Genomic DNA, 61783 nt, shown 5'->3' on the forward strand with positions numbered 1-61783 from the left:
TCATACGAGGACCTCTGGTGTTCGTCCCTTGTATTACAGTTTTCATTTCTCTCTCTTTCACTTCTGGATACTTTTAATGTTTTGGGGGCCTTTGATCATGATAAAATTTTGATACCAAGCGTATTTTCTGGGAATGATTTTTACTTCATATATACAAAGTTTTGAAGAGTTGGTATTAGGCACTTTAAAGATATATGAAAATTAATGCTACTTTTTTTTACTGTGACTTTAAAAAATCACCACATCAACACCATTCAAGATATCCCAAATCTGCTCACAATTTAGCATTTTGAGTATATTCTTATCATGTTGACACAGTTTGGTGTGAACTTCTTGTTTCTGCTTTGTTTAGTATGATTTTATTTACAGCCTGATTTTTCCAAAAATCTACATTCAAATTAAAATAGCCAACTTCCTGTTTATTATAGCTAATAAGTGTTAATTAGAAAGTTGTCCGGCTTGATGAGACCAATATATGTACCAAGTTTGGTGACTGTAGGCAAAACTAAACCCCCAACTTTTGTCAAAAGGTGGCGCTATAGAGTGCCTCCTCCACGCCCATTTATGGGCTTTTATCAGTGTCTAAATATCATTAATACAGATGTGTGTGTTGAGTTTCATGAAATTCTAAGTATTTTAAGTGGCTCGAAAACACAAAAAACTAAAGTTAAAGTTTGACACGTTGCCATGGCAACATGATAAAAGTTATCAATAATGCCCTTCACAGATTCTCATCGGCCGTGTTTCGACATTATTGGGATGAAGTTTGAAGCAAATTGAGTAAAATTAAGAGGCTGATTTAAAAGCATTTAGAAAACGTTGCGCTTTCTGCTGCCAGTTGGTGGCGCTATAACTTTGACTCATAATAGTCACATCTCTGTGATTGGCTTCATACGATGAACAAACTGCTGAAGTTTGGTCAAAATCAGACAAAGTGTGTTAAAGTTATTAGACACTTCCTGTTTCTCATTTCTCGCCATAACTTTGTCGCCCCGCCACGGCCAAACCGTTCGAGATATCAAAAATCCCCTGGCAATTTTGCGTCCCCAATGTCTTGAGGTCATGCTGACCAAGTTTGGTGGCCATCAGTGGAAAAACTTCGGAGGAGTATTTCAAATTCCATTGCATGCGCTTTTGAGACATCCCTGAATAGCCGACTTCCTGTTGGGCGAAGCACTGACTTTGAGCATGAAAGTTGTTCGGCCCGATGAGGTCTATATGTGTATGAATTTTGATAACTGTAGGTCAACCGGTGTGTGCTCCAGAGTCCCTCAAAAGTCACAATTTTTAACGCTGTGCCACGCCCCCCCCCCAGGTGACCCCCCCATGTCAAAGTTTGTCCGGCCCTGATGGCCGCAGGTTCCAATGTGTGTGCAAAGTTTCAAGAGTTTTCGTGTATGTTAAGGGCCCCGAAATGACCCAAAACATTGATGAAATAATAATAATAATAATAATTAAAGCTGCGAGCAGCGATGAACGGGCCCTCGCACCCGGGCTCACCGCCGACCTGTGGCTTCAGGAAATCAGCAAACGGTGGGCAGTATGCTTTTAATACAGTAAATATAGAAAAAATCTGTCATAAGTCATTTAAATGTGCCAAACTTGCTGCTGAAAGATGGTGGCGCTATGCCTGTAACTAATTATTGGCATGTAGATGTGTTCAGGCCAGCACTATTATCAAACATATGAAGTTTGGTGCAGATTGACCTTGGTATGTTTGAGTTAGTGAAAGATATGATATATCCTGCTGCCAACAAGTGGCGCTATGATAATATCTGAATATTGGTCTTTAGGTGTCTTCAGGCCAGGACTCTTACCAAACCTGTGAATTTTGTGGCAGATCAGACATTTTATGGCTAAGTTATAACAACTCAATGAAAACTCAAGATCTTCACAATTTAACATCTCTAAGGCCTCAAGATCAGACTGACCAAATATAATGTTGATTTAATTAAATGCAATCAATGCAAGGACTTCAGATAATGCCAACTGTGAACCAATATGCTAAATTTTCCCTATACTCTGATGATGATGATAAGAACATGATTCATGACGATAACAAAATGTTATTATTGCTTGCTTTACGTCCACCACTTCTGCTTAAATGTCATCGTTACCTATCTGTACAATTTCTGTGTGGATATTGCTTTGCTGGTGACTCCTCCTGTTATAAGACATCACTCTTAAGCGCTACATAACTAAGAATCAATAAGGAAGATGGTGCCCAGTTGGCACATGCATTCACAGTAACCCTCTGCTAGTTTGGATTTAAAGTTTACAGAATTGAAAGGGTTAGACTTTAAAATCAACACACAGACACATACACACAAAATATAAAATGTTGCCATTCAGTTTTATTTGTTAGCATTAACTATATTAGTTAACATGACCAATAAATAAATAGCATTTATTAATGTTAATTAATATTAAGCGAAAAAAGTATTCATATATAATTTATGTACTGTGAATTAACATGAACATGCACACAGTTCATGTGGGTGTACAGCAATACACAATAAAGTGCTCTATAAACGCTTCATTCTTTCAAAATATCTTTAAAAACAAGTTGAGTATTGAAAGGGGCAATATATATATCTCATCTTATAATTTTATAATTTTCAGATGTTTTGAACAGATAACAGCAAAGCTTGTTTTGTTGTCCAAGTTTGTCTTGAAGTTGTTAATTTAAATTTTATATTCAATAAATAACACTATGAAAATAAATGTCTATCAATGAAGATAAATCGCTAATGCTAAAAGTTTAATTTTTCTTAATCTTTTGCTATGTGACTGAATAGGACAAGTTCATGGTATAGTTCAGTAAAAAAATAAAAAAATAAAAAAACAACAACTGCAAAATACAAACAATGAAAGACTTAGGGACCCTTTATATTTTCTCAAAATATCAGACTCTCAAAGATCAGACGTATTTATTTCGATTACACTATATATATATATATATATATATATGTGCATTTCTCAAAGATGGTCTATAAGCAAGATAGCATGTTTCACTTTCTACCCCTCTCTCCCTTTCTGCCTCTCACCCCTCCCCCCTGCAATAATGAGCTTCTCTGTGCCTGACTCAACGCACACACATACTGTAGAGACATTCACCAGAGTGACAGCAGGTTTCTGAGTTCTTTTTTAAATTTTCTTTAATTCATAGAAGCTTGTATACATTTTTTATTTCCAGCACTTGCTCAGAATGATTAGATCTCTGTGTGAAAAAAGTTTTAAAGAGTTTGGATGCTGCACTTTAAAGATATAAAAATATTTTTTACTATATCTTTAAAAAATCACCACGTCCACACCGTTCAAGATATCCAAAATCCGGTCGCAATTTAACATCTTCAGAATCTTCTCTTCATGTTAAAAAAGTTTGGTGTGAACAGCTGGTTGTTCTTAGAAGTAGTGTGCATTTGTTTACAGCCTGATTTTTCCAAAAATCCACATTCAAATCAAAATAGCCGGCTTCCTGTTGGTCTCAGCTAATGAGTTTGATTTAGAAAGTTGTCCAAATTGATGAGATTAATATATGTACAGAGTTTGGTGACTGTAGGAAAAACTAACCCCCCAACTTTTGTCAAAAGATGGCGCTATAGAGTGCCTGCTCCACACCCATTTATGACCTTTTGCCAGTGTCTAACTATCATTAATATTGATGTGTGTGTTGAGTTTCATGAAATTCTAAGCATGTTAACTGCCTCGAAAAGACAGGAATCTAATTTTAAAGTTTGACATGTTGCCATGGCAACAGCATTCGATTTATCATCGACCCCTTTACATATTCTCATCGGCCGTGTTTTGACATGATTTTGATGAAGTTTAAAGAAAATCGAGTAAAATTAAGAGGCTGATTTCAAAGCATTTTGAAAATGACACACTTCCTGCTGCCAGTTGGTGGCGCTATAACTTTGACTCATAATAGTCACATTTATGGAATCGGCATCATACAACGAACAAACTGGTGAAGTTTCATCAGAATCAGGCAATGTGGTCAACAGTTATTAGACACTTCCTGTTTCTCATTTCTCGCCATAACTTTGTCGCCTTGCCACGGCCAAACCATTCGAGATATCAAAAATCTCCTCGCAATTTAGCATCCCCAATGTCTTGAGATCATGCTGACCGAGTTTGGTGACAATCCCATGGAATTCCTGGGAGGAGTACGTTAAATTCCAGAGCATGCGCTTTTTAAACAGCCCTAAATATCTCACTTCCTGTTGCGTGGAGCCTATGACATAGAGTACAAAAGTTGTTTGGCTCAGTGAGTTCTATATGTGTACCAAGTTTCATATCAATACATGCAAGTATGTGTGCGCAGTACATCAAGTTTTCAAACTGTGTTCCAGGGGGCGCAGTAGAGGCCCTGAACCACGCCCGGGTCCCAGCCTCTTTGGCGTCCTGATGGCCGCAGAGTCCGACATGTGTGCAAATTTTCAAGAGTTTTTGAGTATGTTAAGGCCCCCTAAAGTGCCCGGAAGGTTGAAAAAAAAAAAAAATAATAATAATAATAATTAAAGCTGCGAGCAGCGATGAACGGGCCCTCGCACCTGGGCTCACCGCCGACCGGTGGCTTCAGGAAATCAGCAAACGGTGGGCAGTATGCTTTTAATACAGTAAATATAGAAAAAAGTCATTAGTCATTTAAATGTGCCAAACTTGCCGCTGCCAGATGGTGGCGCTATGCTTGTAACTAATTATTGGCATGTAGATGTGTTCAGGCCAGCACTATTATCAAACATATGAAGTTTGGTGCAGATTGACCTTGGTATGTTTGAGTTAGTGAAAGATATGATATATCCTGCTGCTAACAAGTAAGAACAAGATTCATGATAACAAAATGTTATTATTGCTTGCTTTACGTCCACCACTTCTGCTGAAATGTCATCGTTACCTATCTGTACAATTTTTGTGTGGATATTGCTTTGCTGGTGACTCCTGTTATAAGACATCACTCTTAAGCGCTACATTACTAAGAATCAATAATGAAGACGGTGCCCACTTGGCACATGCATTCAAAGTAACCCTCTGCTAGTTTGGATTTAAAGTTTACAGAATTGAAAGGGTTAGACTTTAAAATCAACACACAGACACATACACACAAAATATAAAATGTTGCCATTCAGTTTTATTTGTTAGCATTAACTATATTAGTTAACATGACCAATAAATAAATAGCATTTATTAATGTTAATTAATATTAAGCTAAAAAAAAGTATTCATATATAGTTTATGTACTGTGAATTAGCATGAACATGAACACAGTTCATGTGGGTGTACAGCAATACACAATAAAGTGCTCTATAAACTCTTCATTCTTTCAAAATATCTTTAAAAATCAAGTTGAGTATTTTAACGGGGTGATATATATATTTATAACTGATCTTAAAATTATGGTTTTCAGATGTTTTGAAGAGATAACAGTAAAGTTTGTTTTGTTGTCAAAGTTTGTCTTAATTTTTTATTATTATGATTTTATATTCAATAAATAACACTATGTAAATATTGTCTATCAATGAAGATAAATTGATCATGCTAAAAAGTTGTATTTTTTAAAATCTTTTGCTATGTGACTGAATAGGACAAGTTCATGGTACAGTTAAGTAAAAAATAAATAAAAAACAACAACTGCAAAAAATGAACAATGAAAGACTTAGTGACCCTTTATATTTTCTCAAAATATCAGACTCTCAAAGATCAGACATATTTATGTAATTACACTACATACAGTATGTGCATTTTGTTCAAAGATGGTCTGTAGGATGGCTCTCTACTCTGTCACCCTCTCTGCCTCTCACCCCTCCCCCCTGCAATAATGAGCTTCTCTGTGCCTGACTGAACGCACACACATACTGTAGAGACATTCACCAGAGTGACAGCAGGTTTCTGAGTTCTTTTTTAAATTTTCTTTAATTCATAGAAGCTTGTATACATTTTTTATTTCCAGCACTTGCTCAGAATGATTAGATCTCTGTGTGAAAAAAGTTTTAAAGAGTTTGGATGCTGCACTTTAAAGATATAAAAATATTTTTTACTATATCTTTAAAAAATCACCACGTCCACACCGTTCAAGATATCCAAAATCCGGTCGCAATTTAACATCTTCAGAATATTCTCTTCATGTTAAAAAAGTTTGGTGTGAACAGCTGGTTGTTCTTAGAAGTAGTGTGCATTTGTTTACAGCCTGATTTTTCCAAAAATCCACATTCAAATCAAAATAGCCGGCTTCCTGTTGGTCTCAGCTAATGAGTTTGATTTAGAAAGTTGTCCAAATTGATGAGATTAATATATGTACAGAGTTTAGTGACTGTAGGAAAAACTAACCCCCCAACTTTTGTCAAAAGATGGCGCTATAGAGTGCCTGCTCCACGCCCATTTATGACCTTTTGCCAGTGTCTAACTATCATAAATATTGATGTGTGTGTTGAGTTTCATGAAATTCTAAGCATGTTATCTGCCTCGAAAAGACAGGAATCTAATTTTAAAGTTTGACATGTTGCCATGGCAACAGCATTCGATTTATCATCGACCCCTTTACATATTCTTATCGGCCGTGTTTTGACATGATTTTGATGAAGTTTAAAGAAAATCGAGTAAAATTAAGAGGCTGATATCAAAGCATTTTGAAAATGACACACTTCCTGCTGCCAGTTGGTGGCGCTATAACTTTGACTCATAATAGTCACATTTATGGAATCGGCATCATACAACGAACAAACTGGTGAAGTTTCATCAGAATCAGGCAATGTGGTCAACAGTTATTAGACACTTCCTGTTTCTCATTTCTCGCCATAACTTTGTCGCCTTGCCACGGCCAAACCGTTCGAGATATCAAAAATCTCCTCGCAATTTAGCGTCCCCAATGTCTTGAGATCATGCTGACCGAGTTTGGTGACAATCCCATGGAATTCCTGGGAGGAGTACGTTAAATTCCAGAGCATGCGCTTTTTAAACAGCCCTAAATATCTCACTTCCTGTCAGGTGGAGCCTATGAAATAGAGTACAAAAGTTGTTTGGCTCAGTGAGATCTATATGTGTACCGAGTTTCATATCAATACATGCAAGTATGTGTGCGCAGTACATCAAGTTTTCAAACTGTGTTCCAGGGGGCGCTGTAGAGGCCCTGAACCACGCCCGGGTCCCAGCCTCTGTGGCGTCCTGATGGCCGCAGATTCCGACGTGTGTGCAAATTTTCAAGAGTTTTTGAGTATGTTAAGGCCCCCAAAAGTGCCCGGAAGGTTGAAAAAAAAAAAAAAAAAAAAAAAATAAATAAATAATAACCCTTAGAAGAACAATAGGGCCTTCGCCCTTTTGGGCTCGGGCCCTAATAATAACCCTTAGAAGAACAATAGGGCCTTCGCCCTTTTGGGCTCGGGCCCTAATTAAAGCTGCGAGCAGCGATGATCGGGCCCGCGCACCCGGGCTCACCGCCGACCGGTGGCTTTACGAAACAGCAAACGGTGGGCAGTATGCTTTAAGTACAGTAAATGTAGGAGAAATATGTCATAAGTCATTTAAATGTGCCAAACTTGCCGCTGCCAGCTGGTGGCGCTATGCCTATAACTGATTATTGGCATGTAGATGTGTTCAGGCCGGCACTTTTATCAAACATATGAAGTTTGGTGCAGATTGACCTTGGTATATTTGAGTTAGTGAAAGATATGATATATCCTGCTGCTAACAGGTGGCGCTATGATAATATCTGAATATTGGCCTTTACGTGTCTTCAGGCCAGGGCTCTTACCAAATCTGTGAATTTTGAGGCAGATCAGACATTTTATGGCTGAGTTACAACACCTATGTCCATGGCGAAACAACAAACTTTGTCAGGCCGGCACGGACACGCCCTTTAATGAAAACTCAAGATCTTCACAATTTAACATTAGACTGTAGATTAGACTGACCAAATATAATGTTGATATCATTAAATCTCTAGGAGGAGTTTGCTATAAACCTAATCCCCTGCAAAGACTTCAGATAAATGCAAACTGTGAACCAATATGCGACATTTTCCCTATATTCTGATGATGATGATAAGAACATGTAATTCATGATGATAACAAAATGTTATTATTGCTTGCATTACGTCCACCACTTCTGCTTAAATGCCATCGGTACCTATTTGTACAATTTGTGTGGGGATATTGCTTTGCTGGTGACTCCTGTTATAAGACATCACTCTTAAGCGCTACATAACTAAGAATCAATTAGGAAAACGGTGCCCAGTTGGCACATGCATTCACAGTAACCCTCTGCCAGTTTGGATTTAAACTTTACAGAATTGAAAGGGTTAAACTTTAAAATCAACACACAGACACATACACACAATATATACAATTTTGCCATCCAGTTTAATTTGTTAATATTAACTATATTGGCATGAACAATAATTAAATAGCATTTATTAATGTTAATTAATATTAACCTAAAACAAGTATTCATATATTGTTTAAAGGTAAATTAGTATCTTTCAACATAAATTTTTTTGTACTGTGAATTAACATGAACATGAACACAGTTCATGTGGGTGTACAGCAATACACAATAAAGTGCTCTATAAACGCTTCATTCTTTCAAAATATCTTTAAAAATCAATTTGTGTATATATATATATTGTGACGAGCGTCCATGGAGGGATCAGCGTCGCCCTGGCAACCAACCACGTGCACCTGCACGCACTCACCACCGGCTGATCGGTCACAGCTGAAACTCATCAGCCATGACCTACTTAAGCAGCACATGCTGAAGTAAACAGACAGACTCTGGTCTCGAGCCGAATGCAATGTTGGTCTAACCTTTCTCTCTTGTTCTCCGACAGAAAGCAGCGAGTGACCGATCAGCCCACACGTTTTGGAGCACTTTGGACACCCTCTTCTCACGGATTGAACACTTGGAGCACTGAAAGCACCGACCACGCCAGCACTTCTCACCGGCTCACCTTCGTTCATTCACCTTTCATTTTATTGTAAATAAATCCACCCTCCGGGGCCTTGTTTTCACTAAGCCTGCCTTGTCGAGTGGTTCTTCCCCCGTCACAGTGGTGGAGAATGCGGGCAGATTCGTGAAGAACCACCGGCAAGTTCACCGCCCAGCCCCTAATTTTTTTGTTTGTCTGTGCACCCCCAGGATCTGGAAAGCGGCGCGCTCGTCCCCGCCATGGAGAAAGTGCTGCAGTGCCTCGCTGAAGTCAGCATCCGCCAGCAGCAGATCGTGGAACACCTCGCCACTCGCATGGGCCGGACGGAGGAAGAAGTCACCGCCATCCGGCTCTCCGCCGCCCAGCGTGTTCCGCTACCTGACGCCCGCGCCCAGGCCACCCGTCTACTGCCAAAGATGACAGCCGACGATGATGTAGAAGCTTTCCTTCAAGTATTTGAAAACACGGCCCGGCGCGAAGCCTGGCCGGAGGATGAGTGGGCACGCGCGCTGGCACCCCTCCTCACAGGGGAAGCCCAACGGGCCTATTTTGCACTTCCCTTGGCTACAGCGGACGATTACGGCGAAGTCAAGCGTGAAATTCTAGCGAGGCTCGGCCTCTCACCCATCTGTGCGGTGCAACAATTCCATGAATGGGAATTCAAGCCCCGTGTGCCAGCCCGTGCCCAAGCCGCTGAGCTCAGCCGCATCGCTCAACATTGGCTGCTGGAAGGGAACCCCACGGCAGCTCAGGTAGCGGAACGAGTGGTGGTCGATCGCCTCCTCCGCGTACTTCCCCGCGCTCACCGGCAAGCCGTTGGAATGAGGAACCCCACCACCACCTTGGAGCTTGTGGAGGCGATCGAGCTGGCGGATGCTGTCCACCACCGCGAGGCAGGGGATCGAGTGACGCCGTTTCCCCGGAGGGTGGTCCAGGAGCGGCGCCCGCTCGAAGGCACCCAGCGGCCAGTTAGCAGGCCGACGGTTCCCCCACCGCGTGATGAGCCGATGCCCAGCGCTGAACCGCCTTCGCCCCCACGTGCGTGGCTGGCCGGCTGCATCGTACATCAGCGCCTACCATCGGGAGCCCCCGAAGCCGACGTGACGATGAACGGGAAACGGTTCCGGGCCCTCTTGGACTCAGGCAGTGCGGTCACCCTCGTCCAGACCCGGCTGTGTGGACGCCGCGACAACCAGAAGACGTACCTTCCCATTACCTGTGTGCACGGGGACACCCGCCAAGTGCCGGCCCAACCGGTAACCATCTCAGCACCTCAAGGCACCTGGACGGTGGAAGCTGGCCTCGTGGAAGACCTGCCGGTGGCCGTACTGCTTGGGAGAGACTGGCCTGGCTTTGATCGACTGCTCACCGCCGCCACTCAGCCGGCCAGCCAAAAGGGGAACCGTCGAAGACGGCGGCGGCCACGTGGACCCCGTCGCCGCCCAGCTCTGCTTGCCTCCGACAGCGGGAGAGATGGTGAGTCCCCCTCCCAAAATACTAACCTCTTTTTTGATGTTTACCAACAGGCTGCTGGAGGGGGCTCCTTCGCCAAGGAACAGCGGGAGGACGACCGTCTCAAGCACTGTTGGTCCCAAGTGCGGGTCATCGACGGAAAGGACGTCCTCCCACGGCCCCATCCTCTCCCGCACTTTGTCGTTGAGAATGGCCTGCTGTACTGTGTCGCTCAGCGGAGGGGGGAGGAGAAGAAACTGCTGGTTGTACCGAGAGGGAAGACCGAAACCATCCTGGAGCTGGCACATTCCCATCCTATGGCAGGTCACCTCGGGGCAGCCAACACCACCCAGCGCATCCGCGACCGCTTTCACTGGCCGGGTCTGGAGGCCGAGGTGAAGCGGTTTTGCCAAGCCTGCCCGACCTGCCAAGCCACGTCGCCCAGGACCCCTCCCCCCAGCCCGCTCATACCGCTGCCCATCATCGAGGTGCCCTTCGAGAGGATTGGAATGGATCTCGTGGGGCCGTTGCCAAAGTCTGCCCCGTGGCCATGAACACATCCTGGTTATCGTCGACTATGCCACCCGGTACCCAGAGGCAGTCCCCCTGAGGAAGGCTACCGCCAAGTCCATCGCCCAGGAGCTGTTTCTGCTGGCCAGCCGAGTCGGCCTCCCTGCGGAGATACTGACTGACCAGGGTACTCCGTTCATGTCCCGGCTAATGGCGGATCTCTGCAGGCTGCTGCGGGTGAAGCAGTTGAGGACCACAGTCTACCACCCACAAACGGACGGCCTCGTGGAGAGATTCAACCAGACCCTCAAGCAAATGCTTCGACGTGTCGCTGCGGAGGATAAGCGGGACTGGGACCTCATGCTCCCGTATGTACTGTTTGGAATCCGCGAGGTCCCCCAGGCCTCAACTGGCTTCACCCCCTTTGAGCTCCTCTTTGGCCGGCAACCGCGCGGCCTCCTGGACGTCGCCAAGGAAGCTTGGGAGCAGCAGCCTGCCCCTCATCGTACCATCATCGAGCACGTCCGACAGATGAGGGAACGGATCGACCGAGTGATGCCGTTAGTCCGGGAACATCTGAGTAAGGCCCAACAAGCGCAGCAACGCCACTACAACCGGGCAGCCCAACCACGGGAGTTCCAGCCTGGAGACCGTGTCATGGTCCTGGTCCCTAGCTCCGCCTGTAAGTTCCTGGCCTCCTGGCAGGGACCCTACACAGTCCTGGAGAAGATCGGCCCAGTCACCTACCGGTTGAGGCAACCCGGTCGACGGCAGGCGGAGCAACTTTACCATGTCAACCTCCTGAAGAAGTGGGTAGGGGACCGGGAACAAGTGGCTGCCCTCAGTCTCGTCGATCCCATGGTTGTGGACGTCAACCCCCATCTCTCGGCTGCCCAGAAGGCGGAGCTGCAGCACCTGGTCAGTCAGTTCCAGGATGTGTTCTCCTCTCAGCCAGGGCAGACCAACATCGTGCACCATGACATCAGGACGCCCCCAGGAGTGATCATCAGGCAACGGCCTTACCGAGTTCCAGAAGCTCGTCGGCAGGCTATTGAGGAGGAAATTCAACAGATGATAAAGTTGGGGGTAATCGAACCATCCCGGAGCCCATGGTCCAGCCCCATCGTCATGGTTCCTAAGCCGGATGGCACCCTCCGCTTTTGTAATGACTTCCGCCGCCTGAACGAAGTCTCCGAATTCGACGGGTACCCCATGCCTCGGGTTGACGAACTGCTGGACCGCCTGGGAAGGGCCCGGTACATCAGCACCCTCGACCTCACCAAGGGCTACTGGCAGGTACCACTCACTGACACAGCCAAAGCTAAAACTGCTTTTTCTACCCCCAGTGGCCACTGGCAGTACCGGACCCTTCCCTTCGGCTTACACGGGGCCCCCGCGACGTTCCAGCGTATGATGGACATCCTTCTGCGGCCCCACCAGGCGTATGCGGCCGCCTACCTGGACGACGTGGTGGTCCACTCCGAGGCATGGGAGGAACATCTGGAGCGTCTGTGGAGGGTGCTTTCGGAGTTCCGGCGGGCTGGACTTACCGCCAACCCCCGCAAATGCCACCTTGCCCTCTCAGAAGCCAAGTACCTGGGTTTTCAAGTCGGCCGCGGACTCATCCGGCCTCAGGAGAAGAAGGTGGAGGCGGTCCACTCCGCCCCAAGGCCGGAAACCAAGACCCAGGTACGGGCCTTTTTGGGGTTGGCGGGGTATTACCGATGTTTTATCCCCAACTTCTCCTCTTTAGCCGCCCCCCTGACAGACCTGACCAGGAAGGGGCAGCCAGAAAGGATCTGTTGGACTCCATCCGCGGAGGAGGCCTTCGCCCGGATCAAGACGGCCCTCACGTCCTCCCCGGTACTCCGCGCCCCCGACTTCAGCTGCCCCTTCCTGCTGCAGACGGATGCCTCCGACACAGGACTGGGAGCCGTCCTGTCCCAAATTCAGGAAGGTGAGGAGCATCCGATCATCTACATCAGCAGGAAGCTGTCCCCGGCCGAGAGGAAGTACGCCGCCGTGGAGAAGGAGGCCCTGGCCATCAAGTGGGCAGTCCTGGAGCTCAGGTACTATCTTCTAGGTCGCAAGTTCACCCTGGTCACGGACCACGCACCCCTCCAGTGGATGGCCCGCGCCAAGGATACCAACACCAGGGTGACTCGCTGGTTCCTAGCGCTCCAGGACTTCCACTTTGAGGTGCGCCATCGAGCCGGGGCCGCCAACGCGAACGCCGATGGCCTCTCACGGATCTGGACAGCTTATGCAGGTCTGTCAGGGGTCATTCCCCACCCACCCCTCGTTTCACCCCTACTATCTCCGTTTGTCCACAGGACCAGGACGACGCTTAGGGGGGGGGAGTGTGACGAGCGTCCATGGAGGGATCAGCGTCGCCCTGGCAACCAACCACGTGCACCTGCACGCACTCACCACCGGCTGATCGGTCACAGCTGAAACTCATCAGCCATGACCTACTTAAGCAGCACATGCTGAAGCAAACAGACAGACTCTGGTCTCGAGCCGAATGCAACGTTGGTCTAACCTTTCTCTCTTGTTCTCCGACAGAAAGCAGCGAGTGACCGATCAGCCCACACGTTTTGGAGCACTTTGGACACCCTCTTCTCACGGATTGAACACTTGGAGCACTGAAAGCACCGACCACGCCAGCACTTCTCACCGGCTCACCTTCGTTCATTCACCTTTCATTTTATTGTAAATAAATCCACCCTCCGGGGCCTTGTTTTCACTAAGCCTGCCTTGTCGAGTGGTTCTTCCCCCGTCACAATATATATATATATATATATATCATCTTAAAATGGTACAATTTTCAGATGTTTTGAACAGATAACAGCAAAGTTTGTTTTGTTGTCAAAGTTTGTCTTGAAATTGTTAATTTAAATTTTATATTCAATAAATAAAACTATGAAAATAAATGTCTATCAATAAAGATAAATTGCTCATGCTAAAAAGTGGTATTTTTCTTAATCTTTTGCTAAGTGACTGAATAGGACAAGTTCATGGTACAGTTCAGTAAAAAAACTGCAACAACTGCAAAATACAAACAATGAAAGACTTAGTGACCCTTTATATTTTCTCAAAATATCCGACTCTCAAAGATCAGACATATTTATGTCGATTAAACTACATATGTGTATTTCCTCCTCAAAGATGGTCTATTGCAAAACAGTTTCACTCTCTCTCCCTTTCACCCCTCCCCCCTGCACTCTCTCACTCTGACTGTCATTCTGTGGTGACTGAACACACACACACTTAAGACAGACACTCAGGCAGAGTGAAAGCAGGTTTCTGATTTCTTTTTTTAATTGTCTTTAATTCATAGAAGCTTGTATAAAATTTATATTAACAGCACTTGCTCAGAATGATAAGATCTCTGTGTGAAAAAAGTTTTAAAGAGTTTGGATGCTGCACTTTAAAGATATAAAAAACTACGCTCATCTTCTTTACTATATCTTTAAAAAATCACCACGTCAACACCGTTCAAGATATCCCAAATCCGCTCGCAATTTAACATATTCAGAATCTTCTCTTCATGTTAAAAAAGTTTGGTGTGAATACCTTGTTGTTCTTAGAAGGAGTGTGAATTTGTTTACAGCCTGATTTTTCCAAAAATCCACATTCAAATCAAAATAGCCGGCTTCCTGTTGGTCTTAGCTAATGAGTTTTATTTAGAAAGTTGTCCAGATTGATGAGAACAATATATGTACAGAGTTTGGTGACTGTAGGAAAAACTAACCCCCCAACTTTTGTCAAAAGATGGCGCTATAGAGTGCCTGCTCCACGCCCATTTATGACCTTTTGCCAGTGTCTAACTATCATTAATATTGATGTGTGTGTTGAGTTTCATGAAATTCTTAGCATGTTATCTGCCTCGAAAAGACAGGAATCTAATTTTAAAGTTTGAGACGTTGCCATGGCAACAGGATTTGATTTATCATCGACCCCTTTACATATTCTTATCGGCCGTGTTTTGACATGATTTTGATGAAGTTTAAAGAAAATCAAGTAAAATTAAGAGGCTGATTTCAAAGCATTTTGAAAATGACACGCTTCCTGCTGCCAGTTGGTGGCGCTATAACTTTGACTCATAATAGTCACATTTATGGAATCGGCATCATACAACGAACAATCTGGTGAAGTTTCATCAGAATCAGACAATGTGTGCAACAGTTATTAGACACTTCCTGTTTCTCATTTCTCGCCATAACTTTGTCGCCTTGCCACGGCCAAACCGTTCGAGATATCAAAAATCCCCTCGCAATTTAGCGTCCCCAATGTCTTGAGATCATGCTGACCGAGTTTGGTGACAATCCTATGGAAACCCTGGGAGGAGTACGTTAAATTCCAGAGCATGCGCTTTTTACACAGCCCTAAATATCTCACTTCCTGTTGCGTTCAGCCCATGACATAGAATACAAAAGTTGTTCACCTCGATGAGTTCTATATGTGTACCGAGTTTCATATGTGTATGTTCAAGTATGTGTGCTATATGGCCCTCAAAATTCCAGGGGGCGCCGTAGAGTCCCCTTGCCACGCCCCGGTACCAGCCTCTGTGGCGTCCTGATGGCCGCAGATTCCGACGTGTGTGCAAATTTTCAAGAGTTTTTGAGCATGTTAAGACCCCCTTAAGTGCCCGGAAGGTTAACAAAAAAAAAAAAAAAAAAAAAAAGGAAAGAAGAATCCTTAGAAGAACAATAGGGCCTTCGCCCCTTTGGGCTCGGGCCCTAATAATAATAATAAACGGAGCAGATTCAATAGGGTCCTCACACCATCGGTGCTCGGGCCCTAATAATAATAATAAACGGAGCAGATCCAATAGGGTCCTCACACCATCGGTGCTCGGGCCCTAATAATAATAAACGGAGCAGATTCAATAGGGTCCTCACACCATCGGTGCTCGGGCCCTAAATATTGGCCTTTACGTGTCTTCAGGCCAGGGCTCTTACCAAATCTGTGAATTTTGAGGCAGATCAGACATTTTATGGCTGAGTTACAACACCTATGTCCATGGCGAAACAACAAACTTTGTCAGGCCGCCACGGACACGCCCTTTAATGAAAACTCAAGATCTTCACAATTTAACATTAGACTGTAGATTCGACTGACCAAATATAATGTTGATATCATTAAATCTCTAGGAGAAGTTTGCTATAAACCTAACCCCCTGCAAAGACTTCAGATAAATGCCAACTGTGAACCAATATGCGACATTTTCCCTATATTCTGATGATGATGATAAGAACATGTAATTCATGATGATAACAAAATGTTATTATTGCTTGCATTACGTCCACCACTTCTGCTTAAATGTCATCGGTACCTATCTGTACAATTTGTGTGGGGTTATTGCTTTGCTGGTGACTCCTGTTATAAGACATCACTCTTAAGCGCTACATAACTAAGAATCAATTAGGAAAACGGTGCCCAGTTGGCACATGCATTCACAGTAACCCTCTGCCAGTTTGGATTTAAACTTTACAGAATTGAAAGGGTTAAACTTTAAAATCAACACACAGACACATACACACAATATATACAATTTTGCCATCCAGTTTAATTTGTTAATATTAACTATATTGGCATGAACAATAATTAAATAGCATTTATTAATGTTAATTAATATTAACCTAAAACAAGTATTCATATATTGTTTAAAGGTAAATTAGTATCTTTCAACAGTAGTTTATGTACTGTGAATTAACATGAACATGAACACAGTTCATGTGGGTGTACAGCAATACACAATAAAGTGCTCTATAAACGCTTCATTCTTTCAAAATATCTTTAAAAATCAATTTGTATATATATATATAACTCATCTTAAAATGGTACAATTTTCAGATGTTTTGAACAGATAACAGCAAAGTTTGTTTTGTTGTCAAAGTTTGTCTTGAAATTGTTCATTTAAATTTTATATTCAATAAATAAAACTATGAAAATAAATGTCTATCAATAAAGATAAATTGCTCATGCTAAAAAGTGGTATTTTTCTTAATCTTTTGCTAAGTGACTGAATAGGACAAGTTCATGGTACAGTTCAGTAAAAAAAACTGCAACAACTGCAAAATACAAACAATGAAAGACTTAGTGACCCTTTATATTTTCTCAAAACATCCGACTCTCAAAGATCAGACATATTTATGTCGATTAAACTACATATGTGTATTTCCTCCTCAAAGATGGTCTATTGCAAAACAGTTTTACTCTCTCTCCCTCTCTCCCTTTCACCCCTCCCCCCTGCACTCTCTCACTCTGACTGTCATTCTGTGGTGACTGAACACACACACACTTAAGACAGACACTCAGGCAGAGTGAAAGCAGGTTTCTGATTTCTTTTTTTAATTGTCTTTAATTCATAGAAGCTTGTATAAAATTTATATTAACAGCACTTGCTCAGAATGATAAGATCTCTGTGTGAAAAAAGTTTTAAAGAGTTTGGATGCTGCACTTTAAAGATATAGAAAACTATGCACATCTTTTTTACTATATCTTTAAAAAATCACCACGTCAACACCGTTCAAGATATCCCAAATCCGCTCGCAATTTAACATCTTCAGAATCTTCTCTTCATGTTAAAAAAGTTTGGTGTGAATACCTTGTTGTTCTTAGAAGAAGTGTGAATTTGTTTACAGCCTGATTTTTCCAAAAATCCACATTCAAATCAAAATAGCCGGCTTCCTGTTGGTCTTAGCTAATGAGTTTTATTTAGAAAGTTGTCCAGATTGATGAGAACAATATATGTACAGAGTTTGGTGACTGTAGGAAAAACTAACCCCCCAACTTTTGTCAAAAGATGGCGCTATAGAGTGCCTGCTCCACGCCCATTTATGACCTTTTGCCAGTGTCTAACTATCATTAATATTGATGTGTGTGTTGAGTTTCATGAAATTCTTAGCATGTTATCTGCCTCGAAAAGACAGGAATCTAATTTTAAAGTTTGAGACGTTGCCATGGCAACAGCATTTGATTTATCATCGACCCCTTTACATATTCTTATCGACCGTGTTTTGACATGATTTTGACGAAGTTTAAAGAAAATCAAGTAAAATTAAGAGGCTGATTTCAAAGCATTTTGAAAATGACACGCTTCCTGCTGCCAGTTGGTGGCGCTATAACTTTGACTCATAATAGTCACATTTATGGAATCGGCATCATACAACGAATAATCTGGTGAAGTTTAATCAGAATCAGGCAATGTGTGCAACAGTTATTAGACACTTCCTGTTTCTCATTTCTCGCCATAACTTTGTCGCCTTGCCACGGCCAAACCGTTCGAGATATCAAAAATCCCCTCGCAATTTAGCGTCCCCAATGTCTTGAGATCATGCTGACCGAGTTTGGTGACAATCCTATGGAAATCCTGGGAGGAGTACGTTAAATTCCAGAGCATGCACTTTTTAAACAGCCCTAAATATCTCACTTCCTGTTGCGTGGACCCTATGACATAGAGTACAAAAGTTGTTCAGCTCGATGAGTTCAATATGTGTAGCGAGTTTCATATCAATACGTGCAAGTATGTGTGCGCAGTACATCAAGTTTTCAAACTGTGTTCCAGGGGGCACTGTAGAGGCCCTGAACCACGCCCGGGTCCCAGCCTCTGTGGCGTCCGGACGAGGGCAGATTCCAACGTGTGTGCAAATTTTCAAGAGTTTTTGAGTATGTTAAGGCCCCCAAAAGTGCCCCAACGGTTGAAAAAAAAAAATAAAAAAAAAATAATAATAATTAAAGCTGCAAGCAGCGATGAACGGGCCCTCGCACACGGGCTCACCGCCGACCGGTGGCTTTAGGAATACAGTAAATGGTGAGTAGTATGCTTTTAATATAGTAAAAATAGTAGAAATAAGTCAGTCACTTAAATGTGTCAAATTTCCTGCTGCCAGCTGGTGGCGCTATGCATATAACTGATTATTGGCATGTATATGTGTTCAGGCCACCACTTTCATCAAACATATGAAGTTTGGTGCAGATTGACCTTGGTATGTTTAAGTTAGTGAAAGATATGATATATCCTGCTGCCAACAGGTGGCGCTATGATAATTTCTGAATATTGGATTTTAGGTGTCTTCAGGCCAGGACTCTCACCAAACCTGTGAAGTTTGAGGCAGATCGGACATTTTATGGCTGAGTTATAACAACTTCTACGTCTATGGCGAAACATCAAACTTTGTCACTCCGCCACAGACACGCCCTTTAACGAAAACTCAAGATCTTCGCAATTTAACATCTCTAATGCCTCTAGATCAGAATGACCAAATATAATGTTGATATCATTAAATCTCTAGGAGGAGTTTGATACAAGTTATTTCCTGTTGCCAACAGGTGGCGATATGATTATAATAGAATATTTGCCTTCAGATGTGTTCAGGCCAGGACTCTTATCGAATATGTGAAGTTTGAGGCAAATCGGACATTTTATGGCTGAGTTATAACAAGTTTTATATCCATGGCAAGACCTCGAAATTTGTCAGGCCGCCACAGACACGCCCTTTATCGAAAACTCAAGATCTTCACAATTTAACATCGCTATGGCCTTTATATTAGACTGACCGATTTTAGTGTTGATCTGAATAAATCTCTAGGAGGAGTTGGTTGAAGAGTACAGCATGACACTTCCTGTTGCCTGCAGGTGGCGCTATGACTATAACTGAATATGGGCATGTAGATGTCTTCAGGTCAGGAGTGTTATCACACATGTGAAGTTTGGGACAGATCGGACACTTTATGCCTAAGTTATAGCAACTTCCTTTTTCATGGCGAAACATCGAAATTTGCGAGGCCGCCACGGACACGCCCTCCGATGAAAACTCTAGATCTTCACAATTTAACGTCACAAAGGGCTTTAGATTAGACTCACCGAATTTGGTGTTGATCGGAATAAATCTCTAGGAGGAGTTCGTTCAAGTATGACACCTGAAAATGGCAAAAATGACACAAATTTTGCTGAGAAAATTAATAATAACGACTTCCTGTTGGGTTTCGGATTTTATCTCAAGAGGCTTTTTTGTAGGTATTGGTGTGTTACATGTGTGTACCGATTTTTGTGCATGTACGATAATCACAGCTGAATGCGCACACCGCGGAACGTGTAAAGGTGGCGCTATTGAGCCATTTTGCCACACCCACTTCTGCAACCCATATCAGACGTCCATATTCGCCAGGTCTGATGTGTGTGCAAAGTTTCGTTAGTTTTCGGGTATGTTTAGGCCCTCAAAAATGCGATTCATTCCGGATAAGAATAATAATAATAATAATTAAAGCTGCAAGCAGCGATGAACGGGCCCTCGCACCCGGGCTCACCGCCGACCGGTGGCTTTAGGAAAACATCAAACGGTGGGCAGTATGCTTTTAATACAGTAAATGTAGGAAAAATAGATCAAAGTCACTTAAATGTGCCAAACTTCCTGCTGCCAGCTGGTGGCGCTATGCCTATAACTGATTATTGGCATGTAGATGTGTTCAGGCCAGCACTTTCATCAAACATATGACGTTTGGTGCAGATCGACCTTGGTATGTTTGAGTTAGTGAAAGATATGATATATCCTGCTGCCAACAGGTGGCGCTATGATAATATTTGAATATTGGCCTTTAGATGTCTTCAGGCCAGGACTCTTACCAAACCTGTGAAGTTTGAGGCAGATCGGATATTTTATGGCTGAGTTATAACAACTTCTATGTCCATGGCGAAACGTCAAATTTTTTCAGGCCACCACGGACACGCCCTTTGACGAAAACTCAAGATCTTCGCAATTTAACATCTCTAAGGCCTCTAGATCAGACTGACCAAATATAATGTTGATATCATTAAATCTCTAGGAGGAGTTTGATACAAATCATTTCCTGTTGCCAACAGGTGGCGCTGTGATTATAATAGAATATTGGCCTTCAGATGTGTTCAGGCCAGGACTCTTATCGAATATGTGAAGTTTGAGGCTAATTGGACATTTTATGGCTGAGTTATAACAAGCTTTATATCCATGGCGAGAACTCGAAATTTGTCAGGCCGCCACGGACACGCCCTTCAACGAAAACTCAAGAACTTCGCAATTTAACATCACTAAAGCCTTTATATTAGACTGACCGATTTTGGTGTTGATCTGTATAAATTTCTAGGAGGAGTTTGTTGCAGAGTACAACATGACACTTCCTGTTGCCAGCAGGTGGCGCTATGACTATAACTGAATATGGGCATGTAGATGTCTTCAGGTCAGGAGTGTTATCACACATGTGAAGTTTGGGACAGATCGGACATTTTATGCCTAAGTTATAGCAACTTCCTTTTTCATGGCGAAACATCGAAATTTGCGAGGCCGCCACGGACACGCCCTCCGATGAAAACTCTAGATCTTCACAATTTAACGTCACAAAGGGCTTTAGATTAGACTCACCAAATTTGGTGTTGATCGGAATAAATCTCTAGGAGGAGTTCGTTCAAGTATGACACCTGAAAATGGCAAAAATGACACAAATTTTGCTGAGAAAATTAATAATAACCGACTTCCTGTTGGGTTTCGGATTTTATCTCAAGAGGCTTTTTTGTAGGTATTGGTGTGTTACATATGTGTACCGATTTTTGTGCATGTACGATAATCACAGCTGAATGCGCACACCGCGGAACGTGTAAAGGTGGCGCTATTGAGCCATTTTGCCACACCCACTTCTGCAACCCATATCAGATGTCCATTTTCGCCAGGTCTGATGTGTGTGCAAAGTTTTGTTAGTTTTCGGGTATGTTTAGGCCCTCAAAAATGTGATTCATTCCGGATAAGAATAATAATAATAATTAAAGCTGCAAGCAGCGATGACCGGGCCCTCGCCGTCTGTGCAGTCGCCATCCCGATAGCATCAGGAAAACGGTGCCCAGTTGGCACATGCATACACAGTAACCCTTTGGACTAACCCTTACTGTCTCTCCTCCTGCAGAGCAGAGTGAGATCAGATATGTTTTTTTTTCTTTCATTCGTGGAGTTTTGTATAATTATGAAATGAACTGTGTTTGATCAGAATGAATAGTTATTTGTATGAAAAAAGCTTCGAGTTAGGATGCTGCACTTTAAATATCATTGAAAATAAAATCATTGAAAATTGAATAAAAATCATTGAAAATTGAAAATGGAAAATGAAATTCTAAGCACGCTATCTGCCTTAAATATCACAGGAAACAAATATTTTAATGTATTTTTTTATTTTTATTTATTTGCCATGGCAACAGCATTTGATGCATCAGGGCTTTTACAATATTCTGATGAAGTTTGAAGAAAATCGAGTACAAATATATTGTTCGTTGTTTGTTCGTGTTTGTTAGTTCATTAGCCATTGTTAACAAAAGAGACCCTATTTTAAATAGTTACCATGTTTTATGGTCTACAAGCATTTTTAAATATTATTTTAATAATCTATAAGCATCTGTGAAATAATTATAAACAAATATATTAAAAATAAATACATATTAACTTAGTTCATTTTTTTTTTGGCCTTTTTGTATTTGTTTCTCATTCTAATTAAGTGAACTGAGCAGTATAGTGTCATACTTATAAGATTTTTTGTTCTACCAGTGAGAGTGTATATATGTGTATTTAAATCATATAATTTTCCCTTAAAAGATAAAAAAAAAGATTTTAATGCTCTTTAAGCACCTATACAAAATAATTATGTAAAAGTACACTGACAGTACAGTCTATATCAACTGATTCTATGGATTATTGTCATTCTTATACACTGACAATGAGCTAAATAGCATTAGAGGTCAAACGATTCTTTATCTTATGAGGACCTCTAGTGTTCATCCCTGGTATTAGAGCTTTAATTTGACAAATTTAAATGACACTTTTAATGTTTTTGGGGCCTCTGAGCATGATAACATTTTGAAACTACACGTATATCCTAATAATTTCTTGTTCTTTATATGTAAAAAGTTTTTATGAGTTAGAATAATGCAATTTAAAGATAAATGAAAATATCTCTTCATCTTTTTTATTGTTACTTTCATAAATCACCACATCAACACCGTTCAAGATATCCCAAACCGTTCACAATTTAACATCTTGAGTATTTTGGCATCATGTTGACAAAGTTTGGTGTGAGATGTCTGATTCTGCTATGAGTGATATGAATTTATTCGCAGCTATATTTTTCCAAAAATCCACATTCAAATCAAAATAGCCGACTTCCTGTTGGTCGTAGCTAATGGGTGTAAATTAGAAAGTTGTCCGGCTTGATGAGACCAATATACCGACCAAGTTTGATGTCTGTAGCTACAACTAACCCTCCAACTTTTGTCAAAAGGTGGCGCTATGGAGTGTCTCCAACAAATCACCACATCAACATCTTTCAAGATATCCCAAAGCCGTTCACAATATAGGGAACATTTTCACTATATTCTGATGATGATGATAACATGTAATTTATGATGATAACAAAATGTTATTATTGCTTGCTTTACGTCCACCACTTCTGCTTAAATGTCATCGTTACCTATCTGTTCAATTTGTGTGTGGATATTGCTTTGCAGGTGACTCCTGTTATAAGACATCACTTTTAAGCGCTATGTAACTAAGAAAGAATCAATTAGGAAAACGGTGCCCAGTTGGCACATTCATTCACAGTAACCCTCAGCCAGTTTGGATTTAAAGTTTACAGAATTGAAAGGGTTAGACTTTAAAATCAACACACAGACACATACACACAATATATACAATTTTGCCATCCAGTTTCATTTGTTAACATTAACTATATTAGTTAACATGAACAATAATTAAACAGCATTTATTAATGTTAATTAATATTAAGCTAAAAAAAAGTATTCATATATTGTTTAAAGGTGAATTAGTATCTTTTAACATTACATTGTGTACAGAAATACACAATAAAGTGCTCTATAAAGGCTTAATTCTTTCAAAATATCTTTAAAAATCAAGTTGAGTATTTTAATGGGGCGATATATATATAACTGATCTTAAAATGATGGTTTTCAGATGTTTTGAACAGATAACAGCAAAGTTTGTTTTGTTGTCAAAGTTTGTCTTGAAATTTTTAATTATTATAATTTTATATTCTATAAATAACACTATGAAAATATTGTCTACAATGAAGATAAATCACTCATGCTTAAAAGTTGTATTTTTCTTAATCTTTTTCTATGTGACTGAATAGGACAAGTTCATGGTATAGTTCAGTAAAAAATAAATAAAAAACAACAACTGCAAAATACAAACAATGAAAGACTTAATGACCCTTTATATTTTCTCAAAATATCAGACTCTCAAAGATCAGACTTATGTAATTAAAGTACATATGTGAATTTCTTCCTCAAAGATGGTCTGTAGCATTGCTCACAGCTCTCTCACCCTCTCTGCCTCTCACCCCTCCCCCCTGCAATAATGAGCTTCTCTCAGCATGACTGAACGCACACACACAGTAGAGACATTCACCAGAGTGACAGCAGGTTTCTGATTTCGTTTTTTAATTTTCATTAATTCATTGAAGCTTGTATAAAATTTATATTAACAGCACGTGCTCAGAATGATTAGATCTCTGTGTGAAAAAAGTTGTAAAGAGTTTGGATGCTGCACTTTAAAGATATAAAAAAATGACGGTTATGTTTTTTACTACTTCTTTAAAAAATCATCACGTCAACACCGTTCAAGATATCCAAAATCCGCTCGCAATTTAACATCTTCAGAATCTTCTCTTCATGTTAAAAAAGTTTGGTGTGATTAGCTGTTTGTTCTTAGGAGGAGTGTGAATTTGTTTACAGTCTGATTTTTCCAAAAAAACACATTCAAATGGAAATAGCTGGCTTCCTGTTGGTCTTAGCTAATGAGTTTAATTTAGAAAGTTGTCCAGATTGATGAGAACAATATATGTACAGAGTTTTGTGACTGTAGGAAAAACTAACCCCCCAACTTTTGTCAAAAGATGGCGCTATAGCGTGCCTGCTCCACGCCCATTTATGACCTTTTGCCAATGTCTAACTATTATTAATATTGATGTGTGTGTTGAGTTTCATGAAATTCTTAGCATGTTATCTGCCTCGAAAAGACAGGAATCTAATTTTAAAGTTTGACACATTGCCATGGCAACAGCATTTGATTTATCATCGACCCCTTTACATATTCTTATCGGCCGTGTTTTGACATGATTTTGAAGAAGTTTAAAGAAAATCAAGTAAAATTAAGAGGCTGATTTCAAAACATTTTGAAAATGACACGCTTCCTGCTGCCAGTTGGTGGCGCTATAACTTTGACTCATAATAGTCACCTTTATGGAATCGGCATCATACAACGAACAATCTGGTGAAGTTTCATCAGAATCAGGCAATGTGTGCAACAGTTATTAGACACTTCCTGTTTCTCATTTCTCGCCATAAGTTTGTCGCCTTGCCACGGCCAAACCGTTCGAGATATCAAAAATCCCCTCGCAATTTAGCGTCCCCAATGTCTTGAGATCATGCTGACCGAGTTTGGTGACAATCGTATGGAAATCCTGGGAGGAGTACGTTAAATTCCAGAGCATGCGCTTTTTATACAGCCCTAAATATCTCACTTCCTGTTGCATTGAGAAAATGACATAGAGTACAAAAGTTGTTCAGCTCAATGAGTTCTATATGTGTACCGAGTTTCATATGTGTACGTTCAAGTATGTGTGCTATATGGCCCTCAAAATTCCAGGGGGCGCCGTAGAGTCCCCTTGCCACGCCCCGGTACCAGCCTCTGTGGCGTCCTGATGGCCGCAGATTCAGACATGTGTGCAAATTTTCAAGAGTTTTTGAGTATGTTAAGACCCCCTTAAGTGCCCGGAAGGTTTTGGGCTCGGGCCCTAATAATAATCCTTAGAAAAACAACAGGGCCTTCGCCCATTCTGGGCCCGGGCCCTAATAAATCAGTAACCTGCTGTCACTGGGCTGACAGTCTGTGTCACTAGAAGAGTGACTGATGGGGGGAGGGGTGAAAGGGAGAGAGACCAGTGGAACATGTTGTTTTGCTTAAGACCATCTTTGAGTAAGATGCTCATTGCACACTGCTGTAGTTTAATCTACATAAATATGTCTGAACTTTGAGAGTCTGATCTTTGAGAAAATATAAAGGGTCACGAACTCTTTCATTCTTTGTATATTGCAGTTGTTGTTTTTTTATTTATTTTTTTACTGAACGGTACCATGAACTTGTCCTATTCAGTCACATAGCAAAAGATTAAGAAAAATACAACTTTTTAGCTTGAGCAATTTAGCTTCATTGATAGATTATATATATAGATTATATATATATATATAGATTATAGATATTTTCATAATTTAAATTTTAGATTCAATAAAAAAACTAACAATTTTAAGACAAAATTTGACAACAAAACAAACTTTGCTGTTATCTGTTCAAAACATCTGAAAATTATACCATTTTAAGATGAGTATATATATATATATATATATCGCCCCATTACAATACTAAACTTGATTTTTAAGATATTTTGAAAGAAAGAAGCGTTTATAGAGCACTTTGTGTATTGCTGTACACCCACATGAACTGTGTTCATGTTCATGTTAATTCACAGTACATAAACTAATGTTAAAATATACTATTTTACCATTAAACAATATATGAATACTTTTTTTAGCTTAATATTAATTAACATTAATAAATACTATTTAATTATTGTTCATGTTAACTAATATAGTTAATGTTAACAAATGAAACTGGTTGGCAATTGTATATATTGTGTGTATGTGTCTGTGTGTTGATTTTAAAGTCTAACCCTTTCAATTCAGTAAACTTTAATTCCAAACTGGCTGAGGGTTACTGTGAATGCATGTGCCAACTGGGCACCGTTTTCCTAATTGATTCTTTCTTAGTTATGTAGCGCTTAAAAGTTATGTCTTATAACAGGAGTCACCTGCAAAGCAATATCCACACACAGAATTAACAGATAGGTAACGATGACATTGAAGCAGAAGTGGTGGACGTAAAGCAAGCAATAATAACATTTTGTTATCATCATGAATTACATGTTCTTATCGTCATCATCAGAATATAGGGAAAATGTTCCCTATATTGTGAACGGCTTTGGGATATCTTGAACGGTGTTGATGTGGTGATTTATGAAAGTAACAATAAAAAAGATGAAGAGTTATTTTCATATATCTTTAAATTGCATTATTCTAACTCATAAAAACTTTTTACATATAAAGAACAAGAAATTCTTAGGAAATACTTGTAGTTTCAAAATGTTATCATGCTCAGAGGCCCCAAAAACATTAAAAGTGTCATTTAAATTTGTCAGATTAAAGCTCTAATACCAGGGATGAACACTAGAGGTCCTCATAAGATAAGGAATCGTTTGACCTCTAATGCTATTTAGCTCATTGTCAGTGTATAAGAATGACAATAATCCATAGAATCAGTTGATATATACTGTACTGTCAGTGTACTTTTACATAATTATTTTGTATAGGTGCTTAAAGAGCATTAAAAAAAAATTTAATCTTTTAAGGAAAAATTATATGATTTAGATACATATATACACTCTCACTGGTAGAACAAAAAATCTTATAAGTATGACACTATACTGCTCAGTTCACTTAATTAGAATGAGCAACAAATACAAAAAGGCCAAAAAAAAAATCAACTAAGTTAATATGTATTTATTTTTAATATATTTGTTTATAATTATTTCACAGATGCTTATAGATTATTAAAATAATATTTAAAAATGCTTGTAGACCATAAAACATGGTAACTATTTAAAATAGGGTCTCTTTTGTTAACAATGGTTAATGAACTAACAAACACGAACAAACAACGAACAATATATTTGTACTCGATTTTCTTCAAACTTCATCAGAATAATGTAAAAGCCCTGATGCATCAAATGCTGTTGCCATGGCAAATAAATAAAAATAAAAAATACATTCAAATATTTGTTTCCTGTGATATTTAAGGCAGATAGCGTGCTTAGAATTTCATTTTCCATTTTCAATTTTCAATGATTTATTATATATTTAAAGTGCAGCATCCTAACTCTTTGAAACTTTTTTCATACAAATAACTATTCATTCTGATCAAACACAGTTCATTTCATAATTATACAAAACTCCACGAATGAAAGAAAATTAAAAAAACATATCTGATCTCACTCTGCTCTGCACTCAATGTGTGTGTTTGTGTGGTAAGTGGTTGAGTGTAAGGAGGGGGGATGGGTGGTACGAGAAAGAGTCAGAGAGGAGGAGAGACAGTTAGGGTTAGTCCAAAGGGTTACTGTGAATGCATGTGCCAACTGGGCACCGTTTTCCTGATGCTATCGGGATGGCGACTGCACAGACGGCGAGGGCCCGGTCATCGCTGCTTGCAGCTTTAATTATTATTTTTTTTTTTAGTTTGGTTGGTGGTTTGTGCCTATATATTAGTCATTTAGGCAAACACTTATTTCTCGAAAATCGATCTTTTTCGTCAGATTATCTGAGTGAAATGTGTCATTTAAAATGCAAAAAAATAAAAATAATATTAATTCATAAACTGAGTAATTTGTTGTGTTTTACAGAGTTTCTTCAATCCTAGTTACAAAAATTACATTAACATCATTTTATGTCACAACATCGTTTAAAAGCCTTTAGCAAAAAATGACCTACCTTTTTGCAACTGTTTCTAAAATTGCAACATGACCTGTGCCTCTAGCGGAGACGTCTTCAGGCTATAGTGTCTGCTACGAGAGCTGCATTTGATGCTGTGGCCGGGAGAGCCACGTTAAATGGTTGAGCCGAAGCGGGCAGCGAGTGGCTTTGGTGCGATGAGATCTGGGGCGCGGCCCAGGCTCGTTGAAGGCCTGCCGGTGCGACCCAGTGCACGAGCTGGGTCTAATGCGGAGCGGTGGTGGTATCGAACGAGGGGAGTACGGGGCTTTGCGAGTTTTGCTGGAAATATTGGCTGCCCTGCTGGAGTGGATTTAGGAGTGAGGTTGGCTGATTGAAGGGAAACGAATAACTAAGATCGTACGGATTCACTTTGTTTATCCTCCACGAGGACGGTGCGTCGGAATTGATCAGCGTTTGCCTCAGGCTTAAAAACGATCCACTTTCCGATCGGAGGAATTGTTGGCCCGGCCGGATGATAAGAGGATGCCGGGGAAGAAGTTTGGAAGTGACGCCGGTGGGGGCGAGATTACGTTTTAAGGGCTTTGGAGAGAGCGTGTGTGGCTGGTCAAGCAGAGACCACGATGAAGCCTGTAAATCCTGGGAAAGATCTGTGATGTCATGGCAAAAGGTGCAAACCGAATGCTGATAATCCGTCAAATGGGTAAAGGTAAGTCAGCTGTATTTATGCATGACGTAGATTGACTTGAGTGAGTTCCAGCTGTGTTAATTAGGCTAAGTATCTGACGTGCTCCTCCCGAACTTTGTTAATAAAACATAATTTTGTGAGCATCACAAGGAACTTTTGCATCCACAGTGGATTGATGCAGCAGCAGAACTGGATAGAGGTTTTCCTCAGCCAGTGGCCCCTGCAATCAACACTGCAGAGCATGAGGCAAAAACCATCAGACGAGCACTTACCGACCACATGGCAGCAAACCATCCACTGAGGAGACATTAGTGATATCAGGACAGCTATGAGGGACACCCGCTAACAGCACTGTAGCACTGTAATAGGAGTTTAGTACATGCACTGTACACAGTTAAGCGTTTCAAAAAGCCTTTTATTGAATGCTTTCATTTAAATGCCTTTTTTTTACATTTAAACTGTATCAAAACTTCACCAACAAGCATTTGTATTTAGCTTCAACAAAAACATATGATTCAACAAAAAAAATACCTGTTTTTCCCTATCCAAAACTGCTCATAAAACATGCAGTGTGCTTTTTCTATGGCAAATTATTAAACTTCTAATTTAAAACAAAGGGCTCTGTTGGATTGCAAACATCAACTGAACACTTAAATTACTAGAAACACTCAAACATAGCTACATTTCTTCTAAACCAAAGCATATGAAGCTACAGCTCCTGATAACCATGTGGTTCTTCTGGTGCAACATTATTGTTATAGTTTTGAGGCTGCATGTACTGCCAAGGTGCAAGTTGAGGTGGATGTGGTAGCATTTGTGTAGGAAACTGTGGGGGAGCGCGAAGGCCTTCCAGTAGCAGAGACACCAAACGCTCAGTATTGCGGTTGCTGATCTCCATCATGCCGTTCAGAAATCTCTGCTCCCTCTCCTGACTTTGAAGCAGCTGTGCCTCAGCCCATTGATTTTGCTTTACCTGCATCCTTTCAAGGAAATCTTGATGCTGAGAAAAGCAGGTAGACATAGCAGATGATTTTTTCTTTTTCCTCTTCTCCGATTCTCCTGAACCTACAAACATCATGGGTATTAAATGTAAAACACAAAGGAACACATAAAAGAAATTCATACCAAAATATTAATTCTCCCAATTTACCTTCACACATTTTTTCTTTCTTTTATTTTTAATTTGTATTTAAAGAAAAAAAAAAAAAAAAAAAACTACTACAATCACCGTCATCTGTGCTAGTTGTCGAATGGTCTAGCTGAGTGGACCCAGCAGGGTCTTCGGATTCATCACATTCATCTTCTGTACAAAGATAAAAACAAACATACTTACAAATGGCTTCATTAAATAAAGAAAGCACTCCGTGTCACAAAGACTATTTACAATGGTGAGTCTTAAAATTACAGTTATCCTAACATGATGTGAATGCTGCAGAACATTTGAATAACTGGTATACTGCTTACCTTCAACTTGTGTGTCGCCGCCGCCATCGTCTGCATCTTTTTCCTCGATTGCAAATCCGACGTCCAACCCATTGTCACTTGCTGTGGCTAGAGGTCTGTGACTTAGAATTTCGTTTAAAATATCATAATACGGGAGAATGGCTGCGTTAGATCCACTGGTCACGTTCTGCTTTTTGTTTTTATAATACGCGGCCTTCAGGCTCTTCCATCGAACGCAAATTTGTTCTCCGGTTCTAGTATATCCGGCCTCGGACATTTTTGCTGTAACCCGCCTAAAATGTCCCCGTTTCGATGTTTTCGTCCATCTATAAATTGCATAATATTGAGGTCGCGCAATGTTGCCAACATGAACTCGGTTTCTTGAGCACCCCAAAAGTGCGTTACCTTCTTCGTCGCCATCTTTTCTAATCTGAAGGTGCATGTCACGTCATTCGTGTACATCACCAGCACATGCGCACTCTGGTCAAAGTGGCAATACTGCGACTAAGTGTTTACATGCCTGTATATTTCGATTAAAATCGGCGTGTGCCACTGTAGAAATTAACTCAAATTTAATGTTGATTCAGATATAGAATCGAATCTAAACTTCAGGGAAATCAATTTAGAATTAATAGTTTATATTTCCTGACTGGTCGTCCACCGAATCGGTCAAATCAATACACTTTATCAATTCCAAAGTCTATTCACGTTCATTGGCAGGAGCGTAAATAAACTTAAATATTAATTTGGGAAACTAAAGCCAGGTAGCTTGATCTAGGCAAAATAGTACTTTGTGAACACAAAAGGCAAGACAATTCTCTCAATGAAAACAATGATTTATTGAAAACTACACTAGGATTACAAAGCTAAACTACTCAAAACACGAACACACACACATTCACACGCACACTCATACAGTTTCAGAGATGGGATTTTATGAGTTTTGAGAAAACCCAAGACTTGTTATGTTACCGTTACTAGCTTCTCAAATCACAACCTCAGAAAGTCATCAAGCAGAGATTTAACTTAAACAAAACGCACCAGATTTCAACAAGAAATGGGAGACCTTGTTTACTTGCTCTTGGCCGGAATGGGGATTCCGTCCGGGCTGGAGGCTCGTCTCAGCGGATGCCCTGGTTGGTTGCTTGCTAGTCGGTCTTTCGGGATGACGTCTTTGGGAATTCCTCAGGATGAGGGTTGGACAACCGGAGTTGCTCTCAGAGTTCGATTGGCGCCTGGGTTGCGAGGCGCGTAGGCTCTGAAGGTTCAAATCGAGATGCGAAAGTCTTTTGCAGTTTCTTGTGAGTTCTGGAGGGCAAGAATGCCTTGTAGTTGGAACGAGCAGGCGATCTTCGGCAGAGAAAGTTTAGAGTCTTTCAGGATGTTTCCAGGGCTCTTCTCACTCAGTTCGGTCAGTTCAAGTCAGCACTTCCAGCACACTTCAAGCCCGCGTTTCAAGCACAATTCAAGCCCGCGCTTCAAGCACAATTCAAGCCAATGTTCTGGTTCGGGCCATTAGGTTTTAAGGGGTCTGTTAGACACGACCCTGGGGCTTGAAGACCAATGGCGTTGCCACGGGGGCGGGGTCATGTTTGATGCAATTCCTTCTGGCATGTGACTTATTAGGACACAGATTTATCTTCAATTTGGTTATCGATTATCATAAACTACTGCAATGCATACAATATGAAATTCTCATTCACTCAGACAACCTGCATTTGTCATGATCGTTCAAACATAGGAATATAAGGTTACACATGGAATACATACTTAATACTGGGTTAATTAAGGCACACAAGGCATAGTAAAGTACACGATTACACGGCACACATTGAACATAAAGGAAGGAGGGTATCCTATCCCTTTACATAGTAAGTTCGATTGATTGGAATAGCGTTCTTGGTTTCTTTTTTTTTCTGTATCATATTTGTTAGCAGGTAACGCACGTAGCGGGGGTTCAGTTTCGTGATGTGTGAAGGGAATTCTGAGGGGGGGTTTCACAGCAGGAAGGCTATCCTGTGATCCATAATTTTTCTTAACTTAATTTGTTAACTCAAGTCACAAGTGGACAAACGGTCCGTTCTTTGGAGGGTCTCAGAAAGGGGGGGAGATGATCCCGCAGATTTCCCTCTTCCTGTGTCAGCGAATTCTTAGTCATGTGTTCGGTGAAGGTGACAAATCTCCATTTGTTTTAATGGGTCTCTCAGCACAAATAGCTAGTTGTTCATTTGATAGGATTATCTTTTATTGCTGCTTCGTTTCCTGGGCGATCAGCAGACGGAGGTTTGGCGTAGACAAAGTGGCACCCAGTGGCTTCGCGCCGTTTTGGCAAATGGTTCAGATAAGAGAATCTTTGAACTTCCTTGGAGTATGGAGATTTGATTCGTTACTTGTTGTTTTGCGTAACTAAAATCCTACAGCCACCTATGTTAATACGATTATGCTTGCTGCGATTATGAGCTTAATCGCATTATTATAATCGAAGTATTGCGTTTACATGAGAAAAAGTTTAATCGCAATATTGCCAAAATCTCATTATAATCGCATTAAGAGAGTCCATGTAAACGCACTCAATGAAACTAAAGCCCCGGTCACACTAGACTTTGAGCATGCGAAATTCCTTCGGATGCCGCTGCAACGGTCGTGATATGACGTCATGCTCTGCAGCTTCTTTTTTAAAAGTGAAATTCAGCAAATGACACTAATAATACATTTAAATGTAAAAACATACAATCTACTACACTTTACCGCAGTCCTGCAGTTTTAAATGTTTAAATTTAAGGTTCTTTTCATTCAGCTAGAGGTCATGCTGTGACGTATCGATCTCCTGTTGGTCACACAGAGTCATGTGATGTGAATTCGTTGGTCAGAGTTCACCAAGTTTGAACTTTCAAACGCAGCGAAATGCGAAAATATTTCGCATGGGCTTGCGTTTCCGGTCTAACGCATTCGCATGCGCAGAGATGGGCATAAATACATAGAAATGTATTTAAAATAAAAATACAAAATACGTTGAGTGGAAAAATGTATTTAAATACAAAATACTGAGTGGAAAAATGTATTTAAATACAAATACAGTATTTTGTATTTTTAAAATACACAAAATACATGTGAAATTGGAAACATACACATTTTAAATAGAACAACTCACAGAAATGTTATGGGACAAGAACAAAAAATGTAATCTTGTTAAATATAATTAGCTAAGCTAATTATAAATAGTCATAGCGAATGAAGAAACTACATAGGACTACTGACTTTTAATTCCTTACCTCATCTCTGCTCTCTCTGTCATTCTGTCACCATAATCTCCCTCTCTCTTTCTTTCTTTCTTTAGTGCTTGCTTCCTTGCTGGTAACCACAAATAAACTTATGTAGTGAAAAATAGCAGCCATTTATTTATTTACTTCTGACCAGGTTACAATGCAGGCTATTCCTTGTGGTGAGCACTATTAAAAAATCATACTGTATTTAAAACTGTGATAACCTATCGGGCAAAGAACAGGGATTGGCAATATGACCAAAATCTTATTTTTACTTCACAGCAAGTTTTAAAACCACATCAAAAACTAGCTGAATTTTTTCTCTCTCTCTCCCATTTTTTTTTTTTTTTTTTTTTTTTTTTTGCAGGTTGTACAATACTTTTTAAGCATAGTAACTTTTATATTTATTTCATCAAAAGTTTGCTTATATATACAGTTTGTTAAAATTAGAAAGTTTATAAAAAATGTTAAATTATTATTATTATTATTTTTTGAAGAATAAATCTAAAAGCTGAAGAGTTGTTCATCATGCATCAGTGTCATAACAAATGCACACAATCACTACATTAAAGTGATGGTGACAGACAGAGATTAACCTTCTTTTGTCTCTACATCAATCATTTGCATAGATGGGGAACAATCCCAATTCGGAAATGTTACATGGCATGGAAATGGCATTTTCATTAAGCACCATGTTTGTAAAATGCTTGAAATTTACTAAATGAGCCTGCATAGCAGAAATATTTGAATAAAGTAATGGTCCATGTTTCATCCATTCATTAATTAAAAGAAAATTTTTAATGAATAAATATATATATATATATATATATATATATATATATATACAATTTAGTGTTACACAGATTAATGTTTTTTTTTTTCCAAAATCACAAGTTACAAATTCAAATACTGCGTTTAATGGGATTATTTGAATCTTTTGGTGTGGAGAAAAATTACCGATTTACATATATATATATACATACATACATACATACATACTGTATACGGAGGATGATAATCATTTGCATTTTAGTTAATTTTCCTGTGAATAAAGTAAAAATCAGCATGTAAAATATCTTAATTTATTTAACAGCTGAACCAGCAATAATAAGCAATGTTGTACATGATCACAAATCAAACTTTATTATGCCAAATCAAATGCAAGTTTATTCTGTACAACTCAAATCAAATCAAGTCATTTAAAACGCACTCAAATGTAAAACCGAAGTAGGGTAAATGACAAAAAGACGAGAGTTGTTGGCTTGATTAGCCTATATGATGCATATTCTAATGGTAAACTGGATTTCTTATGTAATTAATAAATGTCTGTGCACAATAAATATGTATATTTATTAGCTCGAACCTGAAATGAAATTACGTTACAGAAAGCTGTATTTTTTTTAAATCAGGAGCACTAATATTTGAGTGCAACTTTAAGACAAAACTCATGAATGGAAAACTCATGAATATTCATGTTAGCTCCGCCCAGTGTCACAGAAAATCTCAGACACCGAATATTTCAGAACACTGGCAGCTGACGTGCTTGAGTGTTAAGGTTGGGGGAGGGGTGTGTCTGAACTAAATCAGCACCCTGATAAAGAGGTTGATTGGCACAAAGTATTTTATGTATTTTGAAAATACAAAATACTCATCTTAATTGTATTTAAATTAGGGATGGGAAGATTCCCCGATTCACCCGGTGCATCGGTTTAAAACGTTAACGATGCGATGCATCGGTTTAAAAAGTGCGCATCGGATACAAATTGGCATTTGTATCGCGATGCATCGTTTCTAACATATCTGCATCGGTAAATCCCGATTTATTTCTTTATAATTATTAGTAGACATACAATACTTTTATCATTTAGGGCCTGTCCACACGGAGACGCATTTCGCTGTATACGTATACATTTTTTTATCGTATTGGCGTTTCATCCACACGGATCCGGCGTTTTAGGAGACTGAATCCACTATTTTTTGAAACCGGGTCCCAAAGTGGATAAATCTGAAAACGACACCCTCGCGGTTTCGTGTGTACAGCCAATACGTATATTTTGTGAAACGATGATGTCATCACATCACGTGTCGGCTGCGTCACACGTAACAGCAACAACAATAATGGCGGACTACATGATTGTGTTCGTGTTGCTACTAAGCCTACTAGCTTTATTACAGCAAAATCTATTGCTTCTATGCAACTGTTATGAGCAACAAGCGATAATGTCCGCATCTTCGTCTTCTTCTTCTTAGTTCGTATACAGCGCGCAAGGTTATGCGCATCATAGATATATATACATAGATACCGCATTGGACCGCTCCAAGCACGTAGATGCGTCCGCCATTTTGGAACGGTCCACTTGACGTCATTCACCATACTGTAGGTTCGCAGACCAACGGCTGTGCAGGACTGTGGATTTTCGAATTTTCAGTGATTACTATGAGATCTATGGGTAAATGACGTCAAGTAGACCGCAGTGAAATGGCGGATGGCTTACGTATAACGGCCCATAGAAACAGTCGCTAATGAGGCATCTATGTATATATATCTATGATGCGCATGCTCAAAGTCTTCTTCTCCGTGTATAGCGTATCTCTATGGCAGAATTACAGCACCCCACACTGGTCTGGCATATATACTACACCGTTTTCAGTGGTTTCGTGTTTATGGAATTTTTTTTAGAACGAGGAAAAAAAATGATCGGATAGGGAACGCACCGGCTTCGTGTGGACGGAGTCTTAGAAAGTGGAAAATATTGTTAGATTGTTTTCTCCCCTCTGAACTGTTTCGCAAGCACGTCTCCCTTCACTGCTGCGTGTATGACGTAGACTATCACAATTCACAACACTACAGAGACCGGGGCGTGTCCAGAAAGTCACATAGAGCAGGGATTCTCAACCGGTGGCCCGCGAGATGGCTTAAAATTAACTTAAATTTTATCCTAAAATGGTCAAAGCACGGCCTCTTTCGTGTTCTGTGATTGATTGCTTTGGACTCGGCGCAGCAAGCCTCATCGCATACAGACTGAACGGCGGCTCAAAACTTTCAACCGCGGCACGCAAACATCATCAGAGACCTGCAAGGGACTGTTTTTTTGTCCCTCTCCTGCAGAAATGTATGTTATTTTGTCCCACTCCCACCAGCAAAAGCCCACATAAAAGCAACCCATACCCCCGCGGAAAAACGGGTCTCTACTTCATCTCTTGACTGCATAAAAGAAACCCTCGCACTAATGTAAAAGTAAAGACGATCAGAGTAATAGTAACAATGACACTCTTGCATATCAGAGTCTAGGCACGCATAAGTCCGCTGTTGATTCATGAACTAGTCATGCTTTCTGGGCTCTGATCCATAGTATTTTTGTGTGAAATTTTAAAATATTTGCATAGTTGTCAAAATGAATGTCTTGTGAGTGTTTTATAATGGATGCTCACCCATAGAGGTGGATATTGTAAGGGTCAGTGGTGTTTATGCATATATGAGCACCAGCATCAACAGATATAGTATGTATTTGCTGTATTTTTCATTTGTATGTTCATTTTATGATGGATACAAACAGTAGATATTCGGTCAGTCCAGTTCAAATGGACAGGTTTAGTGAGTGGTATTTTGGCATCTCCCTGTTGTTCTGTTTGGCAGGTACTCTGTAGTTGTTTAGAATGTCTGAATTAAAGAATTCAGGAGCTTTAAATCTGTCTAATATATTTATATATAAATAAATAAATAAATAAATAAATATAAATATATATATATATATATATATATATATATATATATATATATATATATATATATATATATACACATAATCAAAAAGTCTTGGTTTTACTTGGTTAATAAATAATCAAACTCATTCACTGGCACCGCATCCTCTTTCACATCATCACATAAACTTGATCTATAGTTAGTGCTGAATTATCGCATCGTGATATGGGTGCGAATCGTATCGTATTGCATCGCAATATGTCACAAATGTATCGTTAATATATCGGATCGGATACTTTGTATCGAGATGCGTATCGGATCGGCATTATACCTTAGATGCCCAACCCTAATTTAAATACAAATTACATTCGATTTTTCCCAAAGGCTTTAAAATACAAAATACAAAATAGTATTTCATATTTCAAATACGTATTTTAAATACATTTATCTAAAATACTGCCCATCCCTGCGCATGCGTATGAATGGAAGTCAATGGAACGAAAAGTGCAGTGTGACCGCGCCTTAATGCATAGAATCAGTTGTTATGTACTGTAATATCAGAATACTTTAACATAATTATATAAATGCTTAAAGAGCATTAAAATATTTTTTTTTAATTTTTAAAGAAAAATCAATAGATGTTTTATATGTCTCTCACTGATAGAATGAGATTTTTTCAGAGTCTGACCATTTACTGCTCAGTACAATTAATTAGAATAAGAAACAAATACATAAAATCTGTTAATTTGTACTAATATAATAATCTCACAAATGCTTATACATCATTAAAATAATATCTAAAAATGGTTGCAAAAGTGGTCATAAAAGTGTCAGTAACAATTTAAAATGACGTCTCTTTTGTTAACATTACTTCATGCATAAACTAACATGAACTAACAAGGAACAATTTATTTTTACAGCATTCATTATTTTTTTGTATGCTATTTTACCCTATGTGTGTGTCTGTCTTTGTGTTGATCTTATGGAGTAACCCTTTCATTGCTGTAACCCTTAAATCCAGACTGACAGAACACTACTGTAAATCCATGTCTCCACTGTGCATTGTTTTCCTGATGGCACCGGGGTAGCGATTGCACAGAGGGCTTGTGCCCTTCATCGCTGCTTGCAGCTATATTTTTCTCAATTGATTCTTCTTGTTCACAGTCACCCTGACTATTACTGTATTCATTTTCAATCATTTTACTGTATAGTTTTGAAGAAAATAAATAAAAGTAAATAATAATAAAAAAATCTTTGTTTGCTCATTTTCTCAATTGATTCTTGTTCACAGTCACCCTGACTATTTCTGTATTCATTTTCAAATCATTTTACTGTATACTATAAAGATTTTTTGTATTATTTTTCTCCAAAACTATACAGTAAAATGACTTGAAAATGAATACAGAATAGTCTGCACTTCAATTTCATCTTGATTGTATCATTTTAAAACTATTCTAATGGCATACAGAGCCAAATATATATTGACCTGACTGTATATATAATATAAATACACACACACACACACACACACACACACATATACATATATATACACACACACACACACACACACACACACACACATATACATTATATATACGATATTCGGAAAGGCACAAATAGCGTGTTTTTTTACAAATACTTATTTCGAACAAATACTTTAAAAAAAAAATTTGTATTCGGGAACAAGAAAGAAGCTATATATATATCAGCTAAAGTAAAAGGGAAACGTTCTGACAGCGTCTTTACTAGGGATGGCGAAAACTAAAAAATTTCTTGACCGACCACCGAGCCTCATTAGCCGGTTGAAACCGGTTAACCGATTAGTTTAAAATATGGTACGCTATTTGAAATAACAGCCATTTCGAGCCGCGCCTGCAATTTCGCAACTCTGTCGCATCTCTCTGCCCGCTCTGCCTCCCGCGCACACACACACACTGCCACTCACGTCACTTTTTTAAAATCCCCTTCAGCGCGAAACATGAGTCCCGCAAACGCGGCGCCGAAGAGCTTGTTGTATGTAATCGTAGGACAAATGGCTCCTTAGTTTCAAATGGTTTGGGTACAAGGTGATCGCTTTGAAAATAAAGGCGTTTGTCTAGGTTAGAAGCTCATTTGAAACATTGCCACGGCTCATTTAAAAAAATGACAGCTCCAAATGACAGCTGTTTTTTTTTTAACCGACTACCGACAACTTTGACCGGTTAATGTTGATACGGTCAACCACCGGTCAAACGGTCATCGGTTAACATCCCTAGTCTTTACATCCATTTTGACTGCTCTCAGCACTCATACCGTAAGTGCTAATCTAATCGATTAGATGCACAAACCAAAAAAAAAAAAAAAAACTTGGCTGGCGTGACCGTGTATTTTCAAGACGTAGGCTGGTGTGACCGCATTCCTTGACTGAGATGAAGATAATCGATCTTCCAACACGCTCGATCTTCCAACACTCTCAAGGATTCAGCAGCCATACGAGTGTCGAGGCCTGTTAAGGCCGACAATTCTGCAAGATGCTCCAACATTGATCTTGCCCTGTCACCTACATACGCATAAAAATCTTCTGAAACATTATTTCTCTGTTCACGCTCCACTTCATCTGACAAAGTATTCAACAGCCGCCATGTTTCAAACGATCTAAACGTAACACGCTTCCGCCAATCCCCGCCTTGACGCAATGATTGACGTAGGGTGGGCGTGGTCAACTCGGAATGCATTTTCAAAGCCGCATTGAATTTTGCTACAAATATCCCACGGCGTCATGATGAAAATGCAATCGTAAGTGTCCTAACTGTTAGGACAAATAACATTTAAATGATCATATTGCCACTGTTTCTGCTTGGACATGTAACATATCAAATCAATTTGGGTTATACATTTTCATTTTCATTTTGCTACATATAAAGCATTAAAGTAGTATGCACTTTACAACTTAAGACTACTGTTGGAAATGGCAAATGTAAATAATATAATTTAATTTTCAATTTCATTCTGCACCAAATTTTGCACGCGTGGAGGTGATGGAAAATGTAAATTTAAATACAGAATTACATTGCCATTTTGAATATTGTATTGAAATTTTGAAAATTTCATTGCCATTTTGAATATTGCATTGACATTTTGCATATTGCATTGCAAATTGAATTTCGCTACACATATGCTTCCATAAAAAACTTGTTCACAAGTGAGCTCATACGAATTAGCCACCTCGTAAAATACATACAAATTGCCATGAGATCAGGCTGGTTTGTCAGGACTGTGGCAACAGCAGTGCAGACAATCGCTTAGCTCACTCACATAATGTTGCCATATCTTTCATAACAGAAAAACCATACCGTTTTTATGATATAATGTCATTATTAAGAGAAAAAATAATTATGAAAAAAAGATGTTTAAATGAGATAATTGTAGTTTTAACAACATATCTCGCTTTTTTTGAGAAAAGATGACGTTAATGAGAAAACCTTATCTTGCTATTATGAGAAAAGATGTTTTAACGAGAAAAGATGTTGTTAAAACGACATAACATCTAATTATTATGACATAATTGAGTGGAAAATTAATGTGTGGCAGCAATGCGTCACATTATAAACTGACCCTGTACCAATACATAGAGGTAATCACTCAAAAATTAGATCAAATAAAAATGGCTGAACAACCTGCACTGGACCACATGATATAGACTGATCCAATATTACTACATCACTACGTACATTGACAAAATAAGCAAATGGCACAAAACATATAGTAAACCACAACCAGAGATAACGAGAATGTTAGGGTATGTACTCCAGTAACCAATCTTTGTAGGGCAAACTCCTGCAAGCATGTACAGTACGTTTCAAATTATTCTCTATTACAGGCTGTTTAAGTGAATTTTTCAAGAACTGTCATAAACATGTTCGGGTAATATGTGATCGCCTTTAAAGGTGTCCGAATAAAGTTCTTAGCAATGCATATTATATATTTACGGTAGGAAATTTACAAACTATATTCATGGAACATGATCTTTGCTTAATATCCTAATGATTTGTGGCATAAAAGAAAAATCAATAATTTTGACCCATACTATGTATTTTTTGTACCCATACTATATTGCTACAAATATACCTGCACTACTTAAGACTTAAGCTTGGTTTTGTTATCCAGGGTCACATATTTTAACAGAAATGTATTTCTCCAAAGAAAATTAATTATATTTTAAAAAATAACAAAAACGTTATCACCAATGCAAACATAAAACTATATGTATTATTTAAATCATAAAATACCTTTACAAAGTACAATTGCAAGTATGCATTATGGCACTTGTTGTACTGTATTTAATTTGTGCTGATTAATAAAAGTGATAATAAAAAAAAGTCCAGACAAGAATATTCTAATTTATTTTTTTACATAACAGTAATGAAAATATAGGGAGACAATATTATTGGCACAACAATGTCACAATCTATTACATATTTTGTGGATGAAATATGACCTAGACATTTCATTTACAGACTACAGTTTGCACCTGCCTATTTTAAAGCTGCATCTACTAAAGCATTTTAATCAAAATAGCTGTACTAAAGCATGCCAAACAAAACAGTTAAGATGCTTTAGTAAATCAGTTTTACAGTTTGTACAGTCAACAGCAAAGTATACATGTGCAAAATCCTTCTCACAAGCAGAGGTTGCTAACTGATCAGCAATTAATAAATGCAACCAAAATTGACACCTCGGAAAAGCAATAACCCCACCAATTCCATGTGGTCCTAATAAGTTCTGTGCATATTATAAAAAAAGAAAGATTTCAAAACAGTGACATAAAATCTTTTATCCCAATTTAAGAATTTAAGGGAAAATTACAGAGCTTAATACACAGTTGCACACTTATAGAGCCCATATAATTTCATTTAAGATAAATCTGAGATTTGTTGTGCAACAACTTCTTGACCATTTTTTATATAAGTCACACCTCGCTCTCACAGTCCAAACAGTTCCCAGAATCTTGAGGAACATTCTTTCTCCATCATTTCCAAATCATGTATTGTAAGTAAAGTTTAACTTCAGGCTGAATCCACAAAGAGTTTCAACAGGAAGTGGATCCATCACATGTTGCCTACCCTGATGTTGGGATTCAGCATGGGATCCAGGTTTGGATCTGTCTCAGCTGAGGCCCGACCCAGTTTGGCCATGATTATGATGAGGGTAAAGAAACCAATCACTCCAACCAACAGCAACATGAAGATTCGCTGTTTCAGTGTAAGGGCCTTTTTCTTAGTGCCAGTACGATTCCTAAAGGAATACATGCATACAAACCTATTATTTAATGTCACAGGTAGACAAAAACCAATTTGACTACATCAAATAAGTTAATAAAATAACACCAATTATGGATGCAACGATTCACTCAGCTCACGATGTGATACGATTTACTATATTAATCTCACACTACAATTTTTTCATGATTTTTTTAACAAATGATGTTTTATTAACAAAGTTCGGGAGGAACACATTCTGAGTACTCTGAGTTCGGGCCAAAATTCCGAGCTCGGAGCCCTTCCATCGGACAGCTCGCCAAATACACATAACCAATTCTCAGTTTATTATATGTTAGTGTGAACTCGTGAAAAGGAGGATTTATGACAAATTATACAATAAATGAAAAGTTGTCATTTTTTTATTGCTTAGACAAAATGCTGGACGTTTCTTTGTGAAACTGAAATATAACAAAAACTGGACTTACAAAGACTAGTAGTTACACATACTAGTTGTGTAAAATCAATGCTGCCAAAGAAAATATGTAACACCATATGGAAAGCAGGATTAGGCCATACATATTCTTTTGCAATAAATGAATTTGAGCCACAGACTCACTTTAGAACCTGTGCAAACCAGCTAAGGGCAGACCGTCTGCGGTATTTATCATCATCAAAGTCAATCTGCATCACTGCACTGTCTCCTGAATCCCGCGTGTCATACACCTTTCTTGGGGATATAGCTGAGAAGACACAGTGGAAGAAATAAACAAAGAATATATTAAAGCCTATACTTAGAATTATCACACACCTAAAGCACACTGTTATCAAATGCAATTTTAAACCTGTTGTTTATGACCCATCATGAGATCATTTTTAAATGCGCACATACACAAAAGACTGATTATAACTGTGAAAGTTTTGATCCAGCATACTGATTGAACAGATTACTAGTCACCATTCAGTCAATTAAACACTGAATGTAGCAATTTGACAGTATGACAAAATATATCATATCATAGAATTATTTTACATACAGTATGCATTATTTACTGCACATAACGCAGTAAACAGCATCAGGTTTTAGTCTCAACACAATGTTGGTGTTAGCCATCACAACAAAGTTAAATCACTAATTATTAATTTTTAATTTTATACATAGTGTGACATTCAAAGGAGTGGTAAACTGCTTTATGAAGCCCCTCAGAAACTTGCAACAGGCTCAGATTGGTTAGCTGTCCCAGTGTGTTGTGATTGGCTAAACAGCCTAGTGCACGTCCAGAAACATCATGCCCCTCAGCTCATGTGCTCCGGTGTTGTACTGTACACAATAGGGTCATCAATAGGGTTGGGCGATGTCAACCAATTTGGCATCGTACGATGTCTAATATGAAACATCGCGATGGACGATGGCATCGTTTCCACCAGTGCTTAATTTGAGCGGGATTTTTAAAGCTTTTTTTTAAGTTCAAAATCGCTCTCATTGATTGCTTACTGCTTAACCCACTCTCTCCAAACGCATTTAATGAGCAGCGGAATGTTTAGAGATAAAGTGTAATATCAGAAATAATACCAAATCAAGCAAAATATTATTATGTATTAACATTATAAACACTATAAACATAGCTATAAGTTAGTTACCCTGACTCCAAAATGAATCATTTAAATGTAACGGTATTCAGAATGAAACTAAGTTAAGAAACCAAAACAAAGCGAAACTAAAAATACCAGGCGTTGGGCTCACGTTATAGCCTGGAAAAATCCAGACCCTAATCTATTAAGATTAAGGGTCTGGCATTGAGCAATGAAAAGGACCTAACTCGAGGGGCGGCACCAAGCGTGCATTTGAAACTCTCACTGCACGCAATTGGATAATGCCACGACCAATCACAACAATAAATGGTGTGACGTATCCAGAGCGACAGTGAACATATAAGAGTGGATTTCAATGTTATAACATAAACAATGTGACAAGATTAATAACTATTAATTACGACAGCCGAATCAACCTCATAAAACAATTAGGTCCGATCAAACTATTCATTATATCAACTAATATGTGAATGGACACTAGCGTTTCATTCAGCAGCGAGACATATCGTCCTGTTCCAGTTAGGCTACTGCATTACTATTGAATAGTTCAGTTTTTTGTTACAGTAAGTTACCAAGTGACTCTTACCATTTGTAAATGAGATGGACCTCATCCACCACAATCCCGATCAGGTTGTCCCGGTAGACCTTGTTCGATAACATTTATCGCCACTTCTTTTTTAACAGCCAGGACTCGAGACTGCCGAATGCTATCTGGCATTGCCCGCTTCAGATCTGTTCCTTTTCGTGTTCGCCCCATACGCTTAACTACCAGCGGAGCTAACTGATAGATTAAACTCTTGCCATATCCAGTCAGCCAAACAGCAAAAACGTCCTTCTTGCAAAGGAACGATTCGAGCGCGGTTTTTTGTTCCTCTTTTAAATAAAAAGCCAAGTCTAACTCGGTCATTGTAGCGGCCAAAGCCGTTTCAAACAACTGGTTTTCATCTGAAGATCTCTTTCAATGTTTACTAATGATTACGGATGTCGCAGCGCTGTCGTCATCAGCTTAGCTCGCCTCTGGCCCGCCTACATTAGATACACCGATTTGATCAGTTCCCAGAATTGCTTACGTATTGCAGTAACATGCATCATTGCTCGATACCAGAGTGTCTTGCAGAGACAATTCAAATTGTGCTCTCGCGAGACCTCTGGATTTCCAGGGTACTCACGTTAGTGATGCGCGGGTCAATGTATAAATAACCCGACCGACGTTTTCATCTAACCCGCCCGCAACTCGGAACGCAAAAAATAAAGAAAATATTGTACCCGACCCGCTTCCTGACCCGCATGTTTAATATTGGCGAGTGACAGCAGCGATTAGCCTATATGCGGCTATGCGGTGGAGATGCGTCATTCGGCATTAATTAGATAATTTTGTCAAAAGAGATGTTCTTGATTACAAGACAAATACAGATTGTTCTTGTTGTGATTTATTTTGTCTTTCCTTTATACAGTTTCAATAGTTTCGTTTTCGAAGTACTCTAAATTATGTCAGTGATTCTCCGATGTTAAATATGATCAAGACAGTGTAATCTACAGTGTAATAAAAGTTAAGAAAAAGATTAGCCTAGAGCCCTAAATATATATAGACTACAAGCTAATTCCTTTTTTCTTAATTTTTAACTTCTTCTAAAATTTATTGAGAATATTAAATCAACTTAATAGGCTAGGTTAAGGAATTTTCTTATACAAACATAATGAATGCACTTCAAAACAAAGTTTTCATATATAAATTCAGGAATCACGAATATGCCAAAAAATTATATTATTTTATATAGCCTATATTAATTGTATAGCTATAATAGTTGTATCAAATGAATAAGGAAATTATAGTGCCTTGAATTTATTAAGTAATGTTTAATTTAGTTCGTTTCGCTCTCTGGAAATGTAAAGAAAAATACAGTTTTTACTTGGAATTCGTTTTTAATCCCTGGTTTTAAATAAGCATATACATGAGATAATTTATATATTATTGCTTAAATAAACGTTTAAAAATAGTGCAGAAATTTTATAATTAAGGAAATTAAACAGACCTAGGCATTTGAAAAGACATAGTGAAATGTGTCTAATAATTCCAAAAAGAAAGAGAAGCATTGGACATAATCAAAATATTCGAGACATTTATTAGGAATACCATTTTCTTAACAATTAAGATGCTGCATGTGTTTATCCAGTCTAATCGAAGTGTACGTCTCTCCCCCGACTTTCCCAACAAAAATCCCACCCCCTCTCAGAAAATACATAAAACTGACATTACTGAGCTATATGCGTTTAAAAGTAGCCTATTAAAATGGTACAATGGCATTGCTCAGTTCAACGTGTTGGGAAATCGGGCATTTTGTCCCGCGTCAGCATTTATTCAACAGTTAATAATGCTCAACATTCAAAAGGTAAATATTATTCAGCCAATAAAGTGTAGGCCTATGTATTTCATAGAAAAGTGTCTAGTAGCCTACTATATAAATTACAAAGGTTTTAATTGGCATCTTTATTTCAAACGACCCGACCGACCGCGACCCAAATATCATTAAAAATATTTTTAAATGACTAGTAATGACCGCAGGCACCCGCTCATTTTGGATCAACCCACGCATCACTGGCTCACGTACCTCTGTAATTCGGCACAAATCCAAGTGTTTCCATATTCCCAATGTATTTGAATGATAAACTGTTATTTATAATGTATACTAGGCTTTGTATTGTACGTTCGTATTTCGATGGAAAAAAATATATTCTCTTGTTTTTTGTTCCAAGCTCTGTTCATTATGGTAAAACCATGAAAAGGGCATATTTGGTGTAGTTTATTTAATCTAATTTAATTAAAATTATTTAGATTTTTTTTCTGCTGTTTTTGTATGCCTCATTTATTAATGTAAACGAACTAGTTCGTGTAATTCGTTTGGAGTTCACTGTAATTTGTATTGTGATCGCTAACAACTTCCTTGTTATTATTTCCTCATAATAATAATAATAATAATAATAATAATAAAATATGTAAAGATGCGGAAATTGAAAGCATGCATTTCATTTGGCTATATAGTGTGATTAAGTGTGTGATTTTTGCAAGCGGGTTGCTGCTGCGGCGGGGGCGGGGCGGAGGATCGCGATGCCGGCTCAGCATCGTGATGTCTATCGGCCATCGGCGATGGACGATGTCATCGTCTATCGACCCAACCCTAGTCATCAATACTGCTCATCCCCTTTTGTTGCATGTTCCCAGGGGCGGTGCTTATGTAAATTTCAATGTCACCAAGGAAGTTCACCAATGTAGTCTCTACAATGCAACTGTAGACATTAAACTGCCATAATTTTAATAGACAATATCTCCGTGTGCATTTAACTTTCAGTGTCGTAACTTTGCAGATATTCTTTATGCTCAGACAGCAACATTACACACTAACTAAAGTTAAAAATGTAAAAACACAATCAACCACCCCTTTAAAAAAAATTAATAATTTAAATACTTAACAGGGCTGGTGGGTACCTGTGCTAATGGTGATTGTATCGGTGGTAGAGGTGGTACTCATATTGATGACAGAGTGATTCTGGGCACTCACTTCTCCATTTTTGTGCATGTGCTCCACATCCTGATGGGCTGGTAGACTGGTGGGTGTGGTGTTTGACAAAGTTATTTCCACTACCGGGGCTGAAGCACAAATCAAATCAAATCAGTTTAAAATATTTGGACAATAATTACTGTTTTGAATTACCTTGTTATAAACATAGTAAACAAAGTTGTGTCATTTAAAAACCACTGTCTTAGAAGTTTGGCCTTTTAATAAAGCTACAGCTAAAAGCTAAATGAGACATAATACTACTACTACTACTAATAATAATAATAATATACAATCATCTAAATGGCTGAATCAAAAACAATCTTTCTGTTTTTTGAAACCTGAGCTATATGTTTTTGTGTGTCACAATCCACCAACTATCAGGAGGATGTGTCACTTTCAAAATGCTTTGAAATGATCATGTTTTCTTTACCAGAATTGCTTTAAATTCAGTCAGAATAAGTTTACGGCTAATGTAAAATTTTGATGTCTTAAATAGTGTTGTTATAGCAATGTGTCAAACCTTAATATTATTTTTGTATTATTTATTTAAGTCTCTTAACATGCTAAAAACTTAATGTAAATAAACATACACAGTTATCAGCCATTAACAGGGTATCTGCAGGGTTTTTAAGTGCAAATGTAGATCTTTTTAAGACCTTTTTTAAGATATATTAAACCATAAACTGAAAATAAAAGGCATGATTTACTGTTCAGATGCAGGTTTTCACAAAAACACAAAATGTTATAAAATTATAAACTTCACATTTCAGGCTTTAAACAATAAGTTCAAAACTATCAATTACTATATTAATTTAAACAATAATTATCAATCTATTATTATATGTATTAAATAACAAATAAATATATTGTAGTGTCTAAATTGTTTAGATATTTAAAATGCTTTAGCATTAGCTCCGTAATGATCCACTTGCTCAAAATTACAACTGCGGGCCCGCTGCATATGGGTCGATTTTCCCTTTGGCCTGAACTTTTTTTTTTACTTTGAAATGTGCAGTGCTCATATTTATTCAATGAAATCATAGCCTTTTGAAGTTTAATTGTCAGATTAAGCCATGTTGCAATTTCTGCCTTTCTGTCCCCAAATTTAAGACCTCTTTAAATCATAATTAAGATTTTCCTGCAGTGTTTCCCACACATAGACGAATCTGTGGAGGTGCGCCACAGATTAAATTCCGACCGCCACAGATTCAACACCGACCAAAAAAAAAAAAAAAAAAAAAATCAATACCGACCGTCACATATTGCGTTTCGTTATTCTTTTGTACGCTATTTAAAACACGCAGCAAATTCGTTCAACTCAAACGCACACACGCACACAGCCCCTCCCCTCCGTACACACCACATCTGTCTGGATCATCTGTGGAGAGAAGACGGCTGGCAAAAGGTTGGTATCTCGTGAACACTTTTAACACACAATCACAGATTAAAAAGTGCTATAAAATATTTTATATTGTGAATACAATAGTTTCAGTGTGTTGACGTTACTGTAAGTCCCGAACCTTAGCAAACGCGATTGCGCCTACTTTAGAAAGTTAACTAGTCGCAAGTTTGCTGTAAAATGTAGGCTAGCCTAGTTGGGTTGTCGAGGTCAAAACACTATATGTAGCAGCTGTGAATCAAATAAACGTATTATAAATTATGTCGTTTCTTTACTCTTACACTGAATGTTTGCTGCTTCAATCCAGATGAGTATTGAAAAGTATTTTCCGCGACTGAAAAAGGCACGTGATGAGGATGAGGACCATCCTGAACCTGAGGTATCAGTCTGAAACAGAGCGTAGTCCGACCAGTGTAATTAGTTATGTTATTGTTTACAATATTTTCAGGCTTCAACTAGTGCTGCTCAAGCAGAAAGACGAGGTCAGGGAGAGAAAGAAATAGATTTGTTAAATATCAATAATATGTCGCAAAATAAGGTGCCCTAACAAAAGTTGCAGACTGTGCAGCTAGTAGGCTGTTGTATATGGTGTTAAATTAATGTAATAAAATTCTGTTTAACTAATTATTAACAGTTTTTGGCCTTAAATTTAATACAACTAATGATATGAAGACCTTGATTAGCTGGCTCAGATGTGTTAGATTATGGTTAAAGCTAAACTCTGTTTAATTTAGATCCAACTGGGAATGTATGTTAAATGTATGCTAAATGAATGTGAAATTAATATTTCTATAAATAATACTATTAACTATTAAAATAGTATGTTTTAGTCAAAAATAGGCAGATTAGTGCTTCCAAGTTGAATATAACCAGTAGTATAACCAGTAGATGGCTGTATAGCCTTATATTTGAGAACTGTTTTTAAACAATGTCTTTCATATATTATGTATTGCATTTGACTGTTATCAAAAACTACTTTCACAATTTACATTTTTTTTAATAAAAAAAAAAAAATCTGTTAAGTTTCAACTAAATGGTAAACTATCCAACTGAGCCCCACTCCTGATCTCACTGTCTCTGTGTGTGCATTTTATATTTTAGAGTTTAACCCATTCATTATTGAAGGACATACCCTTCAGAACAGAAAATATGGAAATCCATATAAATACGGGGAAAAATACTCATCTATGATGAATGTTCGTGTTTGATATTCATAGAATAAAAAACAAAAACAAAAAAAACAACAACTATTTGGACATATATTTGCATTTTTACAAAATCTGCAAAATGTTAATTTTAACAACTATTACACAAAATAGCTTATTAAGCGCAGTAATATTGAATGCAATGCATGCAATTTGCAGATTCTGCAAGGTTTATGTAAACTTAAGCAAAACTATAGCTATTTCTCTCGTTTTCTATGACAGCAAAACTGCATCACAGATTTCTGTTTTCCAGTAAACGTGGGAACCCTGCTAAAAGTGTAAATTACAATTATGACAAACTCACTCTCAAAAGATGACCATTCAGAGTAACACGTAATGTCATGTGTTGTAGTTTCCTTGCTCTTTGGTGGCTCTTCAATCTAGACAAAAAGAAGTAATGATATATCAATGAAAATTAATGGCTAAATCAGTGTTAATTAATTTTCAAAGACAAATGTCTTAAACATACTCGTGCAGGTATATATACTGTCAATATTTTTATATTGTCAAATTCCATTTGTATTGTATTTTCATCTCACATTCAGTGTCAATAGGCCTCTAGACCATCTAACTATTTTGACAGGTCACTCAGTTCTAATAAACTGATTTTAATTAAATTTTAAATGAATTCAATTCGAAGTTCTAAAACTATATTTTGATATTAGGCAGTCCTCACTGCCCTACTCCAAAAGTGCAATGTTGGTATGTAGACAAAGCATCCACCTTCTGAAGAAGCAACAATCATTATACAGAATATACAATAACTTGTTCCCCCTCTTTCTTACTTTTGTGGACATTCAGATCATAAAGTTGGCTTGAGAAAACTCTTTTTCTTCTGAGGCTAAATTTTAAAATCTATCTCCTCATATAGCTTTCATGCTTCAACCACTTAACTCTTTAAGTGGTTGAAGTCAAACCTTCAGACTGGTCTGACTCAGGTTGCTATATCTTTTCTAACTGATCGGACTTACAATTTTTGTTAAACAGATGATCAAAACTACAAAAAGTTTCATAGACTTTCATGGAGGGGATCAAAACTTTTGTACAGTAAGACTTATAGAGTTTAGGCTGTCTATCACTAGCAAAGCTTAAACACTTTTCAAGGACAACATGCTAAATCAGGCTAGCAACATACTAAAACATGTTAACAATGCGTTTAACACATGCTAATAATGTTAAAAAAACATGCTAACAACATGTTAATCATGCAAGAAACATGTTAGCAACAGATGGAAGTGGTAGTTCACTATTAGCTAATCAGTAACTACTAGGGCTGCACGATTAATCGAACGATGTTGTGAGGCACGTTTAGTCAATGAAGCCGGTACTTTGATTAGTAGTAAATCTCCATCACGTGCGTTCAACTGGAGCGGCAATTAATACACAGAGACGTAAATCACTGACAAGCTACGCCAAATCGCGTTCAAAATCGCATTCGATTTTGAGCGCGATTTGGCGTAGCTTGTCAGTGATTTACGCCTCTGAATGCTCCAGCTGAACGCAGCTGAACGCACGTGATGGAGATTTACTACTAATCAAAGTACCGGCTTCATTGACTAAACGCACCTCACAACATCGTTCGATTAATTGTGCAGCCCTAGTAACTACTATTTTTTCATATCTCCTGGAGAACTACAAAGAACTACTATATAAAAGTGAATATTGCAAAATGTATAATTAATTCTAAAGTAAAGATCATGTTAACCCACTAGTAATGACTCAAGAAATACTTCAGAAGGGATTAATAATTATTTGGTTCAGTATTCTAAAGTGAAGATCATGATAACTCTATAGTAATGACTGAAATCATTGTAGGCTTTTTAGGTATTTGCAAGGTTTTGGATAGTAATGACTCAAGTATTACAGAAGGGATTCTAATTATTTGGATCAGTATTCTAAAGTGACGATCATGGTAACCCCTAGTAACCCCTACCTCAAGTGTTACCAAAGCCATCAGAGGTATCCATAACCTTACAAAAACCTCAATAGCTTTTAATGGCTTTAGTAATTACTAGTGCGTTACCATGATATTCACTAATTATACATTTTGCATTATTCACAGTAGTTATGAACATGTGTATAGTAGTTCTTAATAATTCTCCAGATGATATGAAAAAATAATAGTGAACTACCACGTTCAACTGAGTGCTATTACTTACTGATTCATTAATCAGAGTGTCTTGTTAGTTAGTAGTAGTTACTATTAGGGTTGTCACGATACCATAAAAATGACTTACGATACTATACCAGCTAAAGTATTGCGATACCAAGTAGTATCACGATACCATGCAGTATTCTGTTCATTTAAAATTCAATTCTACAAAATGAATCTAAATTTCATAAATAAAAAGATGTAAATGAAAACAAGATTTTTCTCTGAATACTTCATTAATGTGAATGAATGACTGGCTATTGTTATCCATGAAATCGTGTAAACGAAACTCATCTTAGCACCGCACAGAAGCTGCATGGAGTGACATTTAGATGTGGTTTCTATACATGCACACTGTACTTATAATTGCAAGTAATGTTATAAGATTAATGTTTTAAATACATAACTCTGAATATAGAAATATGTTGGAAAATAATGTAATGTGATGGGAAACTTAAAACAGCCAGCAGGTGGCAGCAGTGTTCATGATTGAATCACTGAGTCATTCAAACAATTCTTTCAAAACAGCTGAATCATTCAGGGGCGAATCAAATGACTGTTTTTATGAATGGCTTAGTGAATCATTGATTCGCCCAAACCAACGCGGATTCGAACACAGAAACGAAACTAAAACATCTTTTTCGTGTCATATTGCTGAACTGCAGGAGCATTTTTGCTCGCACATTTTGAAATTTGTAAGTTAGTAGCTTCTATATTAAAATGTATTCATTTATAATGTCATATGTTGTTATATATATATATATATATATATATATATATATATATATATATATAATGATTGATAAGAACCAAGTGCAAAGCCACTATGTTAATGAAAGGAATTGCATTCGTGATCGCAAAGATGCTTCCAGAAACTAATTCTTACACTTGTTCTAAAAGTGGGCAAATGAAAAAAAATACGAAAATACTTTCTTGTAAAACATTTTGATGTTTAATAAGTGATTCTTGAGCTGCTATTTTTTAAATAGCATTAAGACGGTCTGAATATCAGACCCTCTCTTCTGATAAACTGCAGCGTGAACAACGACGTGCGCGAGCAAATTCTCATTTCAAACTGAACTGAAGCGTTGGGAAACACTGAATTACACAGCCTGTACTACACAAAGCACAACAGAAAGACATTTTGGCAATCAAGTTGTAATGTTTCTTCTGGCGTGCATGTTCAAATGAACATTTTCAACAGTGTTCCGTGCATACAACGTATCTTACGGTACTATACCGTTTCAAAAATGCAATGGCACCGCGGGTGTTTTTAAGCTTTAGTATCGCGATACTACCGTAGTACCGGTATACCGTGCAACCCTAGTTACTATAATGTTAATAGTGCATTAGTCATTTGTTCCTGTGTAGTTATTCACTAATGATGGAACGGTATTCTAAAGTGTTACCAAAGTTTGTTCACAAACTTTACTTATATAGTTTATTTTTGCTTACTAAAGTCCTACTATTTAATTCATATTCAGAAAATAGTATTAATACAGGAAAAGTATGTGTGTCTATAGTTTTGACAGTGTATCAAAACCTTATAATCATATTCCCCCTCACCAGCGGAAGGCCCAGTCCTGCTCTAGCCCAGTTGACAGAGGACAGTTGTTCTCTCAGCATGTCTGCAATAGGACTGGCCAAGTTTGCGGGTGGGAACACAGGACCCTGGCATGTTGGGCACTGGTACCCAGCAGGTGCCGTGTAGAGGGGCTGACAGGAGGCGAGCTCATTCAGACATGACCAGTGGAATAAATCTGATGTGGTAAATAAATTACATTTAATGAGAAAAAAAGTGTTTAAAATAATAATATAAATAATATAAATAAAATCTGCTAGGGTGTAAAGGTACACAAATTCGTACAAAATATATGTGGAATGTACTTAAACACTTTTAAACAGTTTTAATAAACTGCTTTTTTCCCTTTCTCTTTTCCCTGCTCTATGGAATAAATACTGGAATCAGAACTTCAAAAACGAGTTACACAGTGAACCATTATTTTTATGTAATGCAACACCCCTAAAAGCCACACTAATGCAGGCCTTTACACACTACGTAAAATGTCTACTTGCTGTTTTTTTTTTTAACTCCCAGTTAAAAAAACAAACAAACAAAAAGCTACACCCCTAAAAGCCAGACTAATGCAGGCCTTCATAAACTACGTAAAATACCTACTTGCTTTTTTTACTTAGACTGAGTTCACTGTAAAACATTATGTTTGTTGTTCTCACCATAACAAACTAAGCGAACAGTATCCTGGCAATCTAAGGGTTGGCTGCACAGGCTGCAGTTTGGGTTGTAATCGCTGTCTTGTAGCCACTGTAGGTATGACTGCACAATACACTGTACAAATAACAGTAACATAAAAGAAAAGCGTTATGTGTTAATCTTCAAAATTAATTTTCTCCTTAACGCGATAGTCCACCCAAAAGTAAAAATCCCATAATTATTTACTTACCCTCATGCCATTACAATCTTGCACGCATTTGTGATGCATTTTTGTAAACACAAAAGATGATATTTTGAAGATAGCTGATAGCAAAATAGCTTCCTTTCCCACTGATTTCCACTGCATTTTGACATACAAAGTCAATGGGAGTAAATAATGACAGAATGTTCATTTTTGGGTTAACTATCCCTTTCAGTCACGGATTTAACTAAATATCAGAGCACTAACCTTATTGTGGTTGGATACAAGACAGTGCTCACAAACGTTGACACGATGTTCAAAACAGAACAAGTTCGTTACCTTCCTCTTCGGACACTTGCACAAACCCATGGTCTGCCTGTCAAGCAAAAGTTCCATATATAATCATTCAGGATACATATATAAACTAGAGTGTACTAAATCCACCTTCATTCGAGGGTGAATTTTAATGTAGTCTTAAAGCATACATTTTAAATGAAACATTTTTGGCACTTAATATATATTTTGAATATAAACTGCTAACTCCGGTAGTTAACACATAAAAAACCGAGCCATTATTTAGTCAGACAGAATGTAAATATAAGCTGATAGTGGCAGTACACAGATGTTTAGCTGCTCGACTGCAACATACCTCCTGCTACTATTCAACATATTATTAGTGAAACAATATTATACTTACCTTGAAAGGTCAATAAAATACCAGTCAACCAAAAACTGATGAAAAAATCAACATACACTCAATCAACTGTACACTCCCTGGTACTTTCCTTAATATTTTTTTAGAATCTAGATTGCATTTTTTGCCACGTCTCCTCCACTACCGTCGCAGTGCACTTACGTCACGAAAGACAACACATAAGAGGTGTGTCCGACTTGAAGCAGCGCTGCGCAGAACCAGAGTGTAGACCGATCAGTGTATCTATGGCAAGCCGTTTTAGCCTAAAATATACTAAGCGTTACTCGTCGTAAATGCATTTTTTACAAGTAACAATTTAATTAGAGAGCTATATAACCCAATTCCTACAAGTAAAAATGCCAATTAGAGAGCTCTTTAAATCAATTTTTACTATTACAATTATTAGAGAGCTCTCTAATTCAGTTCTTACCAAATTCCAATTACAGAGCTCTCTAATTCAATTCTTACTAGTAACAATTCCAATTAGAGAGCTCTACAAATACATTTTTACTAGTCATATGTCTCCATTGACTTCCATTCATTTTTAATTGCAGAGCTCTACAACTGATTTTTTATTAGTAAGAATTTCAATTCTTTCTCAGTTCTCTAAAATTGAATTATTACTACACAGAAAAAAATGTTGGGTTATTTTTTTTAACCCAATAGATGGGTTACACACATTGGGTTACTATGTTGGGTTATTTTCTAAAAAGTTGGGTTATTTTTTTAAACATTGTTGGGTTATTTTTTAGCAATAACCCAGCCTTGGGTTAAATTGGTTTCTGAGTTCAAATTTTAAATTTTAACTGACGACAAGTGATTGACAGAAGCAGGGCTCTGAACCGGTTTAAGGAACGAAAACGAAAAACGAAAACAAATGACATTAAACAGGAACAGGAACAAAAACGAAAACAAAATCAATTTTAATCGTTCTGAACAGAAACAGAAACAGAAATTCCAAATTAACCGGTTAATAACGGTATTTTTATCGTTCTCCTTATTATATCAATTTGGCAGACCAAAAACATGAATTCAAATTGTGTGCGCAAATGAGACGGTGACGCATACACCTTGAAATGCCCGCGAAGCAGACGTCATAAGCAGAGCCCTTTCTGATGAGACGAGCTTAAGGTTACCAAGCACCTGCTGTTTCATGTGCAAAGGTATGTTTAGGTTTAAGTTATTGTAGCCTAATTAAAACTTGTAGTTAAAATTGTCTATTGTTTTTAGTTCTCTTTTGTTTGAGTGAATATAGCCTATAATAGGCTATGCATATTAGGTAAGGAATAATTAAGTCAACAGGTTTTTATCGCAGATTAAGCCGTGTGGTCAGAATGTGAAGCGGATGGTCTTGAAGGGGCTTATTTCGCTATAGTATTATCAAACAAGAAAATTGTTTAAAAAAAATGATTAGCTCATTTGTAACGCGTTTCCAGGCACGGCCGTAGCCAGCTATGAGGTCACCGAGGTCTGGCCATTGGTCATTTTTGTATATTCAAAAATAAAATGCCAAGCTCTCTGAATGATTTTTAAGCCGTTTAAACCACCTCATATCGCATGAGTGTTTGCAATTCATGTTGATGCGAGAAGTTAGCGCAGTGAACGGGGCTTGAGAGCGCGTTGAGTGAGAGCGCGTGTGCAGCCTCCGTTTGTTGCCAGATCCACCTATTATACGTGTATTTTTCCAATTTAGTGTGACACTTTGGGACGTTTATAAAGTGGAAAGTGGAAAGTTGAACGTTAGTGTTACTGATATATTAATCTTGTTTAAAAAACACAAGCTTTGAACTTATTTCGGATATCTTTTTCTCTCTTTTTGTAATTGCTTGTTTTTCGTAGCAATATCTGGCAACATTGTACTTTCATGAAAAAAATCTTCTGACGCTAGGCTATATCAAAGACTATAGAATACCATCTTACCATTTTACCATTCTTAAAAGGACTTTGGCTATATGTAGTGCATTTGAGGGTGTTAATATAGCACAATTTTTTTAACACCTTACTTCGGACCGCGCTAATTTTCAAACCCTGGTTGTGAACTCGTTTACTTTCGGTTTTAAAGACAAGAAGTTCAAATGACACGAACACGGAATTTGGTTTAATCATTTGTAAACATAATGCCAAACATGTTATTAAAAGGCACACACTATCTATCTATCTATCTATCTATCTATCTATCTATCTATCTATCTATCTATCTATCTATCTATCTATCTATCTATCTATCTATCTATCTATCTATCGTGCTGTGCAATAAAATAACGTTATTAACCGGTATTTTTTCTAGAAAACCGTTCTCGGAACGTATTGTTTAATGAGGAACGCAAGAACAGAAACGTTATAATATCGATTCTGCTCGGAGTGAACCGAATGGATTTTTTTTCCGTTTTTAAGCCCTGGACAGAAGGCACCAGAAGAAGCTGCTGCTGCTACGTCAGTATGAGGTAAGTAATATCCGTTTTTGATATATATATAACTCTTATAACATTATACTTATTTTGTAAAAAACGTTAAATGCACTCTAAAATGGAATGTTATATTTTTTTTAACGAAGTTGTACTTCCCTTTAGTCAGTGTATTGTACTCCGGAGGATGACCTTGATTGTAAATGAATAGCTTTCCCAGTTAGGTCGCTAACGAAACGCTCCGGTTACTCACGTAACCTCGGTTCCCTGAAATGAGGGAACGAGACATTGCTATGGGGGAATATCCTTTCTCCAAATACTACTGAAGCCTTATTGAATCACGCCAGTGAAACTGGCCAATGGCTCTCAAACGCGCAAAATATGAGGGGGGGGGGGGGGGGGGGTCCGCCTGGAGGTACAATTCGTCCAAGCGGCTTCTGGTCGGCTCGGCAGGCGGCGCCCACACCAAGCCGAGTTCCTCGACCGCCTTGGTCAGGACGCGTAGGAGCTCTACATCACCATGATGCCACCGAAATGGCATCGTCTCCCTCTTCAGCGTCCTCCATGGCACCGAAAGACACCATCTCTTGAGCGCCGGGAAAGGGACGGAGGTCTGCAGTGTAAGGGATTAATTACATATAATTTAGCTCAAAGGGAATCGAATATGATTCAATAGGGAATTTGAACAGAATTGCTGTTTTACGGCTGTTCAGAGTCGACCCGCGATTCATTACACAAGCCGTGTAACAGAAACTCTGCAATGGATATTAATATCCAGAATATAGTGAAAACACTATATATTAGCACAGTAGCAAAATCGGCAGTTTAAGACATTAACTTGTAAGCATAAAACACAAGATACTTATCTTTTCTAATAAAAATATGTGACCCTGGACCACAAAACCAGTCTTAAGTCGCTGGGGTATATTTGTAGCAATAGCCGAAAATACATGTATGGGTAAAAATTATTGATTTTTCTTTTATGCCAAAAATCATTAGGAAATTAAGTAAAGATCATGTTCCATGAAGATTTTTTGGAAAATTCCTACTATAAATATATCAAAATGTAATTTTTGATTAGTAATATGCATTGTTAAGAACTTAATTTGGACAACTTTAAAGGTGATTTTCTCAATATTTAGATTTTTTTGCACCCTCAGATTCCAGATTTTCAAATAGATGTATCTCGGCCAAATATTGTCCTATCCTAACAAACCATATATCAATAGAAAGCTTATTTATTGAGCTTTCATATGATGTATACATCTCAGTTTTGTAAAATTTAACCTTATGACTGGTTTTGTGGTCCAGGGTCACATATGATTTTATTGGATAAACCTAACACATACAAACTAATCTAACATAAACACACGCATTCACACAGGTTGCAGAAAGAGAAAGTGAGGAAAGAATGAGTTTAAAGGAATGAAAATATGATAAATAATTTGTACTTGCGTTGCCTTTGTATCGAGGGGATTCCTTTCGTGCGTCGTTCCAAAAGGGGTTTCCTGGGGTTGCTGATTGGATGGGAGTTCGGTTGTCGTTGGTCGCGAAATCCTGGGCGTTGGCTTGAGGATGCGAGTTGTGTGCTGTTAAAGTTGAGGTCAGCGAAGACGTTTGGGTCGGTCGCGGCTTGCACAAAACACGAAACTCTCAACGGAAAGAAATAAAAGAATTAAAGTAAAAGACAGGAGTGTAATGATCTCCTCATGTTTCCTTTAGAGGAGCAGGCTTGCATGCTGGCATGCAGCCGTAGAGAGCAAGGGTATGGAGTAAGCGCGTAAGAGCAGAGTACGAGGTGTAAGAGAGAGATTTGATGGTGTCCTGGGTATTTAAACTCAGCTTTTGGACACATCCCAAATGGTGTCTTGACCAATTAGAACAATGTCCTAAGTCGGGGCACTGCTGGTTGCTCCTCCCAACCATAAATCACAATGTCATCTGATCAGTCCCGTGATCCCAAATTTTCCCGCTCTTGGCAAAGTTAAATTTGGACATGATTTCGATAACAAGACTAAAATACATTTTACAAAGAATTGAATTATAGAAACATTCTAAGAATCTAATTTCAAACTCAGGCATATCATACACCAATATAAACCATCAAACTATTCAATAGTTATCAAAAAGGACATACACAATAAGTGATTCAAACATAATAGACAAATGTGTGGGTTACATAAATGATAGGAAATTATGCATTAAAATGATGAGTTGCTCATGAGTCCTTTTTAGCATAATTTTGGGTGCATATATATATATATATATATATATATATATATATATATATATATATATATATATATATATCAAAAGGCAGTTTTCTGTGCCATACTGTGGGTGCAAGGATGTGTTCTGTGAGGGAGGAAAAGGTCAAAAGGGTGTAGAAAGAATGTCAGTGTCCTGTGCGTGGGGGAGTCCACCAACCAAACTCTAATGATCGTCATGTGATGTTCAAGATGTGCATCTCTTTGACAATTAATCTTGGTTACTTGCTCCAAATTTGACAATCTACAAGGGTCCTTTTGTTTCAATGTTGCAAGTTCCTAGTTTTAAGCTTCTAGTTTAAATGGTTGCTTCGAGCTGGCAGACACTATTGTGTCAAATTACAAATTTTACGACAGGGGTCTGGTCTTGCTGGAATTTGTGGAGTTTGAGGCTGTAGAAGTGTTTTTACTTCTAATCGAATCTCCTAAATTGTCTGATTCGCGTTGAAATCCTACAGCAGGCATGAAGCGCACTGGAAGGGAACCTGCATCGGGGGGTGAGGAGTGCGTGGGCACTGAGCCGGTGCGATCTCGTCACCTGACCCTGACAGGATCACATCAGAAGCTCGCGGCACCTTACTCCTTGGCTCAAAAGAGGCTGCAGAGGAAGAGCGCGGCAGAGCTATTTGGGCGAGTTCATCGCCCTGGACGATGGCCACACGGAGCCTGAGAGTCTGAAGGCTCATGTCTCCGCAGTGGGGGCAGTCCGATCCCCCAAGAGCCGCCTCTGCGTGGGCACGACCCAGGCAAAAGACGCACGACTTGTGGCCATTGGAGAGTTCGATTGGCTCCGCACAGGAGGGTCAATCGCGAGATGTCATCTCAGTGAAGTTCACCGGAACACAGCAGGGGAGAAGGCGTGTCCGCTAAGGCGTGTAGATCACACGGTGAGTAGTCTTTGATGTTGCTTCTTGTTCGTAGTAAAATAGCTGAAGGAAAAGATTCTAATGAATGGCATTCCAGCGCTGCCTTATATAGAGTGGGGCCCCCCCTCATATTTCGCGCGCTTGAAAGCCATTGGCCAGTTTCACTGGCGTGATTCAATAAGGCTTCAGTAGTATTTGGAGAAAGGATATTCCCCCATAGCAATGTAGAAGTGACAGAATTGAAAAGGAAATGTTTAGAGGTGTACACAGTCCCTCCAGGATTTCGCGGGATTTTTTTGTGATTGTTGCGGCCTAAAATGCCAGATTTTGCGGCAGCTTTTTCAAAAAGTTGCGGGAAAAGTTGCGATTTCTTTAGACAGATTTCACAAACATGTTATGAATTTTTTAAGTGT

At 38.5% G+C, this 61783-nt stretch overlaps 1 protein-coding gene across 2 annotated transcripts; it reads right to left on the reverse strand.

Moving 5' to 3' along the window:
• Window positions 1-41940: 41940 nt before the first annotated feature.
• Window positions 41941-55988, reverse strand: zfpl1 (zinc finger protein-like 1). 2 transcript variants are annotated; one of them, XM_073840762.1, is made up of 8 exons: window positions 55836-55987; window positions 55406-55514; window positions 54960-55071; window positions 54291-54484; window positions 50877-50952; window positions 47896-48057; window positions 43438-43561; window positions 41941-42855 (listed from the first exon to the last, which is right to left on the reverse strand). In XM_073840762.1, exons 2-8 carry the CDS (start codon window positions 55505-55507, stop codon window positions 42669-42671), a joined length of 957 nt encoding a protein of 318 aa, XP_073696863.1. In that variant the 5' UTR covers window positions 55508-55514; window positions 55836-55987; the 3' UTR covers window positions 41941-42668. The 2 variants fall into 2 exon arrangements, with proteins under 2 accessions (XP_073696863.1, XP_073696864.1); XM_073840763.1 differs by lacking the exon at window positions 47896-48057 and having other exon boundaries at window positions 55836-55988.
• Window positions 55989-61783: the final 5795 nt, after the last annotated feature.

This window comes from Garra rufa, chromosome 5 (assembly GCF_049309525.1).
Source record: "Garra rufa chromosome 5, GarRuf1.0, whole genome shotgun sequence".
Classification (NCBI taxonomy): Eukaryota; Metazoa; Chordata; class Actinopteri; order Cypriniformes; family Cyprinidae; genus Garra; species Garra rufa.

Coding starts and splice junctions, on each gene's coding strand:
- zfpl1 (XM_073840762.1), bottom strand. CDS start 55,507: ATGGGTTTGTGCAAGTGTCCGAAGAGGAAGGTAACGAACTTGTTCTGT. Junction 55,072..55,405: donor TTGTATCCAACCACAATAAG/GTTAGTGCTCTG, acceptor TTATTTGTACAG/TGTATTGTGCAGTCATACCT. Junction 42,856..43,437: donor TGGTTTGCACAGGTTCTAAA/GTGAGTCTGTGG, acceptor GTATTCCTTTAG/GAATCGTACTGGCACTAAGA.